The sequence below is a fragment of the Perna viridis genome, chromosome 8 (assembly GCF_037379345.1).
Source record: "Perna viridis isolate PV_CMFRI_1.1 ecotype Kerala chromosome 8, ASM3737934v1, whole genome shotgun sequence".
Lineage (NCBI taxonomy): Eukaryota > Metazoa > Mollusca > Bivalvia > Mytilida > Mytilidae > Perna > Perna viridis.
In genome coordinates, this window is record NC_142452.1 from 16,448,621 (window position 1) to 16,520,709 (window position 72,089).

Consider the following 72,089-nt stretch of genomic DNA (forward strand, 5'->3'; position numbering starts at 1 on the left):
GATTAATGGTAAGTACTGTATATCAATTTACCATTAAAAAGTAGTCATATGTCTGTGAAAACACCTGTTTGTTCGTGGTTTTTGCATATTATGTTTCCAATTATCTCACATGAAACAATTTGATCTTCCTTATTGTTAAACAAACGAAATTCATAGTATTGTGAGATTATTTGCCGCGGTTTTATCTTACTGCAATATATATCAGTTCACTAGCATGTATTCTATACTTATAGTGGATAATACAAATTTTAATTTATAGTACTTCTGGTTTACGATATAACAAAATTATGTATAGAAAATCCTTGGTGAATGTTATGTATTGAACAATGTACATGGTAATAAATAATGAAATATAATTACAGCTGCGCAATATGTAGCTAATCTAGGAATGTTAGAAACAGTAAATGTCGCTGGAAGTATGGTATTGTTCTTTTGCACGTTATTTGAAAATTAAGTTATGTGCTAAATGTTTTATACATTCAGTTTTATTTTAACAGGGTTTAAGAGTAAGTAATGCATTTGTAGATATTGGATTAATGCTGTCTTTTTGTTTTAGCTGGGTTTTTTTTCTTTACTCTTACAACAACTTCTTTTGAAAAAAGTTTGTTTGTATGTGTTAAGTTGGTTAAAATTACTAAGACGACAATTAAAAATCCACAAACATGTTTGTTTTTTCCAATAGTCGCCGATCTGTACAACATAAAAACCCTTTTATTCATGTGTAGACTTAATTTGTTAAGTTCGCTGACCTATTCCTTTACTCTTATGAGGCTGACTTTATAGTTGATATATTCTAAAAGAATGAACATCGTTTAGCCAGATCCATTAGTCTCAATTACTGCTATATAAATGACGCAATATCTTTAATCAATTCTAGTTTCGGGGATTTCATACATCGCATCTACCCGAACGAACTTGCGATAAAGGTCTCTACAGACACAATGAAGTCATCCTCATACCTTGACCTACACTAAGAGATCGGCGGTGAAGGAAAACTCATACACATTTTAGAATTAAGCTTCTTGAACATGGTTATATTGCTACAAGATTGAAGTCCTCACTACAGACGTTTTATGGTCGTCATCATAAACTCGTTTATTGTTACTATGTTTCCACCTGCACCATTAAACCGATATGTTCATTGGGTCATGGGTTTCCTTTCCTCTTTAGATTCCCAGACTTAACGTTTTATGAGCAACTCGGCTGGTGTCTCTAAAAAAGTGGAGGAAGCTTATCCTTCCATTGCATCTAATCCATGCCCCCACTTTTTGGTGTAGTCTAAGTTATATATCCATATTTGCTTTTGTTTCTTTGCATGTGTTATTGTTTGGTTATTTCATGTTCTTTGTTGTGTGAGTATGTTTTGTCCATGTCTGATCTTTATCCTTGTGTAATGTTATTTCCATTTCTGTTCGAATCTTATTTCCCCTTATTAATTTTTAATATGTTTTTTTAGTATCATTCTTTCAATGATGAAAATAGTTTTTCTTTCTGCTAAAATTCAGTGCCAGAGAGTCCTTTGTGCGTATATTACTTGTGAACGTTTGAACTTTATTACAGAAAATTTTGTTTCGTAAGGTGTATGAAAATCTTCTTCTTGTATAACATTTACACACAAAGCCATCATTATGTGCCCTTATTACTGCATGAATATATAGTTGCAAACACTGTAACAATTGAACAGTGGTAGACACTATTTATTTCTACTATAATAATAGTTATGTAGTTTTCTGGGGATACTAGGTTTTTACAATACTCTGGCCTCTTTATCGGCCACTATCATAAGTTAGCATTTACTATATAAAAACAAAAAATATATATAATTAGAAGCATTCCCCCTTGGCAATGTTTCTACTAATATCCCAGTCTATTGTATTTATACATTATTCAAATATTAGCAAAAACTCGTTCATTGTATTTTAGGTCGGTTACAGTGTTAGAATCACCATTTATTTTTTATTACTGTTTGGAGTAATTACTAAGGAAGGCATATTAATTTGGTTTTTACCTAGGAATACGGACCATTATGTCAAGGAATACATTGATATCCAAAACAAACCAGTAATACTGTAATTTAACCAAGTTTCCTATCATGATTAGTCCTTATCGCACAAAGTATGAAAAGTATATCTTTTTTAATCAATACTGATAAATTATGGTAAACGATATTGCATTTGAACTGAACTTCTTTTCTTACTTTTGGACTTTTATACAAGAATGTACTTTAAGAGATTTTAATCGACCGTTTTTATCAATCCTCTTGGTTGCCTTTGAAAATTTAACATTTGAACCTGGTATTATTTAAGGTATCAGTGCGATTTCTCTCTGCTTTCATATTTTGTTATTATGATCCGTGCTTGTTTTAGGTGATGTTTTATTTGAAAGGATTGTTTTCAGTTTTCAAATCAGTTTATTTGTCCGAAGTTTACATCTGAAGCAAGGTTTTACATTCATTTTTTTTTCAACAAAGATATTTGACTAAGGAAAGATATCTGTATAGTACTGTAAGTGCCATTCGAGACAAAAGGTTTTTTAAGGTCTGTGTTTCACTTTCTAGACGTACTTTAACAAAGGTGTTGTCATCTAAATTGTCTTAATATACATCTTTCCATTCATAAGGTATCAATATAAGTCGTCATTAAGTCTAAACACTTTTGTTATTAGCAATAAGAATGTATTATTGAAGTGATTCCGGTGATCGTTTTATCGTTCCTATCTGTCTTTATCACATGTACTTTTATGTTGAAAGGGTTTCGATATAACTTGGATTACAGACTTTGACGTAAACAATACCCTACAGTAGTAGTCATTTGAATTATTTTCTTTCCTTTTTGCATCTGAAGGTGGTAAGTAGCACTAAAATATTTCATAGAGAAATAAGACATATAACCATTGAACAAGACTAAATGTAAATGAACAAAAACATTTTTGTTGTTTCATTTCAAAGGGTAGACGAATTAAGACTAATATTAAACTTTTGTGATATTATCAATACATATCGATTAAAGTATAGAAGGTAATATGTACATATAAAACACCAAACTGAATCGGATTTGCAAATGTTATAAATGTAATTTAAACTAATACTTTATTTCTCATACGATTACTGTCTTGACTGTCTTTTTAAGTTTAATCTAGTTAAATTTGAAAAAAAAATAAATGAATCTTGGGTTTTCTATGCAATGACATTTAAATGTATTAGCATTATATGATATTTTCTCTTTCATGCTGCTGCTTATTCCAGATGTGTGATGTAAGTAAATTTGCCGCTGTCTTAAAATATGTGCATGTGCTAGGAAAAGTTGAATAAAGGCGTGCTTTTACAGTTTTTGTGAAACCGAGGTTACAGAGTGACTTAACGGAATGTTTTAAAAGTGTCTGGTTTATACAGTTATGGAATTTATTACCACATTTTGTGTCGTGTATCTGTTGGTATTCCAACGTTTTATGTTGAAATTTACATCCAAAACCTGAGTAAAGCTCTTTAGTAACATGTTTTGAAATGTTGTGTTAATCATATGAACATTTTAAAGAAATTCAAGGTCTCTCATTGTTTCTTTCTTCTTATTTTCAGCTTCATCCTCGGGTAAGTTAAACCAAAATACTGAGTTGTTGCTCAAGTTTTAAACACACATGTCAGTGTTAAAAGACAAATGTATGTTATAATACAAATTTGAAAATCAATTTAAATTAATATTAAAGCGTGAAAATCATATTTGTCATATGGGATAGATTAAATCCATTTATCCAGAATAATGCAAGTTATCTTCATTTTCTGTAAATATTCATTTGAATGAGATTACATATTTGACAAAAAAGGCATTGAATCTTTAAGGAGGAATTTTTAAGGAATGGTCTTGATTTAAACCGCAGCTGTTCAAAATTTATTTATATTTAACTATCCTTTTCGCTTAATTTGTATTTTGTCAACTACATCTACTAAAAGTTCAGAATTTTTAAACCAGATTCTTATTGCCATATAGCTGACAAGTGTATTTACTTTCTAGAATTGCCCTGGAATCGTAAGTATTATATCTTACATGCTCTACCCGTGAAGAAACTCAAGTCACCTGAAAGCAATTTCCTGATTGGCTAAATACTGATAACTTAGTGGCGTTCGAAAGAACTATCGAAAATTGCGTTCATGTGTCATTTCCTGAATGAAATGTAGAAAATCATAAGTAAGAGAAAAAAATATTGCGTCGGCTATCTTTTTTTTAAATAGTACTTATTAAACTTATGTAGGTCATCGGTATTCAAACATCAGTTCCCTTCTTTATTCTGTAAATCTTTCTAATTGTACATATCTTGTTTATATATATTGTAATAATTTTCGACTTAATTCCAGGGAAAATATTTTCTTCGGCACATTACTTATATAAGCTATTGCATGATATAATGTTGTTCAGATTCATTTCAAAATTATAGCAATATCACAAAACCTGACAAATACAGATTGCATACATCAATAATCCATCCTTAATTAATACACAAAAATTCGATGCTAACTGAAAGTTTCATGTAACAAAAGAGGTACTATTTGTGATGCATTGTTTTCATATGGCTATTATAGTTAACATAAGATTAACATAAGAATTTAATCAATTCTTTAGAGTGCCTGATATAGACGTGCAAAGTAAAATTAATTTCTATTGTTAACCTAGCATATATTGGGATACAAACAACATCCACTATTAATTAAAGAGGTAGAACTAGGGTAAGGGGCATAACTCTTAAAAACCATTCAAACGTTTGTATTCAGCATTTTACATCAATCCTATGTAAGCATCTAATTAACTTGGGTTCGTTTTATTCTGCTTCAAACAAAAGCTTTAGCGGCTTTGGTGAAATTGAATATAATACAAACATATCACTGATTTCATCAGTTATGTCCCTTACCCTAGGGCTACCTCCTTAAAGGAATAGAAAATACGAAATTCGATATATAATAAAATGCATTGGTAAACATTTATCTGCGAACACCTTCATGAACTCATGCCTTTAAAGTTTTATTTGTAAACTGTTTTATACAATAAGCAGTAAAATTAGAAGCCTTTACAGTACAGATCTTTTGACCACTTCCTGCATTTTCATTATTACACTCAAGTATTTCTGCTTTACTTATTCATAAATATACCCCAATTTCAACATATTCGATTTGACTTAAATTGGCATGGAAATTAGATAAAAGAACACAATCATATAGCCGTACATTAACAAATGCAAATAATTCATATACAATCCACATAAAAACCATGTCATCTTATATTAGTGCTGCGGACAGGTATTAAAAAGTGCTTTAGTTTTCGAGTTTGGGTCTAGAAGGTAATATCTCATGTCAATGGAAAAATAAATCAATGTCGTTTTTTCGTTCCTTCCTAACTGAAAAGTGGTAGTTTTCTGCTACTATGAAGTTATTAGAGGATGAGTCAAAGTTCAATCAACCCCAATACACTTTGATAATTGATTTAAGTGAAATCGTGCGTTGTAGGTATCGGAAAACAGGTAACATATAAAGATGACATGTATTGAAATTTAAAAATGTAAAAAAGAAATTTTCCGGCAAAAGTTGACTATTTAATTACTGGGCAAATTCGCCCCTAAATAAAGTTGCTTTTAAGCACATTTTAAATAATTTAGAGAAAATAAGACACCGTAGAATACTACATTCATATCTAAATATTCTGTTACTGAATAACAAATAAACACAACTTATCGATTCCATATGCAATGCGTTTGGAGTTGCAAATCATTATATACATATTTTAACGAACATAATACTAAAATTGTAAAACATGAAATAAATTCCCGGACAACCTGTCCTGTTTCGGAACTGCAGGTACAACAGAAAAGCGTGAATATTATCTAAATTATTTTTAAGTGCTTTTTAAACAGATAAATTATAGTTCGACAATTTTTTTCTCTTATTCAATAATTGAGCGCCCAACAATGTTCATTTTGAGTAAATTTGAACGAAGAACAGGATATCCATTTTCAAGACAAATCCCCATAAATTCAAAAAAAAGTCATAAGGATAACAAATATAAATTTAAAAAAAAAATAATTAGCAACCCAGGCTTGATAAAAAAAAAAGATGGGGTTGTGGCCCAGGTTCATTGGTAGGATATTTATTATAACGCCTTTTCTCTGTTTTCCTCAAGCGCCCGTCGATCTGTTTTTATATAAATAATGTCATTTTGGATTAAAACGAAGGAGGGAAACGTTACAAAAATTTTTTGTAAATGCATAATTTCAAATAAAATCGGTCTTTACTATCATATAGACCGATAAAAAACTTCCAATTTACAAGTGGCTATATTTCCGATTCCTAGCTTTTAATGCATCGTTACGGTTCTGTCCCTCACTTTAAGTAATGGAAGGAGCGGGACCGTAATCTGTGGCTGGCGAAAATGCTTTTTTTTCAGTTTTGATTCAGTATATGTTTGTTGATATTTAGACACTGTTCGAGAATTGAACCATAAAGTGACTCACTTATTCATTCTTTACGTAAAGCAGACAGACGTGATTGGCTGCCCCAAAATTTAAACTATGTAATTGTAATTTATTGTAAATTTCAAATAGACTTTTCTACCTTGTCAAAAAATGACAACAGAAGTAACGATACTTTTTTATAACACAAAGACGTAAGTTTATAACAGCTTATAGAGAGTAAATAGCAAATGATAGATTGGACCCCCAGTTTATAAGCGTCTTGATCAAAGCCCTTCAATTTTTTTGTTCTATTATTCTTAATCCACCCCTGCTCTGGACAATGATGTTTCCTTTGAAGTAATAATCTATAACAAATATGTAACCATTGTGTCCTATTCATACGGCTACTGAAATAAGGAGTCTTTGAGAGAAAAAAAAATTATTAAAAGTTCTCTTGCGTCTGAACATCTTTAACGACAGTTTTGTGCGTTGGAAATTTTACAAGGAATCTGGTTTGGTTGTATCAACTCGTTTAATTAAATCCGTTCAGAGCAGTGGCGGATCCAGAGCGTGTGCACGGGGTTGGCACCTCCTTTTTAATGGGAAATATGTCATTTTCGTGTTAAAAAATTGACAAAATATGGTAAATAATGTCCTACTAACCCTTTTTTTTCTGAGGAACCCCGGCTGGCACCCCTCCTTTTCAAATTGTATGAATCCGCCCCTTCAGAAGATATTGCATTACAACTATCAGATGGCGCACAGTTAAAATGATGGCAATCATCATAAGAAATAAACATTATGACAACATGTATGTACATGTATGTGCATGCTTCAAAGTTCCAAAATCACAGTTTATGTATTATCAAATTTATTACAAAATCCAGCCTTGCCATGAACCCCCTGGTCGCATTGTTTGTTTGAGAATTCCTGATTTATTGTTAATCTTTAACATTTTATTTGAAGTCTATTTTTTTTATCAAAGTGTATTGGGGTCGATTGATCTTTGATCCCTCCTCTAATAATTGCAAAATAGCACAAAACAAGACATTTGTTATTGACATATAATATTTCCATATACCTTATAACATGTTCACAATAGAGTATTAATTGTTTATAATAATCTTTTAATACAAGTAGAGGTTTAAAGAATATGATCATGTGTGCTCAGTTTTGATTTGCTCTATTACGTACAGTATCATACTCTTATCTCCTAGTGGTCAGTTCATATTTAGGAATGATTTAAATTTATTTGAATTAAGACTTTTGAGCGGTAGGATCTCTTTGGAAAACGTAGGCTATTTTGTGGATACTATTTGACACTGTGACGTCTATAACATAGATTGAACTGACTCTGCCTACGATTCATATCATAAAGTTTTGATTTATAACCTGATATTTATTTGGACAGGTAGCAACAGGTAGCAATTACATTAGAATCTTATTCCAAAGGTAGTCTGGGTGTATTTTATTTGCTACAGGAAATTTAACGCTTGCGCATAAGCGATTATCAGAATGCGGTCTAATTGACGTTAATGATGCCATGGTTCTATACAAAATAACCTGGTTTGATCAAAAAGAAACAACCATTAAGGAAGCGTGTTACAAAGCAAATTCAATTATTCGACATTAAACCCAGGAGTCGTTAAGCAGTTATGAAAAACAGTTGAATGTATCAGAATTTGTTTTCCATTAAATATTATAAACAATCCTTGTCATTTTAATTTTAGTGATTGCCTAGCAGTAGAAAGTAGGAATAAAGACTATTTTTTTTTAATAAAGGGGTTATTAAAATTATGGCGTCCCAAAAAATCAACGTAAATAGTTTCACCCAGTAAAACATTGCAATAAAACCAAAACGGTGTAAAGACTTGGTGTATCTAAATGAAATCATCATGTCTAAATAGTATATATGATTTACTTACATTTCGTTACATCACTGTATATTGATCAGTGTTCTATTTTTTTTTTTTTTTTCATTTCAGATTCGAAAGAGAGCCGATTTCAATACACAAGTAGGCTTAATGTCTTTATCTGTTGTTTCTTAACCTATAATGAAAAAGGAAAATATAGGTGTTTTTTTCTATATTGCCATTAGTTATACGGACTGTTCCTTTTGATTGCTACTTAGAGTTTAACAGTTTTGTAATTATAACCCTTTATGTAGAATTCGAAAGTAAAATATTTGCAAGCATGAACCACAATACTATATACAATATGTGATTTTAGATAAGATAATTTATGAATAAAATAAAGAACTATGGTCATCTTTACAATCCATAATTGAGAATAATCATTCCAGACATTAGAATATGGCTCGAGTCCTATCTGTTTAGGCACAATATGTTATCACTTTAACAGCCGTCAAACGTAACATACTTCTTATTCAACTGTTTATGGGATGAGGAATTCAGAATATGGATTTGAAATGAGAATTTTGAATAGATGTAATGAAGAAAGCGATTACATATTGTTGTAAATAATCTTAATACTAGAAAGCGTAGGGTAGGGACCAATACAAACACATCTGGACCCTAAAATACTGATAATAAGGTATTTATTTGTTATTCGCCTAAATTTTGGCTTATTATAAACACGTGGTGTAAAATTAGCATTTTTAATTAATTCTGAATTGAATTGCAACAATTTCATGATGTCATTTCTTCTTTTTGGCTTTGTATTTTTTTTAAAAATTAATCAATAACAAAAATAAGTTTGTATACCAGAAGTTCAAATTCACACATTATTAGAACAGTAGACAAAAATTCTATATTGGGCCATTTAAGGCTTTTATATCCCTTCCTCTTTCAATTGAAAAAGTAATGAAAATTCCAATGTAAAGTTTGTAGGATATGGAGATCTTCCAAGGGGAATGTGGAATAAGAAAAAAAATGAAATTGGGTGGTACGTAATGCAGTTGGGGAGGTAAAACTATTCGAGACTTTTATATGCATGTTTTGCAAAATAAGTAAAGCAATTACATCAACATAATGTCAGTACAATTAGGTAATTTCTGTTGGTTTTCAGGTTTATAAGGATACCGATATAGCATCTATTACAGAACTGTATCTACAGAACAGACAATTTTCACTAGGCTCGTTACATAAACTTTTAAACCAATTTTTAGACGTGCGACAAAACAGACGAGACTACGACAATGACGAGGATTTATTTTATGATTCTTCCTATAGTTTTGAAAAGAAATAAAGGTTTGTTATTTTGATGTATCATGTTGAGTAAGAAATATATAATGTTGAAACACATATAACCCAGTCACCAGTAGTAATATCGAATATGTCATTTCTATTTTGTGGTTGCACAATGTATAATGGTATGACACAGTCATCATATGTAGACACTTGGTTTCTGTGCAATAACTTGAATTTTGGTTGATTAAACTTTAATAGGTTTTGGGGACTAAGACTTGAACCATTAAGGAATAAAGGGTAAAAAAGGACAAGAAACAAGCATTATCCCAATGTATAGATAATAACTTATCTTGTCCAAATATTTAATCCCAATTCACATTCAAAGCTGTGTGTCGAGACTGTATCATGTGTCAATACTTATAATTTACCCTCACTGTTTATGGTTAAACCTCGTATGTGATAGTATCAAGCTGCGCCCTTAAGCTTGCTAAGCATTTTAGTACTTTTGACAACCCTAGTAATGATAGTGACATATTATTTTTTACTCGTTACAAACTTATTAGACATTGCTATATATAATATATGTCTTGCACGTGAAGACCTTGAGATAAGCATAAAATGACTCGTGCTACCGACAAAAAAACAAAAACATAATCGTTAATATCCTTTAGCGGTCTTTATTGTTAATTTCATAGGATTAAATGTCATATATCTCTGTAAAAATAGCTAATTCAAATATCCTTATGTTCCAATTTATCATACTTTAGCTAGTAGTGTATATTTCTCAAATAGTGGTTTTTATTACGCTGTAGAATCTCTTTCCAGACTATTAACCTGAAATTCAAGAAGTTACACAGATGGAACAATAATATCAGACTGGAGAATTTCTCGTTAACGATTCTCATTTAATGGTATTTGCATTCTTTCGTCGACAAAAAGATTGTGCCGCGATTTCTGGACAGTTAAATAAATTTGTATCACAACTTAACAATGCAATCTGGGAATTTATCAAGACAGAAGTGTACATGAATACATAGTATTTAAAAGTAAATAAGGAAGAAATAACCAAAAAAAACAAGGACACTATTGATATAAAATTCTTCAAATAAATAATATGATTAACCTTGTTTTATCATTATATTATAATAGAGAATTCATCGTGTTTTATACCTTTAACAATCATCTCGGTTAACATCAAAATGGGTCTGTCGATGTGTCCCCCATGCCCCATGCTCCTTTGATTGGATTGAAAAAACAAAAACAAGCATTTACCCTAACTGTAAAAAATATACATTTTTATATTCTGTGTCAATAATTAATGCTACAAATGTAGGCTTGATGCTAGCTTTCTGTATAATTCGTGTAACGATACGACAAAAGTGTAGATAGTCTCGTGTAGCCAACAAATATTCAGAAATGAGTAATCACAGATACAGAGTTTAAAATGAATACTGTGTTCAATCAGGTAAAGTCTTTATTAAGAATTAGTCTATTAGAGTTAGATGTTAAGATACACCATAATGAAAATGAGTGAAGAAATTTCATTTTGGGTATAATTTAGTTTGCATGTTCCTATTTTTGAAATCAGGATAATTCTTGGATAAGATAATATTAAAGTTATTCTGTTTTGCATACAATAAACGAACAGAATATAAGTAAGGAAAAACATACCTTTAGATAGGTACTTAAGAACAAACGACATCAAAGTAATAGCTCTAATCTCAATAATTCATAAATTTAGAGCAGGTAAGCCTATCCCGTTTGCTGATACAAAAAGAAATGTACTTAAATGCTCATTCAATTACCCTGCTATCGGTGAGTAAAAAGGTTGATTTTTGTCCTGTAAACCTCATTTACCTCAATGGTAAAAAAAAACGCTGTATAGCACCATCTGATAAAAAAAATACATTGCTTCTTATTTTATGTCGTTGGCAGGACCACAATATTTGACTTTGAAAACTCGTAAAGATCCAAAATACCACATTTCTATCATACAGTTGTAGGTTTTTGTTTGTTTTGTTTTTTTTGTTTTTGTTTTTTGTTTTTTGTTTTTTATTTTTTTTTTTTATTATTTTTTTTTTCTTTGTTTGTTTGTTTTTTTTTATTTTGATTTTGATTTTTTTTTTGCTGTTTATTCCTGGCCACTCATTTCGGTTCTTTTTTCTATATATCAGCAAAAAATGCTGACGTGTCTGTCATGGGAAAATACATATACATTATGCCTGAAAGTGATAACATGAAACAAAGACTATTTTCAGACAAAATAAGCATGTCCCGCCCCGCCAGCGGCACCTATCATACTTTAAACGAGTATAATCCGTAATAGTAACATCTATATTGCAGCTCCCCCTAGAGAACAAACAAAAATGGTCTAATCAAATAAACTAAGCGAATCACCTCTTGGGACATCCTTCAATGAACAAATATATAAAACATCACCACAAAACATTGGTCTGTACTAACTGTATATTTATAACTGCCAGAATATTTTATCTTGAACTTGATATAAAATTGCAAGATATGCGAAATCATTTTTGGAGATTTCTAAGGATATGAAATTATATCTGCGTAATTTCAACGCCCTCATATGATGTTAGTATAATTAAAGCCTTTTGAATAAAATACCGTAGTTAGTCATATGACCTAGCTCCTTTGACATTGTCATGAAGCCCACTTAACCCAGAGATCAAGAAGAAAAGAATTGGATTTAGAACTCATTGAGGTTCTGGAGCTCCAGATTCAGGAGAGTATTGAAAACTGTATGGACTTTATCTAAGTATAGAATATATTGAGCTCTTCTTTTTTCTTTTCTAACCCATTTTCTTGTATATTTTCCTCAACTGCTCCAATCAAAATACTCATGTCATGTTTCCAGTTGGCATGATGGGATTCACAGTATGAAGTATGGTGTAGGTTTGGGATACGAATGAAACTGACTGCTCCTTGAAATATTGAGAACTTTTGATGTAATAGTTATACGGTGTAAGATATTGCTAAGAATGATATCATCTAAAAAAACTTACATGATTTGGGATTATCGTGGAATATATTTATTAGTAGTTTATATAATAAAGGGGTGGCAAATCCGTATTTTGACATGCCTGGGACGTAAACAGGACTTTTATAAAAAAAAAAAAATCAATTTGATGATTGTTCTGTTTGAAATTGACAACAGACCAGTGTCCTCCTTGATTTATTTCACTTTTTTCTTTCGTTCATTGTCTCGTGTCGTCTGACATTTTCTTACGCTTTTCACATAATTTTAACGTCGTTATAATTGGAAATTGATCCAACAATTATATTACATCAGAGGTGTATTATCATTATTATCCCACCTAAAAATAACAACTCATTTAAGAAAACGACACAGAAATGCGTCAAATGAATTATTTGTTGCATTAATCAGACACAAGTTTGTAGTTGTTGCAACATTACAATGTCTACTTACTCACAACTCCCTTCTATAGAAAAAAGGAAGCAGACATCGTAAAATGCAATAAATGCACCGTCGTATAACCTTTATGGAAATAATAAATACTTACAGAGATCCCCAAGGTCTTCAGTAAGTGTAAACACATCTTAAAGTAAGCTGTGAATAGCCCATGGTAACAGAACGATGACAATTCTTCAAAATAAAATACAAAGTCAAATAACGAAGGAAAACACATTAATGACAACCATCTCCTTGCTGTGGACAGACGCATGCGTTGGGGTTTTATAAGGCCTGAACCATCACACTTTCTAATTTAAAAAGTCTCCACATTAAACAATTAAATATTGAACTAAATACAGATAAAATATCAAAAAATACTCAATAAAAAGAAAATGTTTGGAGTTACGGTCAGGGACTAATAGCAATGGACAAGAAAAGTTTGTATTCTTTTGTCTTGTTTGACAATTAGTGTTCCTTTCAGCAGCCGATTCTACCCCAGACTGATTCTACCCAATGATGCTCCACATTAGAACGAATTTATTATATTTACCACTGGCGAGTCTACTCTTGATAGGTTCATGACGATTATAACCCTGACGACTTCTGACAAACTAGAATTGCATACCCTGGACAGAACATTGAAGACGTCAATATATAATATATACGGAGAACACACCGTTTTATATACCGCGTTAGTATGACCGCACCTAAAATATGCGAATCAAGTCTATTGTCTCACTTCATCAAAGACATGTACAACGACGGGCAACGAAACAACTACCGGGAATGTCAAAACTCACCTACGAAAAGTAATTACAACGGCTTCCATCATTAGCATATAGGCGAGTTTCAGGTAACATGATAGAAATGTACAAAATACTAATTGAGAGTTACAAAATTCCGTTATTTATGAAGCCTGCCTCGTTCAAATGGGGGAAATCTTGGCAAGCAGATGCATAAATTAAAGTTTATGTCCATCGAAATTCAATTTATTTACATAGGAAATCAAATGACTAACATGGTCATATTATTGCTGTGATGAAAGGATTAAAAAATTAAAAGGTAATCAAGGGAACAAAGATTCGAGTGAAAATTAAAAGAATGCAATCCAGGAATAAAGACTAGGCAATGAAAACAGACACACACAACGGTTGATTGATTGATTGATTGTTGGGGTTTAACGCCCGAGCAGCAATATTTCAGCTATATTCAGGCGATAAACATGAAATGAATGATAAAATGGTGATGTAATAAAAATTGGGATGGGACACAAGGACAATAAGGTCGACAAATCTTGATTGCCACTGGAATTAGGGAGAGTTGGGTAGGGTAGGGCAATTTAGCCTCCTGTGGCAGAGCCCTATGATTCCTATTCCGGACGAATACCACAGAAGGGTTCCTTAACGTGCGAGGAACGTGGCATTATATTCCCAACACGGTGCTCCACTATGATTTGCGATCAGGTTTTCCGTATTATGGCCTGACGACCCCAGCTTGGAACGTGCCAGGGTTATCCCATTCCACCACCTGGGGCACACAACCCAGTTGTTCTATAGGCAGAGCAGCCTAGCCCCCGGCCAGGATTCTAAGAACTTTTAGTCGCCTTTTATGACAAGCTTAGTGCAGCTGCGGGACACACAACAAAGAACGTGAAAAAAAAACAAAATAAAACGTACATGTACATCAACAAACATAAATAATATTTCGTAATTTAAATGTACATGTATTATGGAGGCAATAACCATTACGCCGCCGACGGTTGTCCCCGTTGTAAAGGGGTAGTTTCAATGTATATATGTTACAGTAAATAAGCGTAATCGCGTATTACATGTACGTGTAATTACTAAACATTTCAGAAATTACATAAAACATTTAATTTAGCCCTTAAAAGGAATGACCACCTTAAATTTTACCTTAAATTCGGATCTTACGAAAAATCATCCACATGTAACCAAAAGATAAATAAGCTTTTATGCAAAATGCGCTTTTGTAAAATCAGAAGGTTATGCAAATATCAATATCTTTTAGATATATGTGAATAGCCATCTTGCAACACTCTTCTATCTGGAGGAATCGATACAGCTGATCATACGCAGAATTTTAGTGATATCTACCGATAGCTTCCGATTAGCTCGTACAATAAAAGTACTGCATATTAATATTTAAACAAAGAATATTCCGTATATATTTCTATGGTCCTGTTTTTCTAATTACATGTATCAAAACATGCTGTCTTGTCAAGTTTACGATTGCACAAATGATAGAAGACGAACATTCTCCGGAGATACCCATTAGATTTACCTTAGAAATACTAATCTTCTAGCTGCAAATACCATCGTTCGTTCATCAATTTCTTCTCATTAAACTGTCTATACAATTCCTTACTAAACAATGTTTTAAAATATCCTCAAATGGAAGGATTAACTACTAGCAAATGTGATCTACATGTATTCCTAATATTAATTTTTAATCAAACCAACCATTTAATATATGCTGAGTAAGTACGTGTAAAAATGTCGGATTTATTTCGTAATTACTCTTAATAACTACACTAAGAAATGTATTTACTAAATCAGTTAGAAATTACTGCTAATAACTGAATTTTAATAATAACGTTTAATTCCTAATTACGCTTATTTACTGTAAGATATATAAATATATATTTTAATTGAGCGAAAGCACTATTTCATATTTCTATATATTGGTTCAATTGCAGTAGCAGTAGCTACAACATATAATTTACGACAATTTTGTTTCATGATTTTAGTTACTTTATGTTCTTTGTTGTGTATGTCTGTTTTTCCATGTCTGGTCTTTGTCCCTGGATTACATTCTTTTGATTACCGCTATAACCTTGGTTCCCTTGATTACTCTTTCACAGAAAACAAAACAAATCTAAAACATCTGGATTTGCTTTTACTTTTTGTCTGAAAAGGCCAATTTGTAACCAATCGAAACCATGAAAATAGGTTGGTTCACTGCCACCTAGATACTGTATTAATATTTTATTGAATTCCTTATACATTAAAGATGAGAAAAGTCCATGTCCTAATTCGGGTACAAGTTAGATAACTGTTTACATTTTCCACACAATAAGACAGCGAAGGTCGGTTAAGATATACTGGTAAATAATTAAAAAGCAAACAGGTGCAGTGCTAATACTAAAGGGTATAGGACATGTATACCTGTATGTTGAAGTGATTAACATGTTTACTTTGTGTAAAAGTATAAACGCATACCTTAATCGTATAGAAATATCCTAGGCTGTATACACATGGTAGATATAAGGTTATCGCACGAAGACAGTTGTTTTAACTGATTTAAACTGAAACTAGGTTGCTTGATTATTATTTTTCTTCTTTTCCCAATATTTCGGCTCCCGAGTAAAATGACCACGGACACTGGGCACAATTTTCATTACGCAGACTACATTGTTTTTGGCGGGATGTTAGTAATTTCTATGGGTATCGGGATTTACCATGCTTGTGCTGGTGGAAAACAAAAAAGTACAAAGGAGTTTCTAATGGCAAATCAAAGCATGCGATCACTTCCGGTTGCCTTGTCTGTGCTAGCTAGTTTCTTCTCAGCTTCGACTTTGCTTGGTACACCAGCAGAAATATATATGTATGGAACACAGTACTGGATGTCAGTATTTGGTGCTATCTTAGCTCCAGTTACGGGTGCCCTTCTTTTCGGACCATTGTTTTTCAAGTTAAAAGTCGTTAGTGTATTTCAAGTAAGTATATATTAAAAAGATGACTCGGAGTCAAGGCTGTGAAGCCTTTCTTTGACAGTAGATAATGATCGCCTGTAGTAATAGTAGTTAATTAATGCTTTGTAGATTGGATCGTAAACATTACCAGGAACACGATCATGCAAATCAATGATCTATGATAAGTATATATTCAAAGATATTAATGGTAGAATTCAAAGGGTGTCATGAGATTAATTTTATGGTACATGTATAAACATTACTCAGTTGCATACCAAAATAATTAAAGTTAACATTCGTTCCGTGGATAAGTAAAAATCATACGTCTAAATATATTTCAGCTAAGTAAACTTCAGAACTGATCGAAAAACATATGTAGAAAAATAGTGTAAAATAGGAAAGCTGATATGAATGAATCTGAGTATGGAAGGTTTTGATTGACGGTTCATGCAATTCAGAAAAAACAAATAACCTAAATATTGCGTTGGTGGTAAAAATTTATCGTCGAGACAACAGAGAAATCCTTTCAGATATTGTAAATGCTTATGCTATAAATGTAATGTTTTCATTAATTTGCGAGCACATTTAGACGTTTACTTATTTTCAGTACTTAGAGGAACGATATAAATCCAAGGCCGTTCGATTGTTTGGAGCTGTTATCTTCATCATTAGAACAGTAAGTATGAAAATGAAAGCGTTTGGGACACAATGCTTTGCACATTTTGACCTAATGCATCACTGTTACAGAACATTACAAATTTTATATTCGTTGGTCTTCACTTTATAAAGTGTTCGTTTGATAATGTATGTGATTTTGTTAATGGAAAAAGTCTGCATGTAAGCGAATAATTGACTTACAAAATGGGAAATTCATTTGATTGGAGTTGCACGCATTTGGAAACTACCTTTTAGATAATTACTTTAGCAATAGCAATGAAAAACCATTTACGCACTACGTTCTGCTTATATTGCACCTTTTCATAATCAAGCATTTAAAGAATAAAACTACATGTATCCCGGTATCAAATAGGGAATCTAAAACTGTTTGAGTAAATACTTGATTAATTGAAACACGCCACAAATAACACATGCATCCAAAATATATGCTATATGAAAAAAGCAAATGTAAAATTCCCATTTCTTATAGAGGAATTGTAAAATCAAAGTTAAGAGCTGTGGTTATTTTGAGTAGAGAGAACAACTATGATTGACAATTAAATATTAATGCATAAGTGGGCGTGACATGCATGTTTGAAACATAATATTTTTACGCTGATTCATATAACACTTGCCCGTGAATGTGATGCACTAGATTCAACTTGTGTAGTTTTGATTTCTTGGACAGAAAATGCACAAAATTTAGTTTCACCAGGACGAGTTCAAGCCGATAGACATTGCTCAATAAAGTATGATGATCGGGTTTGATGCGTCGAAATACTAAACACCTCAGAGAGCTAAATTTATACCGTTGTAACATATTTTCAGACTATTGGTATGGGTATTGTTCTATTTGGTCCTTCCACAGCATTGAGTGCAGGTACTGTATTTAACATATACCGTCATACGTAACAAATATTAGGGTAACAGAATGTTTATTTCTCTCTTCTTTACATGTATATACATGTACATAAACAAAACATTCTATTTTCATTTAAACAATAAATTTGTTACATAATGTATGATAAAACTGAGGACTAAGTACTTCCCGAAAAAACACACTCTTAGACGAACGATTGCCAATGGAATCGCTGAATTCAAGAATAATTTAAAGGGTCTCAACTCAGTGATTTCGACTAGCAGATTCACCAGAGAGTTGCTGATTGTTGTTTCCTAAAGTACTTCCGGTGCACACGGGAAACAAACTTGACACAAAGACAAAGTGTAGTGTGAGGGAGGGGTAATGTTTCATTGGGAAATATACGAAATCTAAACAGTACACTTCAACTATTTTTTCAAACGTATACATGTATGTTAATTCATCATTAGAATATTCTTGATCTGCAATTGAAAGGGAATAGAAACTGTACATGTGTCTAACATTGCGCTTAATATAATTCCGGCTCTTAAGATTTCTACATGCCTGTTTATACATATTTGTTCATATGGTTTGCCTGATTCTCACATGGATCTGTATTAAATATTTCGTACAGAATCAGTTAAACGTACATGTATTTATATTCTCCTTGATATAAGAAATTGATGCCTAGTCTGTAATCGTTATACATTTTCAGTGACACCATTTCCTGAGTGGGCCATTATCTTAATTGTAGGAGGGGTGTGTACATTTTATACCACTCTAGTAAGTATCTATTACATATATATCAATAGCAATCCCCAATCTGATGACATGAATCAGTTTTCGGAAATAAAATGATAGAAAACTTTACAATTTGCGGAGAGTACAATAATAATACTTTGAAGTACAATATCAAGATCTTCTGTTATGGTAGAAAAAGAAATATTATGAAAAAAAAGACTTATGTCATTTCCGTTTAATCCGCCTCTTTATTACTGGATTTAAAATCCGAGATCTTTCAATTGAAATCCACAGTTATCTTCTACCATAGTTGTAAGCTGGGATATTATGACTTTAACACAATATCATCTAGAAATTAGAAACGGCTAATTCTGGGTAGTATGCAGCAAGTATCATCATTGGTACTTGCTAGTATTCAATCTTGACGCTTTAAATAACACAATGGTGGATTCTGTCTGTCATGTTTCTTTACTACGTGATTTCTTCAATAATAGGCTTGTAAGGCCTTGATTAAATGTTTTTCACCCCACGCTACCCACCCCTTCCCGATTTTCTATACATAATGATACTCCGGTTTTAGATTTAATTTTCTTTTAATATCCCAGTAAATGGACAATGTCCATAATACTACATATTTCTTAGAAGCCTTTGCGACATTAAACTAAAATTTATTCAGTTGGTAACACTGGACTCGTTTATAATATATTGATTTATACTTGTAATTTATATCTTTCTTTTGTTTTTCTTCACGATTCGTTGTAGGGAGGACTCAAAGCAGTTATTTGGACTGATGTATTCCAAACACTGGTAATGTTAGCTGGGATGTTGGCTGTCATCATCAAGGTAACTTTAATTGCTGGACATCAACACAGATGTTTCCTAAAAGTTCCCATTGTCACAAGAATTCCCAAGATCAGTTTCTACGGCTCTATGATATTTTCGAATTGTTTGGAATTATTTCAGTTTTCAGCCGGTGGCCATCTTTGAATGGCGGTCATTTTTCATTTTTCAATAGAACCGACTGGAAACCCTTGTAATATCTATTAAATTAACGTATGTTCCCCCACTACGTGTTTGGAACATAACTATGGCTTTGTTTTTGTTTCTGTTTTTTTTTGTTTTGTTTTTTTTTTGTCTTTTGAATTACTTTTTCCTCTTTCGTCTACCCTGGACTTGACTTTTTATGAGCAACTCATTGGGTGTTTCTAGAAAAGCAAAGGACGCTTACCCTACCGGTGCACCTGGTCCATGCTCCCAGTTTTAGTGAAGTCCAAGTCATTTATATTTGTTATTTCGTACATATATGTATTATTTTAGTTACTTTATATTCTTTGTTGTGTGTCTGTTTCCCATGTCTATTCCAAAACGCACCTCTTCTTACATATATGCACATATTTGATAAACTCCATAAACAGTCTCGTAAATTGTGTGTACAATTGAAGATGCGAAACCATAAATAATATTCTTCACGCATCATACAGTAATAATGTTTCTCAACTTCTTACATCTTGTGTCAAAATTTGCATCTACATAAAGAGGATTCGACCATACAAGAACAACAATAGACTATCTAGTTCGACCACACAAGAACAACAGTAGTCTATCTAGTTCGACTATATAAGAGCAACAGTAGACTATCTAGTTCGACCACACAAGAACAACAGTAGACTATCTAGTTCGACCACACAAGAACAACAGTAGACTATCTAGTTCGACTATATAAGAACAACAGTAGACTATCTAGTTCGACCACACAAGAACAACAGTAGACTATCCAGTTTGACCACACAAGAACAACAGTAGACTATCTAGTTCGACCACACAAGAACAACAATAGATTATCTAGTTCGACCACACAAGAACAATAGTAGACTATCTAGTTCGACCACACAAGAACAACAGTAGACTATCTAGTATGACTATATAAAAACAACAGTAGACTATCTAGTTCGACCACACAAGAACAACAGTAGACTATCTAGTTCGACTATATAAGAACAACAGTAGACTATCTAGTTCGACCACACAAGAACAACAGTAGACTATCTAGTTCGACCACACAAGATCAACAGTAGACCATCTAGTTCGACTATATAAGAACAACAGTAGACTATCTAGTTCGTCCATACAAGAACAATAGACTATCTAGTTCGACCACACACGAACAACAGTAGACTATCTAGTTCGACTATATAAGAACAACAGTAGACTATCTAATTCGACCACACAAGAACAACAGTAGACTATCTAGTTCGACCACACAAGAACAACAGTAGACTTATCTAGTTCGACTATATAAGAACATCAGTATACTATCTAGTTCGACCACACAAGAACAACAGTAGATTATCAAGTTCGACTATATAAGAACAACAGTAGACTATCTAGTTCGACTATATAAGAACAACAGTAAACTATCTAGTTCGACCACACACGAACAACAGTAGACTATCTAGTTTGACTATATAAGAACAACAGTAGACTATCTAGTTCGACCACACAAGAACAACAATAGATTATCTAGTTCGACCACACAAGAACAACAGCAGACTATCTAGTTCGACCACACAAGAACAACAGTAGACTATCTAGTTCGACCACACAAGAACAGCAGTAGACTATCTAGTTCGACTATATAAGAACAACAGTAGACTATCTAGTTCGACCACACAAGAACAACAGTAGACTATCTAGTTCGACCACACAAGAACAACAGTAGACTATCTAGTTCGACTATATAAGAACAACAGTAGACTTTCTAGTTCGTCCATACAAGAACAACAGTAGACTATCTTGTTCGACTATATAAGAACAACAGTAGACTATCTAGTTCGTCCATACAAGAACAACAGTAGACTATCTAGTTCGACTATATAAGAACAACAGTAGACTATCTAGTTCGACCACACAAGAACAACAGTGGACTATCTAGTTCGACTATATAAGAACAACAGTAGACTATCTAGTTCGACCACACAAGAACATCAGTAGACTATCTAGTTCGACCACACAAGATCAACAGTAGACTACCTAGTTCGACTATATAAGAACATCAGTGTACTATCTAGTTCGACCACACAAGAACAACAGTAGACTATCTAGTTTGACCACACAAGAACAACAGTAGACTATCTAGTTCGTCTATATAAGAACAACAGTAGACTATCTAGTTTGACTATATAAGAACAACAGTAGACTATCTAGTTCGACCACACAAGAACAACAGTAGACTATCTAGTTCGACTATATAAGAACAACAGTAGACTATCTAGTTCGTCCATACAAGAACAACAGTAGACTATCTAGTTCGACTATATAAGAACAACAGTAGACTTTCTAGTTCGTCCATACAAGAACAACAGTAGACTATCTAGTTCGACTATATAAGAACAACAGTAGACTATCTAGTTCGACCACACAAGAACAACAGTGGACTATCTAGTTCGACTATATAAGAACAACAGTAGACTATCTAGTTCGACCACACAAGAACATCAGTAGACTATCTAGTTCGACCACACAAGATCAACAGTAGACTACCTAGTTCGACTATATAAGAACATCAGTATACTATCTAGTTCGACCACACAAGAACAACAGTAGACTATCTAGTTCGTCCATACAAGAACAACAGTAGACTATCTAGTTCGTCTATATAAGAACAACAGTAGACTATCTAGTTTGACTATATAAGAACAACAGTAGACTATCTAGTTCGACCACACAAGAACAACAGTGGACTATCTAGTTCGACTATATAAGAACAACAGTAGACTATCTAGTTCGTCCATACAAGAACAACAGTAGACTATCTAGTTCGACTATATAAGAACAACAGTAGACTATCTAGTTGGTCCATACAAGAGCAACAGTAGTCTATCTAGTTCGACTATATAAGAACAACAGTAGACTATCTAGTTTGACCACACAAGATCAACAGTAGACTATCTAGTTCGACTATATAAGAACATCAGTATACTCTCTAGTTCGACCACACAAGATCAACAGTAGACTATCTAGTTTGACCACACAAGAACAACAGTAGACTATCTAGTTCGACTATATAAGAACAACAGTAGACTATCTAGTAGCCTTGTAAGAACTCAACAAACTAATCAAAACCTGTTAAGTATCATTCTGTGTAAGAATCAGGCAATGGGTGGCATATCATATTTCTCAATTTGGTCTCTTTTTTTTTTGCCTCAAATATATTCAATACATCTAGAAAACAACTGAATAGCTAATTTAATTTATCCTGAAGCATTGGTAATGTAGATATTTTTTTACTGCCTATATAAGGAAAAAGTTCGGGAAAATTTTACAGCCAATTTTCTATAGTGCATTTCAACTAAATTTGACCTATCAATATCTTAAAAAGGCAAACTTTTCAACTACTTTGTTTCTAGAAAAGCAGAAGACGCTTACCCTACCGGTGCACCTGGTCCATGCTCCCAGTTTTTAGTGCAGTCCGAGTTGCTCATTTACTTTTGTTACTTTGTATGTATTATTTTAGTTACTTTATGTTCTTTGTTGTGTATATCTGTTTTCCATGTCTGGTCTTTGTCCCTGGATTGCATTCTTTTGATTACCGCTATCACCTTGGTTCCCTTGATTACTCTTTGACAGTAATTTCTCGAGGTTATGAGGTATAAATATTTGTGTTATGCAATAAAATGTCTGTGTATTTTTTCTTCATGTGCCACACCTTATACACATTTTGCCTGAATCTTAGACGGAGAAGTACTTAATTGTTTGACTCGGGATAAAAGAAGTAACTCACAGACTCTAAACACGTGCAAATGAAATACAACAGAAATTTAGGTTTCTGGTGATAATTTCGTGCTACATACTCACGTTCTAACCTAAGTACAACATGGCTTTTTACTGTTTTGTGCGCAAAACTGACCGTTCTGAAAATTTGTGGGCGTAACGCTTAAAGTACTTGATTTAATACTTAGCCTGACGTGATACATCTTATTGTAAATAATTGTAATTCAAGGTATTCGAAATATGTCTGTCCCCTTTCGTAATGTTCTTTCTCCTTGATATAAACTGGTTAACTTAAGGAACTAACCATATATCATGTATCGGAAACCCTTGTAATGGGGTATCGGTTTTATATATTTCCCTTAAGTGTCAGATTTGGTTCAATTTCTGATTTTGTGGTCACTGTTCCTATTTCTAGGTCTGTCAATACCTAGATAATCAATGTTTTCTTGCTTTTACTTTGCCATACTGCCTCTTGCGACTAACTCCCAAGTGCCCGACATTTAACAAAACATTTTATGTGCGTACTTCCACGAATTAATATACACATATTTCCTCATCAAGCCTCTAGGAGGAACGCAGAATTTTCTATTTGACAGCAATATTTAGACATAATTTGACCTACTACATAGTTCCTCCTGCAAGGGGGACTGATGCGGGGCCGAAAGTCACATTTCAGCGGTGCAATAAAGCCGTAAATGCCACATACATGTACGATAACAGAAATTTCAATTGTTGCTTTAAGAGTAACGCCAGCTTGTCATATATGTAGATAATTCGTTTGCTTAGTTTTCATACCCATTTAATATAGAAAAAAAACCTGTGCACTGCCCTGCGGAGACAAAACTAGCGTTTCATAGTTTACCTACAGTCGTTTGCCATGAATGAGTTCTCAAAATGGCCGACGTCGAACTGTCTAGATAATAAAATGACAATAATACCATGCATATTTCTATTGTAAAAGCTTAAATACACTTACATGAAAACATTAATACTTTGTTATATGTCCACGTGAACGTAATACAGTCTGTACTCTCTTTGGCAAACTTGCGTAAAGGCTTCTAATGTAGTGCAAAGGTAGACCAACCAAATGTCAAGAACCACTCTTTCCAGGTCGGAAGCGTCATTAATTTCATTTACTCTTCTTTGAACCCGAACTTTAACCACCTTCCACACATTTTCAATAATATTGATATCTGGACTTTGAGGTGGCCATGGTAAAGTATTTATATCATTCTCCTGCTTCCATTGATTTGACCGCAACGAGACGTGGTAAGGTGCATTGTCTTCTTGAAAAGTCCATCGACGATTTGAGAAGTGCCGAGCAACAACAGGACACACAAAAAAATCATCAAGAACAGATATATACTTTCCGCTATTTATGTTTCCTTGCACAGGTGTAAGAATCCCCAGTCCCCAATCCATAGTACGTTATACAGCCCCAAAACATCATTGATGCATGGCAATTAGTCTCCAAGTCCCCACGAACACCAACACATTCTGGACGTAATCTTTCGGTAGATTTGCGCCAGACATAAATTGTATTGTTTCTTCCCAACATTATCTTTGTTTCATCACTAAAAATAATTGAAGACCAATTATTTTGAACTGTCCAGTGAATTTTTTCTCGGCAAAAGCGCCTTCGTTTCTCACGATTTACCACAGATATTGTGGTTTTCTTGGAAATGATCCGGCGTTTGTACCCCTCATGAAATAATCGTCTACAAACAGTTCTGGTAAACAAATCACATCCAGTTCTAGCATTAAATCTAGCAGTAAGATCTCTTAATGTTTATCTACGATTGGACTTTACCGACCAAAACAAAATCCTGTCGTCCCTCGGTGTTGTCGTCCTAGGTCCTCCACTTCGAGGTGAATTTTCGATGTCTCCTCTTTCTCGCCACCGCTTGAGAAATTTTTTAATTGTTCTGCTATTCAGTTTGGTTGCATGAGCAATTTCATAACTGGAAATTCCGTCATTTGACATGGTAATTATGATTTCTTTTTGCTTCTTTGTCATTTCTTTTCCGTGCCGAGCCATGTTGCCAAGCAATGTTGCCAAGCAGACAATATTTTTGTTTACCAAAGGGGAATAACCGAAATTCGGGTACCTGCTGAGAGGCGATTCTAAGTTTAGAGTAGTGCAGGGAAAATCCATGTTGTATTTAGCTATTTAATAAGGAATTAGACAAAATAATGTTGGTGGGGTCTGTGAGTTTTGACGACGTCGCCATTTTACGAACTCATTCATGGCAAACGACTGTACACAGTAATATTATTGCAAATGTTGAAGGTGAAGTAACCTATGAATATAATTTCATACAAACAGGCTACAAATAAAAATGATGCATTTTCCTGAACTTCAAGAACGTACAACCTACGAAGAGGAACAAAAACAAAATTAAACTCTCTATTTGAAGAGTGAAGTAGTTAACTTACCGAGATTTATAAACAGAACTGACAAAGAGTCCACCAAATGGTCCTTTTTCTAGCTCGAGTTTGAATCGACGTAGACTGGTTCAAGTAGAGGGATCAGTCGATATTGCACATTCTCCTCACTTCTCTCCTTTCGAGCATTCCATGTTATTCAGTTTGAAGATGTTGAATTGCATTCATTTCATTTTTTTGAGAAACGTTTGCCATTATGAACGCTGACAATGACGTAACAGGTTACTGACGTAAGCATTATAAAGTTCTTGTCGAAAACCGGACACAATTCCGGAATCCACGTTACATTAATTGAACATTCATTAAACTCGCTTAATCGTTTACCCGATAACCAGTACTTATTTTATATGCATTAATTATACATTCAAAACATGTGATAATACCTACAGGGATCCATAGATATTGGAGGAGGCGATGTCTTGTGGGATATTGCTGACAAAAACGAACGGATTGAATTCTTTCGGTATGTTTACTTGTTGTTGGTAAGAGAAACAAAAGATCTCATTAAATTCAATGCATTTGATAAATCGTCAATGTGAGGGAAATGGTAATAAAATATTGACAACAGTTTCCCTATAAAGTCAGGGTGGACATCTCAAACTAATTTGAAGAAATGTTATCTTCTAATGACTAAAGTCAAGCTGAATATTGGTTTGTCAAAATAATTGTTGTATTATTGCAACTAGGCGATAAATTCAAGCATAGAAGTTTCTGGGATTTCTTTTATCCATGCCATTAACGTATTACTGAGAAATGTCACAAAAATAACATTCAGTGTTGATGTCATTCCTATAATATTCTTCTGCTGCCTCCTTTGCGATTTGAAAAATGTGAGTTATAACGTGACTACCGTCCGTCCGTTCTTCGGCACTACATTTCATCGTATTTTGTATATCCTCAGATGGTGTTCAATGAATTTCGAAGATGAAACTTGCACACATTCATTATCGAGTGATGCCATTGTATACATTCTGTTGTGCGATTCTATTTGAATGACTTCTAGGTTTATAAGATTCAAAATATTGACGTTCTCATTCGTCGACAAAGGGTCACGAAAACTTCTCATCCACGATTTCTTCGAAGCCGCTGAATGGAACTCGTTTAAACACTCGCGCATTCTTTTTCACATTTAGCCATTGAGCATCTAAATGCAAGTTTGGATGTTTATATGGTTAACATGCATTTTGTTATTCGTCGCCCACGGGAGACTACTTTCCCATCCGCAACTCATCCCAAACCAACGAGTGGATTATGACGACACCTGTACACATTGACTGTAGGTATTTCACTTGGTACAATAACAATTAATGTACGAATTCATCTGAATAATTTACATGACCTACTAGTTAACAAAATATTCGTTGAACATCCATATTTGTTCTGATTATATTACTCTCCCTTTATTTCACAGGTTTGATATGGATCCACATGTTCGGCATACTTTTTGGTCCCTTGTCATTGGTATATACTTTGTATGGTTACCACCTTATACAGTTGACCAACAAATGGTACAGAGGTTCTCATCAGCAAGGTCCCTTAAGGAAGCTAAATTGTATGTTGAAATTGATAACTTTAACAGTTTAATAATCGGATTAAATAATCAAATGTATTAAAAATGCCACTTTACTCCATCAATGTTTCTTACTCTTGTCTACCTTTCCTCCCTAAAGTTATTAATATATATTAATATATATTTATATATATAAATATCTATAAACGTCTAAATATGTTTAACATCACCAGAACATGGTAAAATTTAAATTGAATATTTCGGATAACTGATATTCTTCCTCAGGATAAAACTCATAAAACTATATGAGCACATATATATATATATATATATATATATATATATATATATATATATATATATATATATATATATATATATATATATATATATATATATATATATATATATATATATATAGAAAGGTCTGAAAAAATCCCAACGATGTTAGAACTGTCAAATTTGCGCTGTAAATTTTTGGTCGTTCCCTCCGCGGGACTCGAACTCGTACCGCTGTGACATCTATGGCAACACCGCCTGTACAAAGTCCAGCGCCCTAGACCACTCGGCCATATAAAAATACAGCTTTCGCTGGTGTCATTCGTGCTCGTAGGATTAATCTAGGGCTGTAACTCACTACACGATGTATGGTAGTACACGACAGTTCATTTAGATGTTATTATGTAGGATAGAGGATCAAATTAATGATGCATGTCACAACAAATCAATATTATACAAACGTCTCAGAATGTGACGACTCCATTCGCTACACTGCTCCATCGGATCATATTGATACAGGGAAGATATGTAAACGTATAGAAAGGTCTGAAAGAGTAATCAAGGGAACCAAGGTTATAGCGGTAATCAAAAGAATGTAATCCAGGGACAAAGACCAGACATGGAAAACAGACATACACAACAAAGAACATAAAGTAACTAAAATCATACATACAAAGTAACAAAAGTAAATGAGCAACTCGGACTGCACTAAAAACTGGGAGCATGGACCAGGTGCACCGGTAGGGTAAGCGTCCTCTGCTGTTCTAGAAACACCCGCCGAGTTGCTCATAAAAAGTCAATTCCGGGGTAGACAAACGAGGAAAGGAAAACTATGACCCGTTGAATAAATCAGTTTTCATGGTGCTGATGGATACACCATAACGATCCACGAGTTCATGATGACGACCATAAAACTTCTGTAGTGATGCCTTCAATCTTGTAGCACAGTGATGGTTCATTAAAAACGATGCAAAACATAACAATTAATTAAATAAACGTCTAAATATGTTTAACATCACCAAAGGCTGGTACAATTTACATTGAATATTTCAGATAACTGATATCCTTCGTCAGCATAAAACTCATAAAGTTCAAGATCAAAACAGATTCAGAAGCAAATTATAAGGAACCTGAATCAAAATAACAAAGGCGGTCTTTTTTTATCAAAATTAAAAATGAAAATTAACTGTGGAAAACAATTTAGTAAAAGTCAAAATATAGTAGTACGGAGTATTGATGTATAGCATGTAGTGCTGTACCAGTCTTAGACCAAGACCTAAAAATGGATTATTTTTTCTCGTTTATTCCATCTGGAGAAGTTGTTTGTAATTTTTTCATCCAAAAGCTTTCCCGAGACACTCTTTTACATTTTGACCAGTTTTTATTATGTTCTATGATCGTAACAACAATGTTGTGGAGATCCTCCTGGGTGTGTCCGGCGGATCTAAGATGGCGACTTAGAGGGAGGTCTGGTTTGCATTTGTAGTCACTGTGATGACCATTCATACAGCCGTTGAAAGGTTGTTCAGTTTTGCCAACGTACTGCATACCACATCGGCACTGGAGAAGGTATATGGTATTTTCAGTTTTGCAAGTCACGTCGCTAAAAATGGCAAATTCCTTTCTAGTGCAGTAGCTTTTAAACGTTTTGGTGTGCAGTATCTGGGTTCAGGTCTTACATCTTTTATCTCAACATGGTCGACACTGGCCCGTTGTATTTTGTTTGGGCTGAGATGAAATCTATGCTCTTACTAGGGCATCTCTTAGGGTTCTAGATCTACGAAATGCCAGGACCGGAGCCCCAGGAAAGAGCTTGGAGCACTACATGCTATATGTGAATACTCCTTACTACTATATTTTGACTTTTTTAATTGTTTTCAACAGTTAATTTTTATTTTTAATTTTGATAAAAAGACCGCCTTTGTCATTTTCCTTCAGGGTCCTTATCATTTGCTTATGTTTAGTATAGAGCCTAAAACGTAAATGAAAGCACACAGCTGGATGAATGTAATCGCGATTATACGTGTAGACGTGAGTGTTCACATGTTGTCTGTTCTTCATACATTGAAATGTTTCCGTTTGAATTAAGCAAATATATTTAGATTACATGGATCTTGACATTTATTTCAGAGCCCTCTTACTGAATGTACCTTTCATGTTTATTTTGATAACCTTATGTTCCTTCACCGGAGTTGTCATGTATGCCTACTATTCCACATGTGATCCACTACAGACCACGGAAGCTGACAATGCAAATCAGGTGAATACAATGTCTTACAAAACGCAAACTCTATCTTTTATCAGTGTATATAGGCTGAGTTTTTACTGTAAGAACCAATATAATTGAATTTCCATGGGCGGGAATTTCGAATTACGTGATCACTATGTCATGAAAGTGGGCATTACAAGTAACAATATAAGATACCCTGTTTTGTACTACTCGGAGACTGGAAACTTAAAATGGTATTGCATTCTATTTGATTTTCCTTGTATGTTGAAAATATATATTTATTTTAAATTTATGAAATATCCAGAAATGGTGTTCTGTGTGAAAGGCCCCGTGCAGGTCTGGGTGTCAAAAGAATAGGCCTGCAGCAGCGCTAAGCTTGTTAAAGGCGACTAAATAGTGCTCAGAAACCTAGCCGGGGGCTAGGTGCTCTGTCCTTGTGTCCTATCCCTTTTTTCGTTTCATCGTCACCATTTCATGTTCATTTTATCATCCCATTTCATGTTCATCGCCTGCATATAGCTGAAATCTTGCTGCTCGGACGTTAAACCCCAATAATCAATCAATCTGTGGCTGTGTTAAAGGATTGATCTACATTCAATTTAAAAAAAATAACAAATCTCTTTTCTATTTTAACTCATGTATCTATAATTTTATCCCATATTCCAATGTGGCAGGATTTTTGTTTATTTTATTTTGTTAAAAATCTAAATTTTGATTCCAATACATAATCATAGTTTTGAAACCAATGGTGGCATATCGAACATTTATTGTAATAGAATCAGAAGATTACTTATTGAAATGTCGGGTGGGGATAGCCAGCTTAAATGTCGGGTGGGGATAGCCAGCTTTAATGTCGGGTGGGGATAGCCAGCTTTAGGTTTAATTGATATAATTCCTGTTTTATTTTATTTTTTTATTTTTTTAAATAGATTTTTCAGTTTATTTTATTCGTTTATAATGTGTACGCTTTTATGCGCGCATTGAACTTTTAAACTATGTTTTTAAAGACTTAAAGTCTATCTAATACTCAGAATGTCGTTGATACAAGCTAACTGCGTATGAAATGATCAAATTGCAATGTGTCGTAAATAGATTATATTGCTTTCCACTTTATTTTGTTTACATTATATTCCTTTTCCTAATGTACTTTTTAATTCACAATCTAATTTAATTAACATTGATATAAAATTCACGTAGAACTTGAATTTTCCTACTCAAGCATTGTGAGAAAGGTGAAGGTCGCATATGATTTCAACTACTTACATGTATCATCAAAGACTGAAACATTAATCAAAATTATTGCTGACATTGGCTAATAAAACTTTATAATTGGCGAAGAAATAACCCCGCCAAAATTATGTACTATCAGATTATTGATCTGATATTACACTGTTGTAAATGCATCTTACATGGTAATTTTAATTTTAACTTTTTTTAATTTAATTTAATTTTATATTTTCTCATTAAGTTTAACTTGGTTTGAATATTTTTAAAGATAAACAATCTTTGTCCTGTCTGCAATCTACTGAATTTTGTGGCTGACGAGTTTCATACATCCAAAGCTACGAATACAAAAAGTCGCTTATCATTAGCGGTTTAAAACTTTATAATTTAACATATAGATGTTGATTACAAGTCTTATTTCAGCTTCTTCCACTGTTTGTTGTTGAGTTATTTAGGAGTGTTCCTGGTGTCTCTGGTTTATTTGTTGCTTGCCTTTTCAGTGGTGCGATGAGGTAACTAAGTAACAGTATTTGTATATACTTTATTTAACGATTATATCTAATTTTTGGAAGATTGTATGCGATATCGCATGGGTTGGGACAGCTTATGCAAATAACATAGCTAAATTGCTCAAAGAGCGCATGTGTGCTAGTAGTCCAATATTCTTCACACATTATCATAAAATATTGAAATACTTTCATTGAAGCAGTACATGTTCCAGACAATAATGAGTGGTAGGTAAATGTTTTGGATAGAAAATCATGAAGGAGTAACGTCTTGTATTTTACATTTCATATTTGTTTTGTTTTTTAACCATAAAACAGTCTTGTATTTTGAACGGTTTCTGCGTACATTCGACCATAGTCTAAAATACTTGATATATTTAACCCTTAGTTCCATATCATCAATGCTGAGTTCCCTTTCTGCTGTGACGTGGGAAGATTTCCTGAAACTACGATTCAATAATGTTTCTGATGATAAGGCAACTGCTGTAACTAAAGTCCTTGGTTAGTATTTCTTATTCATTTTATACAGAAGAATTATGCCAAGCTCCATGATGCGGCAAGCTTTCGATTCCTTTCTTAGTAGCTAAACGTTGCAGATCTAGACAAGCCACGGAAACTCTCGGACTTACAAATCAAATGTCGTTTGACAATCAATGACATCGAATAAAACCAGTCACTTTCAAGATTGGTGCATTTCTGGCTGCAGCGTATAAGGTGAACGTCACACGCTTATCAGAGTATTGGTTTATCCATCCTAAAATGTACCGAACAAAACTTCACACATCTGAAGCCAGTCTAGTCGAGCAATTAATGTTTGAAGCCCCACACTTTAGCTTTTTGTATTGTGTAAATAAACATAAAATGATCGCCAATTCATACTGGACTAAACTCATATCTACACAGAAGACCAAATCTCATGTTAAATCACGAAATAGTACTCCCAGTGACAAAACAATTCTCTTAAAATGATCTTGTTACGTTTCAGGACCGTAGTTTTGTGTAAGCATGTTTACTTCTTATATAGTAATTGTAATATCTTGACCACCGCTTTGTTTATATTTGTAAGCTATGTCAGTTTTGTCCCCTGGCTCTATCATTAACGTTTCATAGGTTGTAAAAAGCTATATATTGACAATTGTCAGATATGTTACATTGTAAACATCTCAAAAGAATTTGATAATCCAGATCTGTTTATTCAGTACCAATATACTAGTAACCAATTTTGATAGTCCTTCAAGTTTGTTGTTACTTAAAAAAACACTTGACCCTAATTGTAGGCAATCATGCCAATGCACATGCTTTGCTTTAAAAGTGTGCCTAGAATTATCCAGTTTCTTTCAATGGAGCCCCGTGCAGGTCCGGGTGTCAAAAGAATAGGCCTGCAGCAGCGCTAAGCTTGTCGTAAAAGGCGACTAAATAGTGCTCAGAACCCTAGCCGGGGGCTAGGGCGCTCTGCCCACAGAGCAACTGGTATATGTGCCCCAGGTGGTGGAATGGGGTACCCCTGGTGTGTTACATGGTGGGGTTGTCAGGCTATAATACGGAAAACCTAACTGCAAACCATAGTGGTGCACCGTGTGGGAAAGATGCCACGTTCCTTGCACGTTAAAGAACCCTACTGTGGTATTCTCCCGGAGTAGGAACCATAGGGCTCCGCCACAGGAGGCTAAATTGCCCGACCTTACCCACCTCTCCCTATTTCCAGTGGCAATCAAAATTTGTCGACCCCATTGCCCTTGTGTCCCATCTCTTGTATAATCTGGTTTGGAACTATGACGTCATTAATATCTATTGGTTTGCACTCCACGATTCATATAATCCCAAACAAAATAACGTTTTGATTGGAAATCAGTTATTTATATAATTTGGAAATGTCATCAATTACACATAAAATTATTAGGAATGTTCAATTTTTAATGGGTTATAGTCAAAAACCCGGTTTGGGCAAGTTTACACTTTTTATAAACCACTTCGCTGTTTGTAATTGTAAGCTTTCGAATTTCGAATAACCTGTTCAAAATTTGAATATTCCTTAAGTACGTTTGTGCCTGAGTTCTATACATTCTGTTGTAGTATTTTGTTTTGGTTGTCTTGGTATTGGCATGGCGTTTGCTGTCAGAACTATGGGAGGCACAGTTCTACAGGTTAGTTTCAATTTAATTGAATATATTTACTGTTAACGAAATTAAGAAGGACGGGCTGTTGCTAAGTAACCATCAAATGCTTCAAATGCATACTGTGACCTGGTTTTCAAAGGTTTTCTAAGATTGATCCAAATATAATCTGAGGACAAATCTTAAGACACTCTTTGGAATACTTTGCTTTTTTAGAAGACACTGAGGAAGACAACCTGGGGACAAACCAAACAAGAAATAGATACTGGAAACTTGTCAACAAGCGCTAAGATTCATTCAACACATACGTAAAAATCGTATACTGAATAAATTGTCACCTTACTAATCATCATAGAACAGCAAACAATTGAAAGGCACACATAATTATACCTCACATTGATAAACTTCGAAAAGGCATTCGCCGGTATTGACCATCAAGTATTATGTAACATCCTCGACTATTATGGTATTCCTGCAAAACAAAATATATCATCCGACAGCTTTCTGATGGATTCACAGCCTTACAGATCCCTTTTTCTGTATTCACTGGTGTCAGGCTGTCTTCTTTCCACTTTTCTGTTCCTAATAGTAATAGACTGGGCAAGTCGAACAACTTACAGCACACCTTTGGTCATCAAATGGACATTACAATCATGCCTAGAATATCTAGATTTTGCAGACGATATTTGTCAGTTTTCATATTGCCATTAATATTCACAAAACCAAGCAACCACATTAATCCATCAAAGACAAAAGCTATGTGGATAAATGCAAATAATCCTAGCAAACAAAAGATAGACATTGAAGACATAAGACAATCTACATATCTTTAAAGTGTCATCAGCACATTTGGAGGGATGACGAAGACATTCAAGAAAGAAAAAAGGAAAGCCGAAGAAGCCTTTACTATCCTGAAACCAATCTTGAGGAGCTTAGCTCTCAGAACATCAAAAAAAATAATCAGGTTTTTCAACTCAATTGCTAAATCTGTCATTCTATGCGGATCAGACATGGAGACTTACCTCAGCTTTCAACAAAATAATACTAGTCTTCTTAAGCAGGTGCCTAAGACAAATTATGAATAAAGTGACCTATCAAAATAAGTAACACGAGCCTGTGACAGAGGACCAAACAAATGGAGGGAAAGTTGGAATTGATTAACATCAATGTGACCCGTCATGCCTTGGACTGAAACCCCCGGACCGCATAAGAAGAGGTAAATACACAAACAAGGGGTCTAGTATCTAAAGTTTAGAGGATTAGGAAGACCTGGGGAGAGATCAAGAGCCGCAGTGGTCGCCCTATGTCCCCCGTGTGATAAAGTGTATTAAGCCAAGTCAAGTCTTTGGACTATCTTAAAACAAAGTGAATTGAAACGTAAGACAAACAAAATTTTCAACAGAAATAAATAAACTTAAATGGATATACATGTACCAATAGTGTTTTTTTATAATTGCTCAGCGTATGTATGAAAATCTACCCCTTTCTATTATTTTAATGTTTACATATTGCTTGATGTCTAAGATTGAGACCGATCTAAGGACGAATCTTAACCGTCTCATGACTTAAGCATGGCCTTAGACATGGCTCAGTCCTTGGACACTTTATGAAACTATGACCCTATATTCAATTACCTAGCTTTATTGTTGTGCTTTATAATATCAATTAATAAAATTGTTATAACACCTATATTTTCTTTCAACTTTACTTGTCACTGTTTCTGATCGAAGACCAGTGTTATTAAGTCTGTTTGCAGCTATTAGACAGAGCACGTATGTGAATAAACAATTGCAGCGTCATTTAATGATATACTATTATTGCAACTTCGTGATGTCCAAACTCATCAATTATCTATTTCTGATTTACTTTTTACAATGGTCGTGATTTCTTGTTGAAATTAAAAGTTCTCTTTGTTACCGATTACACTTTGAAGTGTCTTTATACATTCTCCATTGGATTATATTCTTATCTTACGAATATGCTGTCTGCTGGTTTATCGTGGTCAGCTAAGATCTTTATATAGGTATCAACCACCTAGAAATTACAATAACTGTATGAAAGTTATTGTGAAATATAAAGTAGTCATAATATGTCAACACTTAAATGAAAAATGTAGGTCAAGACCAATATAATATTAACAAAAATAGATTATCAAACAAAATTGGAGGTAGATATAAGCTTCTTTTTTTAAGTGTATATGTATCGATCTCAATCTTAAATCAGATTTTTATTGTTCGATTTTTGTTGCTGTATTTTCCCACAATTGCCCTATGTTCGGGGAGGATTGAGCGCTCACAAACACATACGTAATGTGCTTGTCCATAGCAAGAACCTGTAGACCAGTGGTTTTGGGGATTTTTTTAATGTTCATTATTATTTGTTTTACGTTTTTTAATAGATTATGTAAATTTTCGTCTTTAATGAATAGTTTCATTTCATTTATTTTGGAACCTTTTACAGCTGGCTTTATGGTATGGGTTTTGCCCACCGCTGAAGGCCATGTGGTGACCAACTGTAGAAGTTCAACTTTTCATTGTTTGACTTTTGGTGTATGACAGTCTCTTTGGCAATCATACCACATGCCCATTGTTATATTTAAAAACAAACTTCATGTATAGTGTATTTCTGACTAGAATTTTTGTATGTTATCAACTTATATATTTAGAATATTTGTCTTGCGCGACGTCAATATTCGGATTAAAGGATATAAAAAGGTATGACAATTAACTAGTTATATCAGGAAGTGTGTTTGCACGAACGAAAATGCGACGACTCTAAATGTATCACGTCCGTCCTTTAGGTTTACGTATTAAGACAGCTATTGACTAATTCATAAGCATGCTCTGTGTTTGACGTGGTCATTTTTCAGCACGAGTTTAGTGTGTTTATAACTAATTGATATGTATCATTTGTTTGTGATTAAATATTTTGGCATTTGGTGAGTATTTATTTCAAATCAACATATATTTAATTTGTATGGGTCTAACTCCATTCACGTTTGACTGTATTATCTAGGCTTCGTTGACATTGAATGGAGCAGCAGGTGCCCCTTTAGTTGGCCTGTTCATTCTTGGAGCTTGTTTTACCTCTTCTAATTGGATAGTAAGTCTATTACTGTATATGTATATATATATATAAATATAAATATAAATATAAATCTATTCAAATTTTGGTCGTTCCCTTCGCGGGACTCGAACTCGTACCGCTGTGACATCTATGTCAACACCGCCTGCACAAAGTCCAGCGCCCTAGACCACTCGGCCAGCTAGCCTATATATATTTATTACATTAAACTTTTTTATTATGGTTTATTACAAATGCAATGTTTTCGGGGTGTTAACTAAAATATTAATTTCGTGTTTTCACGTTCAGGCCTTGTACCTAGATTTGAAATATGAATTATTTAATTATTAATATTATTGTTGACGCTCCGGTATTTGTTTCTGGTATTTGTTTCTGGTATTTACAAAAATGTACTGTTATGTATTGGTAAAAACTGACAAGACTACAGTGCAAGTAAACGCTTTTTATTTCAACGAACAAATTACAGGTTTTTACTAATTATCAACCTCGATTTTACAAATACTTACTTAAAATTTTTGATAAGGAAAACAAATCGTTCTATTGTTTAATTTGGACACAACACACGATTACGACTATATGAAAATACTTTATCATAAATGTTTCATTCTAACAGGGTGCAATCACAGGAGGTGTAGTTGGGTTCATCTTCGCTATGTGGGGTGGTATTGGGAAGTACATCAACGATCCTCAGAACTTTAAATTGCCTACATCTGTAGTAGGGTGCAATTCTTCAATCATCAGTTCCAACCACTCGACAGTTAATGCTACACTGACAGGCATTGAATTGTAAGTATATTGACTATCTGCATTGTATATTTTTTCAATATTACTGTATTCAGTTTCCTCCTTTGGTTTGTTCAAAACTCATATTGTAACAAGATGAACACCAATAAGCATTTCATAGTATAGTTGGTTCAAAATTTCTTATGTCCAGTTAAAGTTTGACTTTCGTGTGAATAAAATATTCATTCCGAATTAATAAAATGTTGCTTTCGTGCAGTAAGCAAGATTCTTATTTTGCCAACAGCAGTTAATGAGATATTAATAGGAACTAAGGTGAAAGTATTGCAATTATTTTCAGTCTGTTAATTAGTCATCTTATGGTCATAACGTTGATGTTTGATTTAGCAATTACTTTGCCAAGGGATGGTGAGGTCGTCAAAAGGGCATTTACGTTCGTTTTGAAATATATTTTAGTAACACTGAGAAACAATAACTTATTTGAATATTAATAATCTATGTTGTAAAGTTGCTGAAATTAAACGTCAATAAGAATAATGAATTTGTGAACGAAAGCCAGTTTTGAAAGGAATCTTCTGTCTGTGGTAGGGATTGACAGGTTTATCTTAATACTATTTGCTCCTGACGAAGGCTGTAAGGCCGAAATTTTGGCTCACATTTATCAATTTGTTTTTACGTTTTATTCATATTTTATTTGTATTTAGTTCCTTTTTTACCTTTTAAAAGTGGCTATCGTTCATTATTATTTGAATATACATTGAATGAAACAACACACTTCCGTCAAAAGATTTGGCTTATTGCCAGTGTTACAAAGTTTTAGTAATAAATGTAAATGTTCACATATGTTGAAAAGTGCACTCTCTTCACAGCCAAATATCACTTCCTTGGACGAAGCGAATGCTTTGGGGGTGTTTTGTTTTGTTTGTTGGGGTTTAACGTCCGAGCAGCAATATTTCAGCTATATTCAGACGATGAACATGAAATTGATGATAAAATGAACATGAATTGATGATGAAATGAAAAAGGGATGGGACACAAGGACAATGGGATCGAAAAACTTTGATTGCCACTGGAAATCGGGAGATGTGGGTAGGATCGGGCAATTTAGCCTGCTGTGGCGGAGCCCTATGGTTCCTACTCCGAGAGAATACGTGCGAGGAACGTGGCATCTTTCCCAACACGGTGCACCACTATGGTTTGCGGTCAGGTTTTCCGTATTATAACCTGACAACCCCAGCATGTAACACGCCAGGGAAACCCCATTCAACCCCCGGGGCACACATCCCAGTTGTTCTGTGGGCAAAGCGCCCTAGCCCCGGCTAGGGTTCTGAGCGCTATTTAGTCGCCTTTTACGACAAGCTTAGCGCTGCTGCAGGCCTATTCTTTTAACACCCGGACCTGCACGGGACGGTCACCTAGTATTTGCTTCAGTTAATATAGATTGATGGCATCGTTATCATAATCTTGTTATCCTAGTATCATGAAAACTTTATTATATAGTAGCAAGCTAATGCAATAGAACTGATGTCTCTTTTACAGTCTTCCTTCATCCTATTTTCAGAGAAGGTTTACAACAGTTCTATGGGCTATCCTATATCTGGTTTAGTGGACTTGGAATTGTGATAGTTGTCGTTATAGGACTTTTAGTCAGTTGTTTTACTGGTGGGTATTCAGCTTATTAGTAATGCTCAATAAAAATCAACAATCTGCAAAAAGGATTTTTTTCCAAATTAACTTTTATTCTCGTTGTGACAGTGTTGTGGTATTTTTTTTTTCAGATTTCGCTCCTTTTTTTCTGTATCATTAAAATGTGTAAGCATTCTTTTTTTTTTTTTAGGAGCCGAACACGAAGTTGATGATAAATACTTATTACACTTTTGGGAAAAGATGGTTTATTGTTTATGCCCTGTGGTTGCATCTAATAAAAAAGAACGACAATTGAAAGAGGTAATCGTTTAGTTTTTTTTATCTTGCATCCAGCAAAGACGAATGTATCAATTTATATGTGTAACCTCCGATACTTTGGCAATGATCAAATAAAAATGCAATAACATTTCAAAACAAATATAAAACTTTCGAACAATAGTTTTCTTGCTATTTACATATAAAAAGGTAAAAGTGGTGTATATTCTACGCATGATACGTATCAAAACAATGTACTACATAGGGCAGGAAAATTGATAATTTTGAAATCAAGTCGATTCGTGCGTCACAGTGATTGTTTGAACGCTTTCCCCATTGTCCATTTCAATATGAAGTCAAGGTAAGAGGTACCTTTTAAAGTATCTAGTATTTCTAATTACATGCATATGCTCTTTTGGACAAGTGAGATGATGATATTCAGACACCTTATATATTGTGTCTGTGCAGTTCTTTAGTGTTGAAGGGGTTGTCCCTATTGGTTTACAAAATTTGTCCATGACCTGGGATTATCCCTTGTTGACACATAATATATTACTTTTTTCTGATCTTATTTTATAAAGTATAGGAGTTTCCGGACATAGTTTTGTTATCTTACGTTCTTGTATTTGAGTTTCTATGAATAGCACAAATGCATGATAAAAGAAGTAGAAACCTTTCCAGAGCATATGAGAGCATCCCAGTTTCGATTAGTGCTGTTGATATCTCTTACTAAATTGGGTTTTTTTCTCGTTTGTGCTGTCCTTTTATATGTCTTCCCCTGCGTAGATATCTTCTCCAGTTTCGGTATTCATACTGATCTTTTCTATAGGGTATGTAAGTCTCTTCACGTGAATATGTGGTTTCATGAAAAAGGGTCACAGCCTTCCATTCAAATGCACTGAAATTTGTCACTTATATAGCTTTGAAATCAGTATATTAAAAACAAAACATCATTCTGTGTAAAACAAAAATGATAAAAATGCCACAAATATATATATACACATGATAAAAGGTTAAGAAAAGCTATAAAAAAAAATTTGCATTGTAATGCAGCTTTTCAACATCCCGGAAGTAAGCATTACATTTCAGATCGGTCATTGGATTTCAAAACGTTCTTTATCGAAAATTCTGGTGTGGAAAATTAATCTAAAGAGACTTACAAACCGTATATACAACAAGTTACGTTATTTTTCTAAATATTTTGTAATGTTTTAATTTTCAGCTTTTAAATACTTTGAAAGATGTACCAGCTTTAGATGTCAAAGGCCGCAGAGAAATGCCCACGATTAATGGTTATATTTCAGAAATAAGTCACTCTAATACATATAAAGTAGACTTTTCTGCAGGATACCCTGTTATAACTGCTGACAAAGATGACACAAACAAAAGTGTACACAACAAGGATGAATCAATACCACAAACTCCATATTTTTCGTCAGAACAAAACAACAGTGATGTAACTTCTCAAAATAGTGATATAGGTGTAAAAGATGATACAATTGAAAATGACGACGATGAAGGAGAAGGAATTAAACGTTTGTCTGATGAGGACTAAAATGAACTACATTAATAGTTAATACATATATTAATAGTTGTTTTTATTTTAATTTTTTTGATATGGAAGGATTGAATACGCAATACTTACTGATGCAATATAAATAAATATCAGATATATATATTACTTTTTACTTGCTAAATTCCATGCTTTAATGGAGGAAACATCTTTCTTCTTGACGGGAAATGGTACATTCAGAATTTAATTTGTCACTGATATTTGTAGTAAAAGTAGTATAGTTGAGCGTGACTATTTTTGATCATTCACATTAAATTCACTTTTTTTAGATTTGATCCTTTTGTTTATTTTTTTTCTGACCGACTTAATAGAATTACAGTTCATTCACATTAAATTCACTTTTTTAGATTTGATCCTTTTGTTTAAAAAAATGTTTTTTTCTGACCGACTTAATAGAAGTACAGTTCATTCACATTAAATTCACTTTTTTAGATTTGATCCTTTTGTTAAAAAAAATGTTTTTTTCTGACCGACTTAATAGAAGTACAGTTCATTCACATTAAATTCACTTTTTTAGATTTGATCCTTTTGTTTATTTTTTTTTCTGACCGACTTAATAGAATTACAGTTCATTCACATTAAATTCACTTTTTTAGATTTGATCCTTTTGAATAAAAAAATGGTTTTTTTTTCTGACAGACTTAATAGAAGTACAGTTCATTCACATTAAATTCACTTTTTTAGATTTGATCCTTTTGTTAAAAAAAATGTTGTTTTTTTCTGACCGACTTCATAGAATTACAGTTCATTCACATTAAATTCACTTTTTTAGATTTGATCCTTTTTTATAATTTTTTTTCTGACCGACTTAATAAAATTACAGTTTATTCACTTTGAATTCACTTTTATTAGGATTTTATGTATGTGCCCATTTGTTTCTTATCACAAAAAGCTCTAAAACTAAACAAAATAGGTGCATAATGAAGATCACAAGTTTGATACTCAAGAAAATCTATTACTTTTAAGGTTTCAAGGATATGATGAACAAATATATCTAGTATTCCTTGACTGTGGTACTATAGGTCAATGTTGTGTCCTGTATTTGATTTTCATTTTACCATATTAATGATAATGCACGTATATGTAGAGATGAATAAAAGTTGTTTTACTCACTCGTTAGTTGATGCACGCTGAAGAAAATCAGATGTTCTACGAAATATTGGTCACGTTTTAGCTTTTAAAAACAACATTATTTGTTATGCTTAATTGTTGCCTAATGGGTATTATGACGGACCTTAGCATTATGTTCATGAACGGTTTACACTTTTAAAATGGCAATGTGTAATTTTTATAAGGTCTCTATTTAAATGTAGGATGTATTTTCATAATTTGATTTCAGAAGTAACACGGTTTTTGATTGGATACAAAAATTTCGGTTATCATCTCATAGACAAAATTTTGTAATGTGTTATGACTGTGACATCATCAAACTTCTGTAGTTGCTTATTGTTTAGCGACCTCTTGCACTCGTAATTTCAGTACTCTATATTTGCGTATGATTTAGATAATTATATATTTATACTCCGCATAATGCTGCATATATGTGCCGTGTTTATCGCCATAGCATAATTGTTCTAGCTTCATGAGATAAAAATATACCTCTTAAATATCATACACGTGTGGTCTATGTAAGTTTCTTGCTTGTATGAGAACGGGAAGTTTACATGAAATGATTGGGTATCATTGAACATTACCCAGAATCTGATTCAGGCCCAGGGGCTCGTTACAAGACTATATAGGGCACATAAATTAGCAGAGCCAGATGTCTATGAATATTCATTGCGAGTTGTTTAATCTGTTCTTAATCTTAAAATAGTACGCAATCATATCTAGGGAACCAAGATTTTAGCGGAAGTCATTCGATTTTAGAGCATATCGCATTCGTGCCATTTCGGATGTTGATGATTTACTCGTTGAATTTTGGTACTTAAATTAAATTTTAATAACATACGCAGGTTATTTGTGTGTACCACGCGATTGAGGTTATTTCAAATAGACCGAATAATATTACAGACATTTCTTAAATGTTTTTGGTATTTTATTTTATTTCACAATAGACCCCACATGGGCATGGGGTATGTTAGTTCAATCTTATAACATATTAAACGAACTGAATGAACATATTTACAGTGGAATCAAATGATGCCCATTATACACAAACAAGTAAAGAGACATATAATGTATTGTATGACAATATGACAGGAAGTACAACATTACATTTCAAAAAAAAAAAATATTATTATTATTATTATTATTACAACATTTATAGAGCGCATTATATAATAATAATTACTCTAAGCGCTTTACAAAAATACAACACATGCATACAAAATATATAGCAAATCAGATATAAAAATGAAAATCAAATTAAAGGAAGAAACAAACCAATCTAATCTATCACTTGCATTAAAAAAGGATGATGATGAAATAAAATATTAATCTGATAATTTAAAAATTTTGAAAAATTAATGATGTAAAAACAGACCTGTAATTTAAAAACAAAGTCAACAGTTAAAATAAACCAAAAATTAAGAGCAATAATAAAATGGTCGAAAATATAATAAAAATATTACAGGGTTGCAAGCAAAAATAAAAATAGAAATAATTTTGGGATTTATCAAAAATAAAATTATTTCGATATCACAGAAAAGAGAAAAAAAATAGAAAAATAGAAAAAAATAAAAATAAAAATATATATACATATCTACAAACCTAAAAATAGAAATAAATAAAGTCAGTTCAATTTAAAAAAAAAACATATCCGTCACATACGGTTGATCTATACTAAAACACAGCTTTCAAAAACTAAGAAAAGGCCAGTCTAAAAAGGTATGTTTTCAGGTCTTTCTTAAAAATGTCTAAAGAGGTACAATTTCTTTTGGTTGGGGGTAGATTGTCCCAAAGCATTACTGCTGATTTGTCAAAGCGCCTATCACCGTACGTTTTTGTTCTTGTATCGTTCGGTACCTGAAGAAGATTGCTGCATTGTGATCTTAAAGTTCTCGCAGGCCTATAGATTGAAATCAGTTCTTGTAAGTATACCGGGGCATTACCTTGGAGAGCTTTAAACACATATAAAAGTATTTTATACTGACAGCGGCATTGAATCGGAAGCCAATGTAAAGACATCAATACAGGAGTAATGTGTTCGTATTTCCTTTTCTTTGAAATGAGTCTTGCCGCTGAATTTTGAACTCGCTGTAATTTTGTGATGACACTAGTATTAACTCCATGTAGTAAGGCATTGCCGTAGTCCAGCCTTGATGTTACTAAAGAACAAATCAAAGTTTTACAGGCATCTTCGGAAATGTAAGGTCTTATACGTCCTATGTTGCGAATTTGATAATAGCAAGCTTTACTGACGGCACTAGCTTGTAGTTCCATGCTTAATGAGCGATCGAAAAATATGCCTAAATTTTTCACACTTGGTACATCGCTAATAATATTTCCATCGAACGAGAGCTCAAGATTTGATAACTTATTAAGCCTGTTTTTCGGTGCGAAGATGATCAGTTCAGTCTTGTCTTGGTTGAGTTTAAGGAGGTTAGAAACCATCCAAGCACTAATGTCGGAAAGGCAGTTTTCTAAACTAGTTGATATATCGGACCAGTCATCGAGAGGCTTAATCACCAAGTACACTTGTGTGTCATCAGCGTAACAATGATGCAACATATCATGGCGTCTGCAGATTTCACCGACCGGTTTTGAGAACATGCAGTAAAGTTTGGGTCCTAAAACGGAACCCTGGGGTACACCATATCGAAGACACTCATCGTCGGAAAGAGTAGATTGAATCGAAACACATTGAGTCATGTTCGTCAAGTAGGATTGTAACCACAATAAAGCTGTTCCAGATATTCCAAAAGAAAATTAGAGACGATTCATGAGAATATTATGGTCAATGACATCAAATGCCGCTGATAAATCTAGCATCAAAAGTACGGTACAACAGTTTTTGTCAAGAGCAGACGTGATGTCATGATGGACGCGTAGAAGAGCGGTCTCAGTAGAGTGGAATTCTCGATACGCTGATTGAACATCATCGTATAAGGAATTCGATTTTAAGTGACACTCAATTCTCGATGCAACAACTTTTTCGACTACTTTCGAAACGAAAGGTAAGTTTGAAACTGGACGATAGTTCTTCATTATCTCCTTATCTAAATTGTCCATTTTGAGTAGTGGACGCACTATTGCTCTCTTGAGTGCTGGTGGTACTGTTGCTTCGGATAAGGATTTATTCACAATGCCTGTAATTGTAGGCAGCAATATTTCTAAACAATCTTTGATAATATTTGTTGATATTGGATCGAGCTCACAGGATTTAGACGGAGCTGATGAGATGATCTTTTTTACTTCCTCACATGATGCAAGTGAAAAGGTTGTCAATGGCTCACCGATGAACTTTTTATCAGCTCTTAAGATATCCAGTGTAATGTCTGCAGTGATTGACTTAGCACTGAGTTCGTTACGAATTATTTGTATTTTCCCAAGGAAGAATTCTCCGAATTTATTCCCAAGATCCTTTTCACTCTGATGTGAAGGGAGGACTGTTTGATGGATATTCCCCATTAGATTATTAGTAAGTCTGTAAAGTTTTTTCTGATCGTTGCCAATTTCAAATATCTTATCAGAGTAATAGTTTTTCTTGCTTTGTATGAGAAGTCTGTTTATTTGCCTACATTTATCTTTAAATATTTCACGATGTACTGTTAGCCCAGTCTTCCTTATTCTACGATCGGCTTTCCGTTGATCTGTCTTAGCTGTACGAAGATGATCGTTATACCATTCCGTATTTGGTCAAATTATGATCTTTTTCGAGACTAACGGCGCATGTTTATCAACGATCGCTTTCATGTCGGTGTTGTATGCTTTCACTAGTTGCTCAACAGGTTTATCGATATCATGAACACATGAAGTTTGTATGTCGAGAATAAGAGCGTCCATTGAAATCTCGCCGTATTTGCGAAAGGAAACTTTTTTCTTCTGATTCGATGGTTTTGATATACGAAGTTTAGAGTGGAAGGCGTAATGGTCGCCAGAAAAGTTATCTTGTTTATCGCAGAGATATGAATTACATATTGAAGGTGTATCAGAGAGGATTGACGAAATCTTTCTTGTGATCACTACATCGAGAGTGTGTCCCTTGATATGAGTCGCATCTTGAATGCGTTGCACTAATCCGCGGTCTTCCAAAGATACGAGAAATCGACGGGCAGTGACGTCATTCGGATTGTCAAGATAAAAATTCAAATCACCAGTTAAGACAATTTCCCCTGGAATTACAACAAGTTGATCTAGGAAATCATGCCACTCATCGAAGAAATTAGCAATTTTAAAATTGTTTGTTCGTGATGGTGATGGGCGGTAAATAATGCACAAGCGAAAATGTTTATTGATAGTTCCAACATTGAATTGTAAAACTTCGAAATGCGTAAAAGTTTTGACTGGTTTGATTAATTTGACGTCCAGGTTTGTGTTGTAAATCAAAGCAACTCCACCGCCTCTTTGTCCGGTTCGTGTGATATGGTCGATCGCATACCCGTCAGAAGTCAGTTTTGCGATAACTCCTTTGTCTACCGTAGTTCCAAGCCATGTTTCGGTTATCGCTAACAAGTCTGCACGAGTAGATAAAATATAGTCGCATATTGATGTGGTCTTGTTCTTTACTGATCTAGCATTCAACGAAATAAGTTTTAAGTTTGAATATTTATCACCATTTGAAGATGTTGTAGCGATATTTTTCAGGAAAGGTGTTCGTGATATGGATTGTCTACTTTCGTTCAGGCGTGATTTTAATAAAATTGGAATTACATATTCAAGGTTAGGGCTGGTGTAATCAATCTGAGTGTTGATTGTAACTAAGTTGGAAATGTTAACACTTGAAATTGTTTTGCATTTAAAGTCTCTGCTAGGCAACACTCTAGTTCTGATAGGTCGAAAGAAATTCCTCCCAGCTTTTGTACCGCGTCTAGCGCGAGAGGTCAGTTTCTCGTTATACTCACTGTATTGATTACATAAACGTGTTTGCGGTGAACTGTTTTTCAATACATTTAAAAATAACCCTTTTGTTGTCGATAAATTCATGGCTGAGTGACTACTATAACATCAATATAACTTTTTATAGTTCCTAATATGTCCACTTTTCTGCAATAAATTTCAGTTTTGAGCTCAGTATATGATCAAGTATATGTTTGGGAACATCCAGAACAATTTTCGAGATAAACTGTCAAATAAAAGTCGTATATAAAATGCATAATCACTCACGTCGTGGGAGCTGCCAACTAGCGCTAACCACTTCCACTATCCAATATCAATATATTTAATGACAGTTTTGCAATATTTAGCAATACTAGTAAGTGAGAATTAATCAAATGAATTCACGAGTTTATGAAACTTATTAGTATTATTTGGAATCACATTTACATTTCTAGACAATTATTTACGTCTAACATTGCTAAAGAAAGTACATTTAAATAAGAAGTGGAACTTGTCACCAAGTCCGCTACTATTACATAAAAAGCAATACCTGACCTATCATATCTATCAATATTATAGAATACCTTACCTATCATATCTATCAATATTATAGAATGAGTAAATTTTTACTAAGACAACGGAATTTACATAGATATATTCTTAAATTACATGGCAGCATAGATAAATACTGTTCGAGACAAAAATAGTATTTGTACATTCTGTAACATAGACAGCAGAATTTATAATAGTATCTTGTCAGTTATCTTTGTATGAACTTATCAAACTTTTTTAATATTGATACAGAATACCCTTAATATCTAATAACCATTTAGATTTATAAGTATTTCTTTTACTAAGCTTTTATAAAGTATATAATACAAGGTATACGATGTTTTATTTCGTTTACCACTTATAATCATGGGGTACCAGAAACCAAACATTCTAGCTTTTACACGAACATTAGACATTATCTGTACATTGTACTTTTTGAGTTATCCTTCTTTCCTCACACAATTTGTCAGTAGAAATTTAAAACAATAAAAAAATTTAATTTGTTTTATTTAAGAGTAATCAAGGGAACCAAGGTTATAGCAGTAATCAAAAGAATGTAATCCAGGGACAAAGACCAGACATGGAAAACAGACATACACAACAAAGAACATAAAGTAATAAAATCATACGTACAAACTAACAAAAGTAAATAAGGCAAGACAGGTCCTTCTTTAAGTCTGAACTCTTAATATTGAATAACAAGTATAGATTACACATTTTCATAAACACACATATATAAAAGAATTATACATAATAAACATACGCTATAATTATTTGTATTAAATACACTTTCTTTATAAAACTTTATAACAGGTTTCGAAAGCACACATTAAATGTGGAAAATAAAAGTGAGAATTTTTCATCATTTGACTTATTCATAAAACTCGTTTCATATAAACAAGCTTGAGAATATGAAATACTATGCATCATTTACAGGACAGTTAATCAAAGCATTTCTGTTAAAGCATTTTTATCAAAGTATCACTGAAACAAATTCAAAATTCAACTGACAAACTTTCATATCCTCCCGTTTCAAATTTCAAGGGAACTGTACAACTCCTAAATTTGGCTTTGGCGTTTTAATTTTTTTTCTTGATATTTTTTCTCTACATTAGACATTAGATCAGTACATCTTGGCTCTTTCTACTTATCGAAGAAAATATCTTTTATATATCTCTTACATGTATAGCCTCTTTTTTATGTCAGTATTAACATAAATATTCTATATCAAGTTCTTGAAATTTTGCATGTACTCTAAAATTCTAATTCTTTAATCTGTTAAAATTATACAACCACATAAAAGCTCTCCTATTAATTCTTGTATTACACATATTTATAAATCTATACCATTTTCTAACTGTGCAAGATCATTGTTTGACAATATACACATGGTGTCCATCCCACGTCACCATATATAAATAAACTATGTGCATATTTTCCAACTCCTATAAAAGAGTAATCAAGGGAACCAATGTTATAGCGGTAATCAAAAGAATGTAATCCATGGACAAAAACCAGACATGGAAAACAGACATACACAACAAAGAACATAAAGTAACTAAAATCATCCATAAAAAGTAACAAAAGCAATTGAGCAACTCGGACTCCACTAAATGCTGGGAGCATGGACCAGGTGCACCGGTAGGGTAAGCGTCCTCTGCTTTTCTAGAAACACCCGCCGAGTTGCTCATAAAAAGTTAAGTCCGGGGTAGACGAAGAAATGCAGTTCTGTATCTTATACTTGTACATTCCCTACCTCTCATATTGTAGCCACATAGCCTGTAACATATATTACTATGTTTCAATCAATTTAGTGAAAGTGGAATATTTAACGTGCAATTATAATTAACTCAAAATTAGTTTAATTCATATACTTTGTATCAATTGTACATTTTTTCACTTCTCAATATTTACAAGTAAATCATTTATATTACACTATGATCTTATTTCATCCAAATTCTTTTGCAGATCATTTTCGTTTTCAAATAGAAAAACAACATTATCAATATATAATAGTACCCATTTCGTTTTATATAAATACTTTTAGTAATTTCACTCCATCAACCAGATTGTTTACGAGAAAACATCAAACAAAGCAATCAAGGTTTACCTTTTTTTTAAGATTAGCAGAACAAATGCCACACTTCTAATAGAAAAACGTTTGACTGATTATTGATTGATCGGAATTTTTCTTACGACAGCATTTAATCTATAAAGTAATTGGCGAGATTGATTGATCAGTCGAACAGACCCTACTTTGAACTACTTAGAAGTTTGCGTAGCTGAATTATCTACTATCTTACAGAAGCAAGAGCCCGCAGGTAGGCAAGCCATCCCACTCGGATACAATACTATTCAGGGGAACCAGTCGTCACTCTATCTCCAAAATGTCACGTGCTTGACACAATAGCAATGAGTATCAATTTTAAAATCTTTGGTGAGTCGGCAGTGGACCAAGCTACGTCCTCGCAAAATCGAGGGGAGCACGCTAAAATTAAGACTTCCGAGGTGGTTCAAGGAAGACAATCTTGTAATGTAGGATTATAACCATTGTATTGTATTATGTTTTTTTTCCTTTTTACTTTTCAATGTGTTTCCTTTGAAACTTGATTTTTAAGTTTAATTGAAAATATCGTAAAACTCGGCAAAATAAACTTAATGATTTATTTGACAACGTAGTTGATAATTGTTATTCGTTCATTTTAAATTCATGGACATATTTTAAGTACTTCTTCGTCTGTAGGCTTTTAATGATCCTTCCTTGTAGTTATTATCTTCTACTGGTATATCTACTTCCATTAATGAGCAATCGTTTTAAAGATCTTTTTAATGAAACATGTCTCGTGAAACGGATATAGAAGACATTCATTATACATCAAAATGAAAAATGTTTAATCTCCAGGTGCTTTAAGGGAGAACATATATGGTGCACTAAACATCAAAGTGCATGTGAACATGTTGTTTCCGTATTTACATGTAAATCAAGTGACATCACTCTTGTCATGAGGTACGTTAAATGGGAAGATTTCATGTGGTCATTAAACTGTTTTTAAGGTGTGAATCATTAAATAGATTGAGTTTGGATTTTCTTGTTACCTAATTGTTTTAGTTCTTTTTTTTTTCTTCTTTTTTTTGCTAAAAGACATGACTTAACCAACGATATATCTTAATAGTTGTTTTGCGCAACCTAAAATAACACAATTCGGTCTTGTCAGTTCATACATATTTGACTTTAATTTGGAATGATATTTTTCACTTAATCATTATACATTTGAGCACATTACATCTTTATTACAATTTCTGAGAAAAAACAGGCTTTCCATTTGAACCACATACCATCCTCGATTTCATTCACCATCCCCCATTATCCCCATAACAATTTTCCGTAACAGAATGACAATTCCCTATAGAAAAAAAAACGTAAAATTCCCCTTATTATATTAGTCAATTATCAACATATGTGTTATAATTTTTTTTTTTTAGTTATTTGAAATATTGTTTTTAATTAAATTCAATACATTTTTTATAAGAAAAGCCATTTAAAATTATTCTTCTCTCAAAATACCCATCTCCTCTTACGAAATCCCAATTAACCCAAACAAAATCGAAATCCCTGTATAACAGAGAATGGGAAGTTTACCCCGTACAAGCACTATACTTGAGAAAATGATTGGTATAACGGTTCCAAATTAATCAGAGAATTTGTATATTTGAGGAAACGTTGATTATGGAAAGTAAATGCTTAAGAACAATAACTGTATACAACAATTACTCATATTATCATCAATTGAGGAACAATAATGCAAGTCTGACCTATATTACATTAATTCAGTTCTTGTCTCTACAAGATAGGTTTATTAATATTTGATCTGATGAACAGTCACTAACAGCTGGCATTAGGAATGAGATTAAACAAAGATCGTTTACAAAGACCAAACAGCAAGTTGCCCCTTTGACAGTTGTTCCATGGCAAATATCAAAGTATAACGTGACCTTACATATTGTGTGATTTGTCACGTTTGTTTTATAATGAAATTAAATTAGTCGTTACAACAGAATAGGATTGAAAATATGTCGTATCAAAGTAAATGGTAAAATGGCAAAATATGGAGCTGAAATAAGTATAAATTGAAAATTGTCATCTTTGATTTATTTTGTCAGCGCAATATTTTTAACATTAACTTTCATTTTTTAAAATCTGTATTTTGCTTACGTATTAAGGCTTTCGGTAAAGTTTTCCACGTGTCTCAAAACAAATGAATGAAAAAAAAGTCGCGTATAAGCAAAACCTCATTAAAAAGTTTTTAGCTCATTGAAAGAGTAATCAAGGGAACCAAGATTCTGGCGGAAACCAAAAGAATGTAATACAGACACAAAGACCAGACATGGAAAACAGACAAACACAACAAAGAACATTAAGTAACCAATATAATACATACAAAGTAACAAAAGTAAATGAGCAACTCGGACTCCACAAAAATTAGGTAGGGTAAGCGTCCTCTGCATTTCTAGAAACATCCACCGAGCTGACACAAGAACAGTTATACTAGTGTTTTGCAGCGTGTTTATCATAAAATGCAAATAATCAGTGTTCATCATTCCTAGAATTTTGTAGCTCTAACATAGACTCAATACCTTTATAAAATCATAAGTTCAAGTCTAAGACATACATTATTCATGTCATACGGTTAATGATTTTCCCAAAACATACAGTGTGCCCCCAGAGTTATGGTAAAGGCCATGTAATTTAAATGGAATGGAAAGACATTTATACACCAACATCATTTTTCGCCTTTCAAGGGCAATAACTCTAGCAAAGAGTCGTCCGACGACTTTAATCCATGCAGACGTTTGTAGACCTTATAATAAGGATCATTTTGGCAATTAAAAGAATTTGGCTAAAGCTAACGGTTTTGGAGATGTATGAGAAAACCTTCTGACTTACCCCCTTTGTTCTATTTTAGTAATAACAGCCATGTTTTCTTATGGATCAAAATTCCCGATACCAGATCTATGCATAACACCCTAAGTAATACTCATACTAAGTGTTGTTCTAATTGGTCAGGAAGTTTTCAGAGGAGAAGAATTTTGAAAGAAATAACATATAAGATAGGGATTAAACGTCGAAAAGGGGCAATAACTCCAACATGGCTAAACAGATTAAAAGGAAAATTTCACTTCATATTAATTTCATCATACTGAACACTTTTGCATGATGTCAGAACAGGCTAAACCTAACGGTTTTTGAAATATATGTAAAAAACTTCTGTTTGACCCATATGTTCTATTTTTAGTAACGGCGGCCATCAATTCTATCCAAAACACCCCAAAGGAACATTCATACCAAGTTTGGTTCTAATTGGTCAAGTAATGTCATAGGAGAAGATTGTTGAAAGAAAAAACTTTATAAAGAGCAATACAGTGTTGAAAAGGGACAATAACTCCAACACGGGTTACTAGATTAAATCGAATATTTCTCCACAGATGGATCTTATCCTAATGGACACTTTTATCCATATCAGAATTTGGTTAAACCTAACGGTTTTGTAAATATATGCGAAAAACTTCTGTCTGAGCCCTATGATCTATTTTAAGTAATGGCGGCCATGTTTTTCGACGGATCAGAACTCTTCTTCAGTTATATGAAAGATACTCCAAGGAACATTCATACCAAGTTTGGTTCTCGTTAGTTATGCAGTTTAAGAGGAGAAGAGTTTTGAAAATTTGTTAAGGACGCACGACGACGACGATGACGACGGACGTCAAGTGAAGGCAATAGCTCGCATGGCCTTCAAAGCTAAAAAAGCGTGAAGATTAGTCACAGTTTTTTTTTCTGCTTGCAACGATTTCCATGAGTTGATGGCAGATATTTATTTTCAATATTTTATATGATTAAGTTATTCTACAAATTGTACACTTTTTTATGGGAATACATAAAGGTATTTGTGTGAATATATTGGTTTTCTACATGGAATAAATATGCTCAATAAAAAACAACCATTTTCGGGATGTTTTGATGCCATTTAGGCTTTTCTCTGTAACATATGGGGTATCTGGATCATTAATTATTCTCGGACATTTGAATTTCGAGGGAAGCTGGGGTACATTACATATATTGATATGCTTTCGAGTATATTATCTCGTGATAAAAACTATTAAACGATACATATAAAAATCATTTCTGTTTGAGTAGAGGTGGACACTCATATGTGATTAAAAAGATCAAATTTTATAATGAATGGCTTTCATTACATAAAAAACGTTGAATTACCTTTCATCATCGCATGAAACGATTATACACTGCCCCTTGAAACTAGTACATGCTTAAAAGATAGGTAAAAACGTATTAATTATGCTTTCACATGATAAACCAGCTCGTTTTTATCCATGTGTATGTACCATCACATTTCAAATATATGTAGGTGGTAGATGGTGCACCAAGAACATCAAAGAGAGGCACGTCATTTCTGCATGAACACCTGAAATTAGTGACATAATGCATTTATCCTCTAGGTCAGGGATGACGAAACAAAGGATTAATATGTGTTAATTAGTATGAACTTAGTGTTAAACAGTTTAAGGTACTGTGTAAATCTTAAAACCACAAATGACGTGTACCTTAAATGAAATATTACAGCTTGTTAATTGTGAATTGTACTACAGTGTATTTAAAAATTAAATCTAAATTAATTATGGAAAAGATATAACGGAAGTATACGTACATAACGGTTGTACATTTTGAAAGCGTTTGTTGTGAAATTTGAGATGTGACAAATAGAAGGAAACTATATCGACTAACCCTTTTTGTACTTGAATTGAAGAACGCTTTAGTTATATTTAATTTTATTTTATTTTCATCTTTTCTTCTGTTTTTAGTTTAATTTTATTTTTGAACAATTAGTTAAAAGATATTTAGAAAAATGACAAGAATTTTCAACAAACGCGTTTTTCAACAAACGATCGGCATTCCAGTGGAAAAAATGTTCTTCTCTACTCTGTGATCTATTCCTTCACTCTTATAAGGCTGACTTATAGCTGATCCAATCAATAGAAGGAACATGGTTTAGACAGATCCTTTGATCTTAGTGTCCGCTATACAGATGAGGTATTATCGTTAAAAATCCTGGTTTGGGGGGTTTTACATATCGCATTTATCCCAAAGAACTTGAGATAACTTTTCATTCCGTATTGTCAACTTAATTTTCATCTGTGGCAACCCCTTCTGCACCTGCGTATGGAGTGTCCATATCACAATCAATGTCAGAGATTACTGTAACTACACAGACTTATACTTCATACCAGAGATTGCCGAAACTAAGCAGACTCATACGATATGCCAGAGATTGTCGTAACTAAGAAGACTCATACGTTATGCCAGAGATTGCCGTAACTAAGCAGACTGTTGGTACCGCGATATACTTAAAACAGTTAAGCCTCTGAAACAGATTTATGTTGCTACAAGATTGAAGTCATAACTACATGGTTGTCTCCGTGAATTCGTGGATCGTTACGGTGTATCCATTTTAATCAATAAAACCGATTCGTTCACCGTGTCTTAATTTTTTTTCCTCTTTTGTATACCTTGGACTTGACTTTTTACGAGCAATTCGGGGTTTTTATTACAGCAGAGGATGCTTTCCAAACCAGTACATGCTTCCAGTTTTTAGTGGAGTCCGAGTTTTTTACTTTTATTTGTACGTGTTATTTTGGTTATTTCATTTTCTTTGTTGTGTGCGTCTATTTTACTGAATCGTATTTATCTCAGGATTACATTCTATTGATGTCTTTCCGCTAGCATCTTGGTTCTTGTTCCCTTGATTACTCTTTTAATCCATTTTGGTAATATTACATTGGTTTACATATCCTTACCGTACGTATATGATGTACAAAAAAAACGAAGTTGTCAAGCGTTTTTGACATTCTACACTTCTCTCGAGAAAAACTGCGTACCTTTTGGACAGAAACTATCCACTTCATCGCTCTATAAGGCGGGTTAATCTTAACGTCTACACAAGTGTGTTTCTCTTGTTGATAGTGTCTCTTTTTAATTCTAGTGCAAAGCAGTATGTAAACTGCCAGCTCAGACAGAGGCAAGTTAGCTATCATCAAACGTTTTCTTATCGTTTACTGTAAGATTTGCTGAGTCTAACTTAATTTACTCGAGTTTAGTGTGGCTTATTGAACATCCGATATCTAAAGATGATATAGCATTCATGTTGGGTTTCTTTTCATGCTCTGGAAATGCATGACTTTTTCTTCAGCAAATACATAGAAAAATCAGTTTATCACTTTAACAGATAAATTCTGTAAAATGTAAGTACATTATATGTCGGTCGACAGTATCATGAGTGTGCATTCAAATCCTATATGTATCAAGTCCCATTTCTTATCATGACTGATTGATATAGTTTTTCTCTAAGGTTTTTAATATTTTAGGAAGAGATTGGTATGAAATGGATCCAAATATTACTGCACTATATGACACATGTCAATATTGAATCATTGGTCAAGTAGAGATGATACCAAATACCAAAGTCATCAAGTGCCACTAAACCGTACATTTATACCCAAGCTATGCTTATCTTTGACCATCTCACCTTCAGCTCATAACGTATCTGCAAAATGACCAAAGAGTGTCTTTGTTGTCAATGAATGGTCGTACTCGCACGCGCATATCACCTCACATGGTTTTAATTTATGAATGGAATACACTGTAAAGAACATTTGTCTTGCCTTGTCATCATTATAGTATCGTATTATAGATAATATTTGTTCTTTTTTCTGTCAAATCAAGCAATAACCAAATCAATTTAACAAGCAATTTGTAATCTATAAGGAGGTCTAGTTATTTGATACTTCCTAATAATCATTGCGTTTGTCAGGCTTTGTGTTAATCAGTAGTATTCATGCCTATCGTCGAATGTACTTTTATAAGAATGCTGTACTTTTCTGACATAAATAAGATAATGTATTCAGAATAGTTTTTTTTAATGAATTGAAAAAAATAATAAGAAAACTTGCGCAATTTTCGCTGATCTGATAAAGGGTTCTATCGTTTACAGACATTTCAATTATATTTATTTTAAGAATATAAAGCAAGTAAAATATGCAGCTAGTATTTCTTAATTTACGTATAAAAGAGATTATAAAAACATGCTTGAAAACTATATAGGGGGAGAATAGGATTGTATTTGTGATTAAACGGAGACCACCAGTAGTACATATTTAATCATACGACTCAATTGCCTATTCTGCAGATGTGGTAATGCAATAACTTGGTCTGACCCAGTATAGACTGACATTGAATGTAAAGAGTACATTCATTTAACTACTTAACAAGGTATAAGATGACATAAGTGACGGATAAAAAATGAACGAATGACCAATTCTGTTGATTGTGTTTTCTACACAAGTAACCACCTCGAAATGATTATCTGTTAGAATGCTGAAACTTCAGGCTTCTGCATAAGGAAACTTATGTTAAAATGCTCACGATTTAAAAACACTATGAAAAGTAGATTAGTAAAATTTTGTGTTTTTCCACTTTGTCAATTTCTAAGAGATAATCATTGTCTTATTATAATGTACAAAATAATACTTGAAGATGCCCCTAGTAATATGCAAAATGTAATACCAGGCACAGTTGGTAATCGTCACTCCTAAACAACACTCGTCATTCCAATAATAATCGTAATAAGTGCGCAATCGTACACACATTTACTCAAACAACTTTATGCCTTACTCCATCAGATTATGGAGCAGGTCACCAGATGACACCAAGAATTCTAGTTGCTTAAGTGCTATCAAAAATACTTAAAAACACAAAATAATAAATGTTAAAAGTATCATTTTTGTACTGTATACTTAGGTTGAATTGTAGTTATTGAACATTATTTTTACGTCAACTGGTGCAATTGCGAAATTGTTCTCGTGGTTCCATTGAATCTACAACACATTACTTACTTTTTTGTAAAGAAAGTACTTTGAACTACGAAACGAGACATTTTTGAACCTCCTGTGACAATTGACATACAATGATTATTAATTGGTTCACCTTAATTAAATGATGATCAAAACAGAAACTTTTTTTTACTGTTCTAAAAGTTATCTTGAAAAGAAAAATGCTTTTCAATTAACTTGCATTCATCCTTTTTAATTGTTTACCAATATTTGTTTAATAAACAATCTACTGAAATATCCTAATTGAACTCTTATATAATAGTTACTTTGTACACATTTTGTTGTACTTGTATACACTATATTTATACTGTTTTAATATTGTCGTACTCTTAGGAGATGGTTTTTAAAAAAGCTCAACCAAGCTTGTTACCAATTCATTAACAAATATTAATGTAAATTATATGTTGTACTTATTATTTGCGTAATAAATATGATTAAACTAAAGAAACATTGCGATTAAGTTAGCATTATGAAAAATGATAAAACGTTAAAATATACCAAATTAAAAAAATAGAATTAAGATTTTTATGTTACTTGATAAGATACGTCGACGTTACCTCCAAATACCAAATTAGCCAGATTTTTCATATGTTTAAGAAAGAATATCGTCGGGCTAGATCCTAGTCAGCCTCATATCTTGAACTACACTTAGATATCGATGGTAAAGGAAAACTATTGACCAAACTTTAAGAAAAACGTGATGACTTCTCATTCAAAATTGTCAACTTTCCTTTCATCTGTGTCAACATGTCTTCAGCACCTGCGTATGGAGTGTTCATATCACAACTCATACGTTATGCCAGAGCTTGCCGAAACTACGCAGACTTTTTGTATCGCACTAGAACTCTAATAAATAGGCTTCTGGAACAGGGTTATGTTGCTACAAGATTGAAGTCATCACTACAGAAGTTTTATGGTGGTCATCATGAACTCGTGGGTCGTTATGGTGTATCCATCAAAACAACAAAAAAACATGGTACTGGTATGTAATAGTCATAATTCTAACGATTTAACAAATGGCAGGTGGTATAAAATCAGGTAGAACATACAATTTGCAATCAAATACATTTCCCTGTTAAGGGTGGAAATGCGTCACCATTATCACGCCTCTCACGAAACTGAAATCAAATGTCATATATGGCGGATATATTTTTGAAAATTTCGATAGGAAGTCCTTGGGTTGGTCAAGATTAGAGGGGAAGTTATTATTTTGTAAATCAATTCGGTTGTCATCGTGTTCAAAGTACCATCTCACGGTCGTGGCCAAGGGCATGCACTTATTAAGAAATTCATTGTACAACACATGGCATCTTAACGTTCCACTGGCCCAGATGATCATATTTCGATTTGCTTTCCGGTTAAAGCATGTGATGAGTAAGTGAAAATATATATACTATCATTAATTTTTTATCCATATGTAGTAGTGTTATAAGTGTAAACGCTAAACAGTGTGCATATTTTAAGACTTGCGACTTTTTAAACGCCAAATTTCCTTCCATCAGATTATTTCAGAACTTGAGATAACTTTTCATTCCGTATTGTCAACTTAATTTTCATCTGTGGCAACCCCTTCTGCACCTGCGTATGGAGTGTTCATATCACAACTCATACGTTATGCCAGAGCTTGCCGAAACTACGCAGACTTTTTGTATCGCACTAGAACTCTAATAAATAGGCTTCTGGAACAGGGTTATGTTGCTACAAGATTGAAGTCATCACTACAGAAGTTTTATGGTGGTCATCATGAACTCGTGGGTCGTTATGGTGTATCCATCAAAACAACAAAAAAACATGGTACTGGTATGTAATAGTCATAATTCTAACGATTTAACAAATGGCAGGTGGTATAAAATCAGGTAGAACATACAATTTGCAATCAAATACATTTCCCTGTTAAGGGTGGAAATGCGTCACCATTATCACGCCTCTCACGAAACTGAAATCAAATGTCATATATGGCGGATATATTTTTGAAAATTTCGATAGGAAGTCCTTGGGTTGGTCAAGATTAGAGGGGAAGTTATTATTTTGTAAATCAATTCGGTTGTCATCGTGTTCAAAGTACCATCTCACGGTCGTGGCCAAGGGCATGCACTTATTAAGAAATTCATTGTACAACACATGGCATCTTAACGTTCCACTGGCCCAGATGATCATATTTCGATTTGCTTTCCGGTTAAAGCATGTGATGAGTAAGTGAAAATATATATACTATCATTAATTTTTTATCCATATGTAGTAGTGTTATAAGTGTAAACGCTAAACAGTGTGCATATTTTAAGACTTGCGACTTTTTAAACGCCAAATTTCCTTCCATCAGATTATTTCAGTATGTCTTAACTATTTCCTTTCTGATACTTATTGGTGTAATTTATATATTGCCCCGGTTCTATAGTAAATAATACGTCATCAATGGTATTGATGTCAAGGTTACTATTCGACATTCGGAACTGATTTGCAACACCACTTCCGTACCACGTGGGTCATAATTTTATATAGTTTGAAGTATGTCGTGTATATGATGATTTAATTGGCTATTTAGGATGTTTGGTACTAAAACCACTTTCTATGATGTGATTGTATACTTTGTCAAGGTTTTCCCTGATTGATGTTTGCAGTTTACAATCTTGTTCCGGTATTATTTTCTCAACATTCATATCCAGTTCTCATTTTGATTGGCAGTTATAAGACGATGTTAAAATTATGGACATTTAAATATCTTTAATGATGTAAAAATATGGTTTTAAACTTATTTTGCGCTCTTTAGTGTGCAGTCATACTCAGAAAATAAATTATTTCAAATGTATGTTACAAGTTAGTGCACTTTAAACTTACCTTGAAGTAGAAAATGAACCATAAAATATTAAATGCAGAGTCATTTTGCAATTACATGTGCGTAATTAACCATCATTGCCATCAACTGCATTTATTTCCATTTGGGTTATTGATAAATATCGCACTTGTGATATTATAGCAGACTGTTATTGGGTCAGTATTTAACACATTAAATAATCATTATTCATCATATTATTAAAGCAACTGCAATGAAGAACATACAAAAAAAAGAGCCAACACTTGTGGTTGTAGACCTGGCGTCAATTTCAAAGTCGAAAGTGTGAAAGAGTAATCAAGGGAACCAAGGTTATAGCGGTAATCAAAAGAATGTAATCCAGGGACAAAGACCAGACATGGAAAACAGACACACACAACAAAGAACATAAAGTAACTAAAATCATACATAAAAAGTAACAAAAGTTAATGAGCAACTCGGACTCCACTAAAAACACCCGCCGAGTTGCTCATAAAAAGTCATGTCCGGGGTAGACGAACGAGGAAAGGTAAACTAAGACCCGTTGAATATATCAGTTTTCATGGTGCTGATGGATACATCATAACGGTCCATGAGTTCATGATGACCACCATAAAACTTCTGTAGTGATGACTTCAATCTTGTAGCAACATAACCCTATTCCAGAAACCTATTTGTTAGATTTCTAGCGCGATACAAAAAGTCTGCGTAGTTTCGGCAAGCTCTGGCATAATGTATGAGTTGTGATATGAACACTCCATACGCAGGAGCCGAAGGGATGTTGCCACAGATGAAAGGAAAGTTGACAATTCTGAATGAAAAGTCATCACGTTTTTCGTAAAGTTTGGTCAATAGTTTTCCTTTACCATCGATTTCTAAGTGTAGGTCAAGATATGAGGCTGACTTCACAGTGTCTGTAGTATCCTTTATCTCAAGTTCTTTTGGGTAGATGGGATGTATCAAATCCCCGAAATTAGAATTGTTTAAAGATCATACGTTATCTATATAGCGGAAACTGAGATTGAAGGATCTAGCCAAACGATATTCTTTCTTTCTGATCTGATAAGGTCAGCCTCATAAGACTGAAGAAATAGGTCGGCAAGTAAAGGAGCACAATTTGTTCGCATTGGAATGCCGACCGTTTGTTGAAAAACACGTCCACCACACTGGACAAATATGTTGTCGATTACAAATTCCAGCATTTTGTTAACATCTTTCTCTGTATATTTGGACGATGATTTTGAATTATTTCTTACAAAGTATGAGGAATCTCTACCAAGAACTATATATTTGTATCTAGGTGTACTATCTTTATGGAAAAACAACGATGTATAATGTTTTTAAGTCGGGATTTTAACTGAATATGAGGAATAGAAGTATACAGTGTTGAAAAATCATAAGTTTTAATGCTATTAAGTCGGGATGAAATTGATCGTAATATATGACGTCGCAATGCTATTTTAGATTGTGACGTCACTACTTACGATCAATTTTACACTTGCGACTTTTTGTGAAATCGACGCCTGGTGTACCCACACAAGTTTCCAATTGTTCAATTTTCATAAAATGTGTTCATGATAATTAAAACACTCACTGAAGTATATCTTCATACAATTTTTTAAGGCAAATCACCGTACAGCTTTTGAAAAATAAGTACTTGCATAGAATTCTGAACCAGAACCAGTGGCCAAATGGAACCAAATCTGGTATTAAAGGGTCATTGTTATACATTATGTCAATACAAGACTGAATATTTAATCAAATTCACTTCAAAAGAATTAATTTGTAAGATTTAACATGAAAATAGTGCTCTATTTATGTTATAGAAGAGCTACTTTTATTTTATAAAAAATAACAAAGAGGGGCAATTTTCAGCTATTAATCTTTTATATGCAAAAAATTCCATAATTCAACTTTCGCACAAAACTGATATTAAGTGGACGATATTCATATACAAATCAACAATAAGTTTCATAATAATTAACCGTATAGATTATTTAATTGATCTTGAGGTGAGGTGTTGACTTGTATTTTTCTCAGTCAAATTAAGACCATGTAAATATTCTTTAAGTGTACCAAATAACATGATGACTTGTATTGAAAAAGAAAGAGCATTGCTGGTGTTGCAAAATAATGTCACACAAATATTCATTTTCTGCATGAAGGGACAAACAATATGATTAAATGCCGCATATAGTCATATGCTGAACATAGGTCTCATATCTACAAAATGAAAGCAGAAAGCTTGAAATTTTATAAAGAATTATGAGATCTCAACTCTAAAATGTTAAGGGATTATAAAACTAGCATGGTTACCGGTCTCATGCCAGAGATTATTTCATTGTTCAATTTGAATGGTTTATCTAAAGGAAACTTGGTTTGAAATAGAAAGGGTCATCAATACTTCTGTTTCCTAGTTTGCAAACTTAGAACTTATTTGTTCTAAAAGTTGAACTCTTGCTTAGAGTTTAACATCAATATAACTTTGAAGGCCATTCATACATTCAAGGGGATAAAAACTTTTGAATTTGGATTACCTCCCCAACCGTAGGTCTACTTCCTTAAGATGTACATTTATTATATCAAATTATATATGACTTAATGATATTTTAGTTGTTTTATTGGTGTGCTAATTTCATTAGGGTATACTTTATTTCACTTTTAGCTCATGAAAAGATCTTTAAAACACCCACATAAGAATGGTTAACAAACATCTTGACTACACAAATGTCTACAACATTTCTCTATGTAACCGTTCCATCTATGTTGTCAAAGCTGAATAATTTGTTTGGATTTCTGGTACATTTTCTAATTGGTTGGTTCTCTCTGGGCATTAATGTCGAGCAGTCTGTAATCCGCAATTCAAACGATCATAAAATAAAAACTGTTCTTATTTAGGATCTTTATCAATTGAAATTTTATCGATTAGAAATCAAATGAGGATTGTTCCAATTTTTAACCAAAACTGTGCGACAATTCACGTGTGTTCATAAACCACTTCGCGGTTCATAAAGTGTTTATTGTCCAAAAGTTGCTTGATAATCTAGTCCAAATTAAATTAGTAACAATCCTAAACGGAGTACATAATCCATCACTGATTGAACATACTTTTGTGACATCAGAGGCAGGATGACGTCCGCTTTGAATCAAAATCGTTGTTTAAGTCTGGTCAACATGGTTTTATGTATGAGCACTGTTATGGCTATAAACCGTTCAAAAATGCTTCTACCGTTGTTTAATCGATCAATTATCATTGATTCTTTTTATACCAATCAAAAAAAAAGAAAATGGTAGTTTGATATTGATGGATGATATCTGCATTTGATTTTACGAACTCCCAAATTGGCTGATGGCAGCGATATTCGTGGTGCTGGACAAGGATTTGCTGCTTTATCAAATAAATCATTCCATACACAATAAACTACTGGTAAACAAACTAAATCTATCTCTCATATCATGATCTATAACACATTGTATGTACTCATTATACTGGTATGAGAAATAGAAGATAAAAAACAAGGGAAACAATTACGAGGTAATTACAAAAAATGCTGTATTATTACATATCATTTAATAATAAATTCCCTGTTCCAACAATTGTACTGAACATTACTTATCTCTTGGTTGTGGGCTTTGGGGGTTATGTTTATGACCTCAGTACAGGACAATTCTATTCCTACAATAACGTTTTAATTTTAGCGATGTATTATATTAATTTCCGCTAGTTAGCATTAGGTAAACTTTACTTTTTCGACGCAGTCGGTATAGTTTCGCTTTTTACCCTTTGACTTAAAGAGATGCCATGGAGACGCAAATCACCTTATCGCAATTCTGTTTCCCGATTGGCCAAATACTTGTTACTTCGTGGCGTTCGAAAAAAAAAACTCTGTCGAAAATTAAAATTGCGTGCCATGTGTTATTTCTCGAATGAAATGTAGAAAATTATAAGTAAAAGAAACAAATTTTACTGCGTCGGCTATCTTTATTTTATAAGATATTACTTGTTTTAAATAATATCCGCGAATATGTTTACTTGGCAGAATCCTCGAAAATTAATACCTTAACAGTACACTTTGACAAAAAAATGGATTTCACTGGCAAATATATATTGAATAGAAACTGTTCGGGAATAATTACTGTTGTAATTTGATATCTGTCTATTCCATGACCTTATCATTGATGAAGGACACTTTGTACAATCAACCGTTTTAGACCTGCTCATGAACTTTTATTCTGTGTTTTTGAATTAATGTGTAAGTTTCTTAATTGTGTATTCATGACTTGACTACTGATCACATATATAATTTATATAGCGTATTCTTTATCAAGAACTTAAGCGGGTATTTTAACCCTTAACCCTTTGACCATCATGTTAACATTATCGAAAAACAAGTACTATCTTTAAGAAAAGAGAGCCGACGCTCTAAAATTTTGTTCTTTTTACTTATAAGTTTCTACATTTCATTCAAGAAAATAACACAAGGCGCGCAATTTCAATTTTCGATACAGTTTTTTTCGAACGCCACTTACTTATCAGTATTTGGCCAATCCGGAAACAGAATTGCGATCAGGTGAAATGCATTTCCATGAAAGAGCGTCCTTAAGGTCAAAGGGTAAAAAACGAAACTATACCGACTACGTCGGAAAAAAAATCCTCCCGTTTAAACCTGGTCTCCAGAAAATATGCAGCGGTACCAAATCGTTTCATTCTGCCATTTAATTAAGTTACCTGTGTTAAGGTCCACTTGTTTCCTATCTGTACCTGACAAAGAAGTCAACCAGATGGTTGTCATAATGTGTCAATTATGATAGTTATGATTTGTATACAGTAAGATGAATGATTATATAATCCTGTGATCTTAAAGTACAGAATGAACTTTTTGGCTACCAGTCAAATATAACACCAGGTTTGTTCAATAAAAGCAGCTCAGTTTCTTTCCTAATCCACGCACATTCGCACTTTGGTTGCTTGAGAAAACTATGCATCGATCGCCCCATAAAAGAGGGCATTTTTGCGTAACCCAAATGACTTGGCGTGTTTTAGTGTGGATCAGAGGTAGGAGTAACTTAAATATTTGTTTTAATCACTCAATTTATAGACTCGTTATGCGTTTGGGTGCAATTATTTGTCTAGTAAGGCCCCTTCCGACCATACTCTAAATTATGTTTGTATATTCTAAAAAGAACATTGGTTATAAAGATGTAATGCAAGTGCTTCGTAACACGACGTACGCGTCTGACTGGTTTCTGGGTCGGTATACTGTTCTCAACGGTATAGAAACATAGATATACATGTACGTATATTGATCTGAAAAGGTGCAATAATCATTACCAAAAGCAAATTTGTCAAACTGCATTTATCTGTTCCATTAACTAATGGTATCAAATGTCATTCCACTGCAAATTTGTAAGTGTCTAGTTTAGAAAGTTTTGTATTGACACTACGTGCATTTTCAAGATTTAAAACTATTTTGACATAAGGTTTATTTTCTCATAATATATCTTAACAAGCCCACAATAACCAGAATAGTACACATGACATCCTTATAACCAATATACAACAAAGTAAATATACCGAAAGATAATGTATAATCACATTTATTTTGGATGTCAACTTGATATACAGATAAGGGGGTCTATTGTGAAAAACGTCATATCTTTTTGTGTGGTTTCAATCTCGGGAACAAATACGATCCGCCTAAGCACCAAGGTTTCTGAAACATGACACCAAAGACGATAACGGATTAAATAGAGTAGTAGTACAACAAGTCATTCATAAAATATATGAATGATCGTATGCAAATTTTCATTCATAAAATTCATTGTTTGCAGACTGCGAACTACCAAGTTCGTACAGATCTTGTTACGGTAATATGCGTTAAAGGGGTACAAATTTTACATGTTATCTTACAGGTTTTTCAGGGTATCTGAAGATTAAGATTTGGAAACTTTTTGTGAGTTCACATCTTTGTTTTGTTTATTATAACGGCAATGACATTTTCATATGTAAACAGTTTAAAAGTGTACGTTTCATGTCTTCATCAAGGCAGTATCACTATTATTGTTATTAGTGTCATCTTTATTTAAGTTACAGATTTTGCTTTTAATCGTTTTATTACTTATTTAAAGCGAAAGCAATCCTGTAGGTTGAGTGTGGATATGATCAGAATCAAAGTATTTTAATGGCATAACGAGACATCATTACATCATTGAACTTATACATTGTAAGACGAACAACGTAAACATTTATGTAAATGTTGATGCATAAAAGAAGATGATGATTTTATTTCCTAATCAAAGGGCCCAAATGAGGCATGGTTGACGGTTCAAACAATCATAATTCATACAAAATACACCAAACTTTATGCAACACACAACATACAAGTCACTAAAACTTGTAATGATTACAAGAAAGGGTTTGCTATGAAACAAGGACTACATCTTGGAAAAAACTGGAACATCATGTACAGGCTTAATCCCTACATTTGTCTCTTACTCAGGATACAATTATTATAAATCGAATGTTACTTTAGTACAAGTGGTACCAAGGGAAGATACTCGATGGATGATCTCAATGTTATATAAACAGAGAGAATAGCACCTGTGCATACATGTACATCAACTTACTATACATGTACATAAAGCTGGGTTTCTATATGTTTAGGTGTTTTTCATACTTTCTCACGTCTCGGTAATTATCTTTTTGGCAGTATTTAATTTCTATTAATGAATACTTTACTACAGCTAAAGTCAACAAACGTAGTGTCATTTTTATCACCGGGTAACAAATCATTGTCAACATAGGCCTGACTAACGCAGCAATGACACAGTCAGAAAGGACACTGAATTTTACACAGTTGACATTTTAGATGGTGATAAAAACTCGTAAATGTTTGTACAATATGTCATATTAAGTTGAACCATGGATGAACTTAGTTGACTAATTAATTATGAGCTTAACGTTTTGAGGTCACATCAATCATTTCTGTACGTTTTGTAGTTTTTGAATTTTATTTTTATTCTTATATTTTTATAACCCATTTAATGGTTGAATAAGGAACAAACATTAGTACAATGAACATTACACAGGTTATAAATACTCTTCTTTTATTCATTGAATATGATGACAACACAAATTAATTTCTATTTTAATTTTACACCAAGTAACCGCACTGAAATTTGATATAAAAAGTTATCATGATGCTGGAATAATCGTTGACCTGGAAACCATTAAAAGAGATGTATACAATTAGTTTTTGTATTTTGTATGAAACTTTTTAATTTAAAGGAAGGTCTCTAATTTCCTTTCAAACTCGACTAACACTGACAAAAAAATTATTGTAAAAAATTAAAAAGTGAGATATTTTTAAGGCTGTTTACTCGTTATATGGATTTTCATTTTGGGTTATATTCCACAAGCTTCTCTATGATTCTCTAGTACCTATGTTTTCTCCAAACTTACATCCAGTATTGGACCTCCGCCGTGGCCAATTCCCACACAAGGGACAATAAAATCAAGTAGCATGCCCTACGCTGACAACGCTATGGCCTTTTAACTGTTTAATAACCAAATGTAACGCATTTGACCTGTAGTACAGACATGCAACGTCTGTATGTAATGGTTCCTAAGTGCCCAAAATGGCATAAAAATAAACATTTATTAACAATTAATGGTCAGCCAGTTAGCAACTTTATTTTATGGCGGAGATAACTTGACTATAATTCGTTAATGCCTTTTTGACCTCTTGTGTTGGTCATTCAATGGTCAATAAAAGAAAATTGTTATAAAGATATGGACAATACTTCACAGCTGTGATGTGCAAAATGATAAGAATTACCAATTTTATCTGGCCATCTTATCATGAGCAGACAAAAGAACTCCGCTAAGTTTTTCATAGGTTTGCACTGTCTTTGAGGATTAATTGAGTTAGCATATTAATTGAACTAACTTAATCTGACAAAACAAAGTAGAATAAATTCTACAACTCGTGTTAGCCGACCATTACATCACAACATTATTTTTCCCAATCATCATTGGTTCACGAATTCCGTGTAAAGGTATATTGAGTTTTATTTCATTACATATTATACAGTAATTATGGATTCACATTACAATACTTTAGCTTAAACTATAGTGGTCATTTGTGCTAAACATGCCACCCAAGTGATATTTCTTGACCGGAATTCAACGCCAGCGACGACAGCTGTAGAGCTTATAGATTGCAAACAGCATAGACGATAAGTAAATGTCCTCTTGCTGACACACAATTTTACGTGTTGTGGATCAAAAAGTCGTGCCTAGCAATACTGTCCTCTATCAAGAATGTACCTAAAATTTTATAACGTGATCTTAAGCTCTTGATCTTATTTAACACTTTGCTTTACATGGGTATTTTGTCGAGCTGCGGTGCCAGGTTTCATAGATGAAATTAGGAATGCCTCGGGTTAATTAATACGGGCACCTGCCAAACAGGAGATTAACGAAAGCGAAAATGAAACAAACATGAAAAGCCACTGTAGTTAACAGACTTAGTAATTTCCGGAATTTCCCTTTTATTTAATACTCAGTTTGACTATTTTCGATGACAAAATTATTCCGTATTTTGCCATTTATAATTCCATGGACAAAACTGAAAATAACAAACTAACGATCTGGTCAATTTGGGTATTTAACCAAATAAGAATTATCAATTGTATAGTTTGACATTAAAATAGCTAACTTAGGATTGTCGAGTTTAAAATCATTCTTCTCTTTTAAATTATCTTACTTGCCTATCTTTAATGCCAGCTAGTAGGGGGTATTAAATGTGGCTGCTGAATGCAAGTAATATATAACTTTAAAAAAAATGTGGGATTCATCCTTCATTCTTAAACATCAAGAAAATAATAATATATGATAAAATCACAAGCTATTAACTTGTAAAAACTTATTTATTGTAATGTCTCTACAGTTACACTTGAACATTCAGAACAGTATAAATTAACAGTTACACTTGAACATTCAGAACAGTATAAATTAAACCTTAAATCTGGTGTTATTAAGTTGTTCCATAGGTTTGAAAAATAATGTCTGTAAAAAGGCAACAGGTGCACAGTACATATTAAAGTGCAAAACATCTGCTGCTTCCGGGTATAATGACATTGATTTGCTTCTTGACAACAAATTCATGGGACATAAATGAGGTGACATGTCGCTATTTCCTTAACATATTGATTTTCGTTTAACTGTTTGTTGTTGCTTGTGCTATATGTAGTTACTTATGGGGATTTTTTTGCAAAAGAACTCTTGTTATGACTACATGTAATGGGCAGTCTGATATGTTCGCTGTTTCGGTTTATCGAAACGTGTTGCGCGATAATTAGATGATGTGATCCTCAAAATATAAATCAAAGACTGAAGTCTTCAAAGTCGCTAATCGTCAAATATTCTATGCACTGCTTTTGGCCTGCTTTCAACATCCGAAATTGCACGAATGCAATATGCTCTAAACTCGGGTGACTTCTGCTAGAATCTTGGTTCCCTTGAGATGATTGCTCTTTTATGCGACAGTGATGTCCCGAATTTTTTTCAATCAAAACAACTGGTTACCAGGAAGTGCGGATTATGGTTTCTCTCAACTATAAACAGGGAACGAGATTAGGAATCAGATTAAACAACCGGCAATGGCTATTTATCGGGGCCCTGATACTGAATATAACCTATGTAGCCAATTGTAATTGTGTCTGAATCGGAAACTGGGTAATGTTCAATGCTAACCGATCATTTCATCTTTTATTGTAGACTTCCCGTTCTCATACAAGCAAATAACACACGTAGAACACGTGTGTATTGTATTTAATGTACATTTTGATCTCGTATGAAGCTAGAACTATGAAGCTATGATCATAAACACGGCACCTATCAGCAGCTTAATGTGGAGTAGTAATATATAATTATGCAAATCATATGCGAATGTAAAGTTCTAAAACTGCGAGTGCAAGAAGTCGACGTTAACAATATTAGCGGCTTAAAAAGAATACAAAGTATCTCGCGCGCAATTTAACTATGCGTAGTTTTTAATCTCCTCAATAAATAGAGATAAATACGCTTTTTATGACTATTGAAGCGATTAAGGAATGTTCCAAAAATCTTAATTCCATTGTGTTTTCTCTTAATATTTATGCCGCTTCTTGTGAACATGGTGTTAAATAAATTAATGTAGTGTAAATCGGAACTTAAAGTACAATTTTGACGAAGGATTTAGACACTAACGGCCGATTATACATGTTTGTTCTAGAAGACATGTAAATCCACTCTCTGGTGAAATAAATTATGTACTTTTTACCAGTTTCGTACCAAGCCTTACATTTCTTTGTGACAGAGATTGCAGTTTTTGAAAGCAGAAAAATGTGAACCATCCTTTTTCTTCTTCCTTTTTCTTTTAACTTTAATTTCTATGCTGTTTGTATATGTGTTTCGCAGTACGCTACTGTGAATCGTGGATACTTAGCGATTTTTTTTTCTGGTCTTATACTGACGGTTAATGTCCTTTCTACTAGAGTGTTAATTGAAATTGCCAGAAACCAACAGTACACGCGTCGTTGTCAACATAAGCGTCACAGGCGAAATTGTACTGGTCATTGGAATGATATTTAAGAGAGAGAAAAATTCTGCTAATTCAGATTTCGTGTAATTTTTGAATGATCTTATTTTTTTGTTGTCTTATTTAAGTAGCTATACTATTTTTTTTCAAGCTAGTGTACAACAGTTACCAGAAACATGTTACGTACAAGTAGGTATTACATGAACATGTATAATCGATAAAATCACATTTAATTTAGCAACAATTAAAAGCAATGGTAATGTAATATAAATATGTGTTTACAATTTATTGATCATTAACTAAATATTTGTACTGTTTTACCCCTGAAGATAATTTCATGAAGCCCTTTCATACGTATGCATGGTTCATAGGAACAATTACATTGTAAGTTGAACCTTGACCTCCAGTTGACATGCTGGAAAGGAATTCTATACAGAACCATTAAAAAAATAGGTAAAATGTAATTGATCTTTGGTCATAAGAGTTAAACCCGTAATATTTTTTAAAAAAAAAGTAAAAAAATTTTCTTGCCAGTCGCATATCATAGAAAATGTTTCCTTTTTTTTGTGGTTCCTTTCATTCGTGTTAATTAAGATATGGTAGGGCGCTGTGACAATTACGCATATGACTAGTGAGTACGGGACAATTACACCATCTCCGTTTACCATCTGTTTAAGTACAGGAAACTAATGTTTCCACCCCCATCAGAGAAACTGTTAAAACATGTATAAATAAGTACAAATAGACCTGTTCTGTTACCTATCCTTTAAAGGTTTTTTTTTTCAAATTTCAATTTATGTCGCCTTTAAATACATAAAATAAAGTAATAATAGGGCAAAAATCCT

The 72,089-nt window shown here is 33.3% G+C and overlaps 1 protein-coding gene and 1 long non-coding RNA gene across 3 annotated transcripts; both read left to right on the forward strand.

Annotated features, from left to right (window-relative positions):
- Positions 1-4,006: 4,006 nt before the first annotated feature.
- On the forward strand, positions 4,007-10,703 carry LOC148609531 (uncharacterized). Its single transcript, XR_015914601.1, has 4 exons — positions 4,007-4,022; positions 8,418-8,447; positions 9,460-9,641; positions 10,407-10,703. It is a non-coding gene; the product is annotated as an uncharacterized LOC148609531 (long non-coding RNA).
- A 5,595-nt stretch (positions 10,704-16,298) lies between these two features.
- LOC148609532 (sodium-coupled monocarboxylate transporter 1-like) lies at positions 16,299-42,473 on the forward strand. Of its 2 annotated transcripts, XM_088540824.1 has the most exons (16): positions 16,299-16,750; positions 17,334-17,402; positions 18,212-18,263; positions 18,958-19,025; positions 19,746-19,826; positions 26,588-26,661; positions 27,610-27,750; positions 30,118-30,247; positions 31,865-31,953; positions 32,336-32,448; positions 34,021-34,091; positions 37,077-37,163; positions 37,759-37,931; positions 39,448-39,548; positions 39,724-39,833; positions 41,011-42,473. In XM_088540824.1, exons 1-16 carry the CDS (start codon positions 16,403-16,405, stop codon positions 41,341-41,343), a joined length of 2,040 nt encoding a protein of 679 aa, XP_088396950.1. In that variant the 5' UTR covers positions 16,299-16,402; the 3' UTR covers positions 41,344-42,473. The 2 variants fall into 2 exon arrangements, with proteins under 2 accessions (XP_088396950.1, XP_088396951.1); XM_088540825.1 differs by lacking the exon at positions 37,077-37,163.
- Positions 42,474-72,089: the final 29,616 nt, after the last annotated feature.

Bases quoted from the DNA above. Each gene is read 5' to 3' on its own strand.
- LOC148609532 (XM_088540824.1), top strand. From the start codon at position 16,403: ATGACCACGGACACTGGGCACAATTTTCATTACGCAGACTACATTGTT. The intron at 19,827-26,587 runs GTAACTTTAATT...TAATACCTACAG, and splicing joins TGTTGGCTGTCATCATCAAG to GGATCCATAGATATTGGAGG. The intron at 30,248-31,864 runs GTGAATACAATG...GTCTTATTTCAG, and splicing joins AAGCTGACAATGCAAATCAG to CTTCTTCCACTGTTTGTTGT.